This window comes from Talpa europaea (assembly GCF_964194135.1).
Source record: "Talpa europaea genome assembly, chromosome: 5".
NCBI classification, from domain to species: Eukaryota; Metazoa; Chordata; class Mammalia; order Eulipotyphla; family Talpidae; genus Talpa; species Talpa europaea.
The window spans coordinates 112,175,513-112,247,601 of NC_140071.1; the positions used below are offsets into that span (position 1 = coordinate 112,175,513).

At 42.5% G+C, this 72,089-nt stretch overlaps 2 protein-coding genes across 2 annotated transcripts; one reads left to right on the forward strand and one right to left on the reverse strand.

The window, feature by feature from the left end:
* Window positions 1-280: 280 nt before the first annotated feature.
* NOA1 (nitric oxide associated 1) lies at window positions 281-11,279 on the forward strand (the record flags this gene model as incomplete). Its single annotated transcript, XM_084233560.1, has 7 exons — window positions 281-1,436; window positions 2,336-2,500; window positions 4,012-4,217; window positions 6,199-6,330; window positions 7,135-7,251; window positions 10,652-10,772; window positions 11,080-11,279. 7 exons carry the CDS (start codon window positions 281-283, stop codon window positions 11,277-11,279), a joined length of 2,097 nt encoding a protein of 698 aa, XP_084089686.1.
* A 9,665-nt stretch (window positions 11,280-20,944) lies between these two features.
* REST (RE1 silencing transcription factor) lies at window positions 20,945-36,707 on the reverse strand (the record flags this gene model as incomplete). Its single annotated transcript, XM_084233733.1, has 3 exons — window positions 35,801-36,707; window positions 29,452-29,535; window positions 20,945-22,884 (listed from the first exon to the last, which is right to left on the reverse strand). Exons 1-3 carry the CDS (start codon window positions 36,696-36,698, stop codon window positions 20,945-20,947), a joined length of 2,922 nt encoding a protein of 973 aa, XP_084089859.1. The 5' UTR covers window positions 36,699-36,707.
* Window positions 36,708-72,089: the final 35,382 nt, after the last annotated feature.

Below are 72,089 nucleotides of genomic sequence, written 5' to 3' on the forward strand. Positions count from 1 at the left end.
ACATTCATTTGTTGAGAGCGAGCCGTGCCAGCGTGGCGCGCTTGAAAGGCAAACAAGCCCGTTGCCTCTCCACGCAGAGTCTAACTGAGTCATGGTCCCCGGAGCCTGTACCACAACCACGGGGCAGCCGCGCCTCTCTCGCGAGAACTCACGGGACTGGACGCGAGAGGAGGAACCGGAACAGGTAATCCCGGGTTTTGCGCTCGGGTTCCACGCGCGCCTCGCACCTCAACGCGCATGCGTGTGGTGGCCCCGCCCCCTCCCCGGGGCCGCGACCCCCATGCTGCCTGCACGCCTGAGCCGCCGGCTGCTGGGCCGCTGGCTGCGAGGATGCGCTCCCGCCGCCGCGCGCCTTGGGCTCCGAGATCCGATCCTCGAGGGATGCGTGGCCGCCGCCTCCCGGTTCCCGTCGGGCCTGGGCCCTGGGTTTCCCCGTGGCCCGACGGCGCCGAGGGATTACGAAGGAAGGCCTGACGCGGAGGAGCGCTTTCTGTTCCCCGAGTACATCCCCGAGCCGGACCCCGAGCCGGACCTCCACGAGCAGTTCCGAGAGCTGCAGCGGCTGCAGGAGGAGGAGGAGCGGCTGAAGCGGCAGCGGCGCGAGGAGCGGTGGCAGCAGAAGCTGCGGCAGCAGAAGCTGCGGGTCAGGCACCTGGAGCACCCCGCGGCGGTGCTCCCCGACCCGTCGGTCGCGCCCAGCGGCCTGAACTGCTCGGGCTGCGGCGCGGAGCTGCACAGCCAGGACCCCGGCGTGCCCGGCTACCTTCCCGGCGAGAAGTTCCTCCGTGCGGCGGCGCAGGCCGGCGGCGGGCTCTCGCGGACCGTCTGCCAGCGCTGCTGGCTTCTGGTGCACCACCGGCGCGCCCTGCGCCTGCAGGTGAGCCGCGAGCGGTACCTGGAGGTGGTGAGCGCCGCGCTTCGGCGCCCCGGGCCCTCCTTGGTGCTGTACATGGTGGACCTCCTGGACCTGCCCGACGCCCTGCTGCCCGATCTGCCCGCCCTGCTGGGACCCAAGCAGTTGATCGTGCTGGGCAACAAGGTAGACCTGCTGCCCCAGGACGCCGCCGGCTACCGGCAGCGGCTCCGGGAGCGGCTGTGGGACGACTGTGCCCGCGCCGGTCTCCTGCTGCCCCCCGGCCGAAGACGGTCACCTCACGGCGAGAAGGGCCCAGGGGACGGGGAGCAGACTGCAGATCCCTCGGCCAGGTGCGGCACGGTGCTCAGGGACGTTCGACTGATCAGCGCCAAGACCGGCTATGGAGTCGAAGAGTTGATCTCCGCGCTTCAGCGCTCCTGGCGCTACCGCGGCGACGTCTACCTGGTGGGCGCCGCCAACGCGGGCAAGTCCACTCTCTTCAACACGCTGCTGGAGTCCGATTACTGCATCGCCAAGGGTGCTGAGGCTATCGACCGAGCCACCATCTCCCCTTGGCCAGGTGAGCCCTGGAAGACTCACTCTCTAGGTGTTTCTAAGAAACTGGACGTCTGCCTTTGACCCAGGCACCTGATAGGTCCCTTTAATGTCCACCAGAGACTGTTTAGAGCCTTCCTTTTAACAGCTCTCTACTTTGGTGACATATTTCTTATGTGTCAGCTTGAGGCTTAGAATTTCATGATGTGTGGTGGTAATTTTCTAATAGAAATTCATGGAATACGATCCCTTCACTTTTCTAGCACTGGAAGGAAACTGGGAAGCAAAGCAAAGTTGCTGCTCTCCTCGGGCTTTCTCTTGTAGCTTACTTATTTGTGTATTTCTGGGAAAGTCCTTTTACTTTCAGAGCTTCCATCCACCCCTGAATCTTAGTCTTCATATCTTGGGTTTATTCATGAGATCAGCGTACCATATTCACAGTTAACATCTGAATAACTCACTAATGCGATATGATGTGTAGCTTCGTTGAAAAATGTAACTTTAATAAACTGATGGGTCTTTTCTAACCCTGTTAATGATTTAACAGTTGGTAAAGATGTCACATTTTTTCCCCTTTGAAACCATTTTCTTAACTTTCATACTGATCATCTCTGTCTTGGATTTGGGTTGACTCATACACAGAAGTACTTTTATGCTGCATAGTAGTATGGTGAAAATGGAAAGAAATCAGGCCTTCAGATTTGGGGTTCAAATCCTGACTCAGCTTGTGAGCCAATCTCTGAGCCTATTTCCTCATATGTAAAGTAAGAATGGTTTTATAGAGGCTATCATGAATATTAAGTAAAATAAACCACAGTACCCGACAGTGTAGCTCCTCAAAATGTTTGTTTTCCTCTTATTCCCCTTTTTTTTCTACAATGTTTATTAAAAATATTTTTTTAGATATATTCTTTGGTATTTCAGGTACTACTTTAAACCTTCTGAAGTTTCCCATTTGCAATCCAACTCCTTACAGAATGTTTCAAAGGCAAAAAAGGCTTAAAAAAGATGCAGCTAAAACTGAAGAAGATCTTTGTGAGCAAGAACAAAATCAACTCAATCTCTTGAAAAAGCATGGTTATGTAGTAGGTAAGCATGTTAGGAAAATGTGTCTTGTGTTGAGTATATGCTGAATTCCTTTGTTGAGCAACATGAAACACTCTGTCTGGACCTTGCCAGTTTTTGTAGGGAGAGGCTGCCTTCCTGTTTTGGAACATAAAGGCCCTTGAGGTGAGGCAGCTGTTTAGAAACCTAGATTTCAGTGTGCTAAGAAAATTGAGATGGTAAATGCTTGGAGAAAACTAGGAAAGGATATATGCAATCACTCTCCCACCTCCCGCACCCCCTACCCCCTACCCCAGGCCTTCATCAGCAAGCTTTTTCACTAACATAGTCTTAATGCAATACAGACTAACACAGGTTGTTGACTCCACTCAACAGCTTTAAATTAGATTGTCCCCCTTTCCTTGGTATCTCTTTTCAACCTTCCTTTACTAAAAAGGATTCCAACCCTTCTCCATCCTGCACCCCCTGTTCCACTCTGCCCACTCCCCCAGTATACACAGCTGACTCCCATTGCTTTTGGGGGGAGGAGCAAAGGTATCACTGTTGTCTTTCATAAAGTAGCTTAATTTGTCAACAAATTGAGGGCAGCAGAGTAGTGTCTGAAAGACCACCATCCTGCTCTTTGACAGTGTGCAGGGGTATTGATCCAGAGTAACAGGGAGTAGAAGTGGGGAGTGGGCAAGGGTTAGCAATGTCCTTCCTTGCAACACAAGCATCTGGAGGTTTTGTTACCAGAGCATGCTTTTGCTATCACCTTCTGGTCAACAATTCTGCTGTTATCTTCTTTGCCATGCCTATAGGGTAAGTAAAGCAAGGAAATGAGGGGGCTTATCTGGTGGGACAGAGTGAGACATACACTTTGTTGCTGCATCACATACTTGGGCCTCCCTGGTGGCACAGCACTATGAAGGTTCAATCCCCAGCCAGGGGGCTGGCCTACATGAAGCAGCAGACCTCTCTTGTCCCACCTGCTGCTCCTTTCAGGTTGTATTTCAGTGGATCTGCCTGTTCTGCCCCCCATTCTGTCTTATCACCCCCGACTCCCACACCTCTGGCCTATACTCCAGTTCTTGTATGCATAAATAAATCTTTAAAAAAAAAAAAAGAATCTATCTGGAGTCAAAGCTCTAAAGCAGTGAGTGACTAACAAGCTGGAAGGGATTATGCTCAGTGAAATAAGTCAGAAGGAAAAAGAAAAATATCAGATGGTTTCACTTATAGGAAGAATATAGGGGAACCAAATAAGGGATCAAGAAAAAATAATAAAAAAACAAAACTAGCAGGCAACTATAAATCAGAGACAGTCTGCAGGGAAGGAGGAGGGAGAGGGATCAAAATAGGGGAGGGAAGAGCACAAGGGGCTATGGTGATGGCTTACAGGTGAATTGGTGGTGGGAATGTTACAGGCAGTACACCTGAGAGGAGAAATCAAATATTGTACAAAAATGAACATGATGTGATATATGTGTGTGTGTGTATAAATGTTAATTTTTTTAAAAAGCAGTAACTAATACTGTAAATGTAACTTGTTTTAGGAAGAGTTGGCAGAACATTCTTATATTCAAAAGGACAGAAGGATGAAGCTACATTTGAGTTTGATGCTGACTCACTTGCCTTTGACATGGAAAATGAACCTGTTATGATTGCAGATAAACCCACCAAACAAGTAGAATTGACCCTAGAGGATGTGAAAGATGCCCATTGGTTTTATGACACTCCTGGAATTATAAAAGAAAATTGTGTATGTATTTTATTTCTTGATTTCTTTTAGAAACATTGACTTTAATTTGCAAAAGTACTGTCTTAATTGGGATAACCCAGGAAAGGAGGTATATTTTCATTTTTTTTTTTAAGATTTATTTATTTATGCATACAAGAACTGAGGCACAGGCCAGAGGTGCAGGCGGGTGAGAGGATTCACCAGAGACACCGTGGAGAGCAGAACAGGTAGATTGACATATTTTCATTTTAGACTCAGTTCTGATTCATTCATAAAGCAATTCAAGACATGAACTGCCGAGGTCTATGATCTAGTTGGTAGACTTCACTACTCACAACCCACTTATTTATTGTGACTTTTTCACGTTGGTTAGGTAAGACATTTACAGTATCCTAGATATTCAGTTTGGAAGAAATCATAAATCTCAAGCAGTCCAGTCACCTGTTCCATGCTTGAATTCCCTCTAATGTATCCATCAAAAGGGCGTCCAGTTTGAACTGGAGTAAGGAGTGACCATCAGCTGAAGCAGTGTCACTTCACCTCCCAAGGTCACCTTTTTGGTCTTTGGCCTCTTTGTATTGAGCTGAATGGTCTCCCCGTAACTTGTATCCATTGTTCCTCAAAGCAGTACAAAACAAATTTAAAACCTTTTTCCCTTGCCAGACCTTGAAATATTTTAAAGTACAATGTCCTTACTCTTCCCGACTCCACCCTTCTGTTCCATTAGCTCATCCAACAAACACTGAACCTACTGTGCTGATGTTATTCAAATTATCTTGTCCCTGAGAGATAGGCTAGTCATCAATCCAGGCCTCTTGGTTTTCTGATTTTTGTTCGTTTGTTTGTTTTTGTTTTTAATATAAGGCACTGGAACTGAATTTCTTCTGTAAGAGCCCTCTGATAAACCTAATTTAGAAAAGAGTTGGCTCTACCTGTCTTCCCCTTACACATCTTTTCAATCCAGTGGCACGATAGCCTTGAAAACTTTGCTTTCATCTCGTTAAATTCAACCTATATCCCATATACTCACAACTTTCTCTACTGTTAAACACTTTGGTCATCACTCAAATCATTGATTGACTCAGCAATGTGTCCAGGTCACACACAGCCTAAATCAAAGTCCTGAATCTGCTTAATGCTAGTTTCTTATGTGTTTCTCTTACGTGTTTCTCCCTATGAAATAACACTGGTTTCTTACGTACTTTTCCTTCCAGTGCCTCATCAGGATCACTTACAGTTTCATTCTCAGGATTATATTCCACTTGGTGTCCCAAGTCATAGCTCTTTTAACTTTTTTTTTTTAAGATTTATTTATTTTTGGGCCTCCCCAGTGGCGCAGTGGTTGAGCGCTGGGTTGCGAAGCTGCCCGCAGCCTCTGCGGCGCTGGTTCGATTCCCGGCTGCTCCCCGGCCACTGGAGGAGGGTCCCACATGGCGTGCAGATCTCTCCTGCCGCCCGCTGCTCCCCTCAGCAGTGTACTTTGGCCCTTCTGCCTGCTCTGCTCCCTGCTCTGGCTCTGGTGAATTTCTCACCCTCCCGCGCTTCTGACTGTACCCAGTGCATGTATAAACCAAACAAACACATAAATAAATAAATAAATCTTAAAAAAAAAAAAAAAAGATTTATTTATTTATGCATACAAGAGCTGGGGTACAGGCCAGAGGTGCGGGGGTTAAGAGGACTCACCAGAGACACAGAGGCCAGAGGTGCGGGGGTTGAGAGGACTCACCAGAGACACAGTGGGGAACAGAACAGGCAGACTGACTGAAGTACACTGCTGAGGGGAGCAGCAGGCGAGATAGGAGAGGTCTGTCCTGTCCTGTGGGTTTCTCCCTGGCCAGCTGGGAATCGAACTTGTGCTGCAGAATGCCTCATAGGTTGCATCTTAACCCCTGCGCCACCAGGGAGGCCCTGAAGTCTACTTTCATCACCTATTTTACAGCTAAATCACAATTTATCATACCTTCAATAAAAATAATCTGAAAAATTTTTTGCTTCACAGATTTTAAATCTTCTAACAGAAAAAGAAGTAAATATTGTTTTACCAACGCATTCCATTACTCCAAGAACTTTTATTCTTAAACCAGGAATGGTTCTATTTTTGGGTGCTATCGGCCGCATAGATTTTCTTCAGGTAAGGAAAGTGTACTATTAAAAAAAAAGAGAGAGATTTAGTACTGGAATTTACTTTAAGGAAGAAAAGAAATGAACCCCAAAAGGTAGCAGGTTTTAAAAATACATCTTTAGTAGAATGTTTAATGCCCCATACAGCTTGGCATTTTAGAAAAGATACTCTCTATCTTGTGGTTTTGTGGAAATCATAAGTTAGACCAGTAGGGACAAGGTTAATGAACATTGAATAAATTCCACACTTACTTATATCCTATAATACACTGCCATATAGGTACACTTTTGATTGGTACTTATTTACAGAACGTCTTCTCTATCATTCAGAGTATCTATAGAACTGTTCCTCCGGTAACTAAAGGGAGGAGAAAAAGGAAAATGAAATGTGTCCAGTAAAATTGAATGTAACTGATAGGTCACTGCTGTTAGCACATTTGTTGGATTTTGTGTTTAATTTGTTGGAAATTGGGTCTTATGCACTTAAAACCCATATATATTTCGTTAAAGCCCACAGAATGTTTTTAACCCAGCTTTATACAGAATAGTTACACAGTAATTTCTTTTCTTTGATAATGAAGCTTTTTTTAAAATGGTATCAACAAGCCTATAGAAGAAATTATAGTTTTACATAAATTGAAATATGCTGCTTCTATGATACTGTATCTCCTTTTTAGTCATTAATATACTTGAATTATACTGCCATACCATAGCTTTATAGAGGGAGCATAATTTAGGGGTGCTGCAGGGATTGTATCTTGTAGCTAGTTTTGCAGGTTTTTAATTGTGTAAAATAACTTCTCCCTTTCTTTAGGGAAATCAGTCAGCTTGGTTTACAGTTGTGGCTTCCAATTTACTTCCAGTGCACATTACTTCCTTGGACAAGGCAGAGACTGTTTATCAGAAGCATGCGGGTCATACACTGCTCAAGGTGAGGAGACACCTGAGTAATGATTGCATGGTTAGGTGACATACACCATGCTGCTCCCATAGCCCTACCAGGACAGCCTTTGTTGGACAGAATTGTCTTTGCTAGGTCCCCTCACCATCTTCTCCCTTGGGATTCCTTGGGTTCTTATCAAGTGGGCTTGGTAAGAAAAGAGAAATTGGTTTGCACTCACCCTGGAGTAGCTTCAGGACTGCTAGCTCTAGACTACATTGCCCAGTAGTATAGCTACATGTAGCTATTTAAGTCTAAATAAAGTCACAAGGGCCTCCCCCGTGACGCAGTGGTTGAGCACTGGGCTGCGAAGCTGCCCTCAGCCTCTGCAACACCTGTTCGATCCCCGGCCACCGGTGAGGGTCCCACATGGCGCACAGATCTCTCCTGCCGCACCTCCTGCTTCCCTCAGCAGTGTACTTCGTCAGTCTGCCTGTTCTGCTCCCCGCACTGGCTCTGGTGAATTCTCTTACCCTCCTGCACGTCTGACTGTACCCAGTGCTTATATAAATAAATAAATACATCTTTTAAAATAAATAAATAAAGTCACAAATAAAGTTTAAAATTCTTTACTGACCACATTTTAAATGTCTAGCTAGCCACATCATTACATAAAGTTGATTTGGACAAAGATGAATGAAGAGTAGCTACAGATTTTCTCACAACTGGGAAATGGCCCTGGAACCCTGGAATGGAAACCAAGGCATCAAGCTTAACATCTGCAGTGTCCAAGATAGCCGCTCCCAACTAAGATTGATCCAAAATCTGCTCAAAAATGTCAGTGGTGCTGCGGTTGAGAAGCCCTGTTTGGGTAGAATCTCTTCTCAGATCCTCAATCCCAGACATCTATAGTTCACCTCTCCTCTCCTGACCTTCTTTCTAGTTCTTTCCATCAACCTGTAACTCTTAAAATTTCTCTCATTTTTAGAAAAACTAAACAAAATAGTGTCCTGCCTATTCCTTTTCATCAAGCTTACTTCTGCTTCTTATGTCCCATACTCTGTAGTTCCTGTTGCCCCTTACTGTGCCACTGAAATTGTTCTAAGGCAGTGAGTGGGAGCTGTTTTCAGCTCTTTTGCAAGACACATGGTTGGCTGGCATGTGTTAGGTAATAGCTAAGATCATTGGAGGGCCTCCCTGGTGGTGCAGGGGTAAAAGTCTCAGCACCATCAAGCTCTCACCAGCCACTGTGACATGAGTTAAATCCCCCACCAGGGAGCTAACCCACATGGCACAAATTCCTCTCCTATCTCACTCGCTGCTCCCTTCAGCAATGTATTTATTCAGTCTGTCTGTTCTGCTCCCCACTCTGTCTCTGGTGATTCCACTCACCCACCAACACCCCAGTTCTTATATTCATATAATAAGAAAAAAAAAATCTTTTAAAAAAAGATTTTTTTTTTCTTATAAAATAAAATCTTTAAAAAAAAAAAAAAAAGATCCTTGGAGCTAGATTGCCCGGGTTCAGATGCCTGCTCCACTCTACCTCCACTGAACAAAATTATATGGCTTTAGGCAAGTTTCCTTTATCTCTATATTGTGTAGAGGATTGAGTTGCTGGTTACTATCCTCAGTACAATTGATGGTGGTGATGAAACACATCTGTTGCAAAAATACCAGGCACTCTACAGAGGGGATTTAGTTTTCATTGATGCTTATACAGCTGAAAATAAATCAAAATATAAAATATAAAACCCTTCTTCAAAAAGGATTAAAAACAAGTAAACTTGACTTGAGAGGTAAATACTTCTTTCTGGCTTTCCCTAAGAAAGACCAGTATTACTGTTACAATAGCCTTCAAGTTAATAGTCCAAAGACTTATAGGATTTACAAGCTGGATGAGTGCAGAGAAGCAGCCAGCAATATAGAATATAGGATCTGTTGATTTTTCTACACTAAATTTTTCTGTTACATTTGCTCACTTTTTAGGTAAAATATTAATATACAAGTTGAAATACAGCTTAATACCTGCATGAATGAAAACTTATATAACAGGGCTCTCATAAAAATGAACTCTATCACTCTAGCCCCATATAGCTGTGTAGTTTTCAGAATGAACATCACTGATACTTTCCAAAGCAGCAAGCCCTGGACTCTCCCTGGGTGGCACAGATGGTTTCTTAGGCTGCTCTGGGACTCATTCTTGCATATTCTCTTACCTCTGAAGCCATAGTCCTGCCTCCTAATTATCTGAGTCCAACCTTACAGTTCAGGCTGTAATCTGCTTTCATTAGGCTGTTTTCAAGATCCTTGAATTTTTTTCCCATCTTCCATTTTTTATCGCCCTCCTCCCATCCCACTTCAGATTCTATAGAGCAGAGAAACACTGGTCCCAGGAGATATTTGGTAATGCCTGGAGACCTTTTTTAGTTTTCACAACTTGATGGATGCTGAGTAGCGGGCAGGGATGCTGCTAAAAATCCTACAATGTACAGAATAGCCTTTTCCCTCCCTTCAAAGAATTATTAAGCCCAAAACGTCACTATTGCTAAGGTTGAAGTAAATCTTTCCAAAATACATAGCAGGTCACAGTAATCTCTTTTGTTCTTACCTCTGTTCTCTCACCTGCTTATAATTCCTTAGTAACCTCATAAAACAGAGAAGTCAGTCTAAACAGATAGCTTCATCACTAAAACACACAGAACACACCTACAAGATATACTCTGGACAATTAAACTACAGTTCCTTGGATCATCCTTTTTTCCAATTTGTGTGTCTGCACATGCTACCCCAGAACCTTTCTACCTAGTAACTTTGACCTATTTCTCAAAATGCTGGTCAGACATTGCTTTATCATTAATGTTTTCCTTGATCAATACATATTCATTGCTTCTTCCTCCCCAGCCATCTACTTTGTAGATGCCTCTCACCATGTTTCTTACCTTGAAATTTGTATGTTATTTCCACCATCTGGTGTCCTTGAGGTTAGAAGTTATTATTCAGTTACTTTTAACTCATGGAAGCATCTATAAACATAAAACTGAATCTTACCCATTATACATGTCCCCTGGACTTGTAATGAGGCAGAGATTAAGCTTTGCAGCCAGCTAGGCCTATAAGAATTAAGGTATTTGGAAGTAGGTTGTCTTAATTGCCCAACGTTACTCCATGTGAAGTTTTATGGGAGGCTATAAAACAGTGTAAACTAATAAAACAAGATTCTGCTATCAGGCTGTCACTCCAGGTGCACACCCCACATGTCTCAGCACAGAGCTCCCTATGCCTTTTGTTTGACCTAGAAGTGATTTGGTTTTTTTTTTCCCAACAATTAAATGTTTAAAAGGGTTTATTTTGATCCCACACAGAACTATCTTATCAGTGATTTTGGGTACTGTTAATATTTACAAGGAATTTAGTTTAAATTTCCAAACATCTTTTATCTCAATGGAAGGTTCCAATGGGTGGAAAAGAGCGGATGGCAGGATTTCCCCCTCTTATTGCTGAAGACATTATAGTAGAAGGAGGACTTGGGGATTCTGAAGCTGTGGCAGACATCAAGTTTTCCTCTGCAGGTAATTCTATACCAGTCACTGTTTTAAAAGTGAATAAAGCAGCCTACTGATTGTGTATCTTATGGACAAGTATGTTAACTCACAGAAGCTGGGTGAGTTAACGTTTAAGAAATACGTACTAATTGATTCATAAAATACAACCTTAAATGTGTACCTTATCACAAATGCATTTTATGCTTTGTAAAAAAAAAAAAAAGTGGGAAAGAGAGCAGTATTCTACTTTGTTACACCATTTTGAGCTTCAGTTGGTATTTTTACTAAAATAGTTGCTAACATGATTTTGTGTTCTGTCACATGCCCTACATAGGTTGGGTTGCAGTGACACCTCAGTTGAAGGACAGACTGCACCTCCGAGGCTACACACCTCAAGGAACAGTGTTGACAGTCCGGCCCCCTCTCTTACCACATATTGTTAACATCAAAGGAAAGCGCATGAAGGGTAGTGTGGCCTATAAAACCAAGAAACCGCCTTCCCTTTTGTACAATCTGCAGACAAAGAAAAAATAGAGAAATTAATGAAGCCAACTTTGTCCATGTTGAATATTGACTACATGGAACATGACCATGTACATATTGTATTAGATAAAGTTACAATAAAGCTCCCTGCCTCCACACTCTTTACTGCCTGTTTGTAATGTATTGTGCTTGTTAAATACAATTTATTTCTTTGTAGGCTACGTATGTGTATCTGGGACTCAAATATACCTAAAAAGGAGTTGTGCTGCATTCAGGTTTCTCCCACTATTTTTTCTGTTGAGACCAGATATTTATTTGGAGTCTAATTGAGAGGGCAACTTACAGTTGCATTTTCAGAATGGCCAAAAATCAATCTCTCCAAAGTATAGTGTCTTAAATAAGATGGAAGTGAGTAGCTGGCTCTGCTTTGTGTAGTTACCCGAGGATCTAACTGGTAGACGTCTCTACAGGTTACTTCTCTAGCTCTGGGGCTGTGGTTCAAGTTGTCATCCTTTCCTGGCAAGTGGGAAGAGCAGAGAGGGAAGAGGAGCAGCTTCCCTATTTAGAAGGGCAGAGAGGCCAACTATTGCACACATTCTACTCCCACTCTAGACCAACAGTCCCATGGCCAGCCCACTCACAAGGAAGCTGGGGGATGTGGAGGGAAATGGGAACCACCTCAAATTTTTAGTAAGGGGAGAACAAAGGCTGGCAGACAATTTGCCTTCTACATTGGTAACAACCTCCATCAGGTCTTTCCCTTTCCTTTCTTCTGGGGGGGTAAGTTGCACTGCAGCTGTGTACTAGCCCCAAATGCTGTAGGAGAGAGAAGCCTGCCTGGAATGCAGTAAAACCCATGAACTTACTGTAGACTAGGGTTTAGCAAATTTCTTAGTAGACCCATATTCTCTATCAATGTATATATATCCCCTGGCCCTCTTCTCACTAGGTCCTCTAAGAAGAGGGTAGTATTTAAGGTGCAACTTATGAAAACTTTGTAGCTGTCATTTTGTTTCCCAGTGAATGCTATTGGTATTGAAGGTAGTTTTTTTTTTTTTTTTTTTTAACGTGTAAAAACCCAGTGACAGTTTGCCTTGCCCCATCAGTCACTGTGATAGGCAAAAAATACACCTCAGGGGCCTCCCTAGTGGTACAAGGGGTTAAGACACAACCTACGAAGCTATCCACAGCCACTGCAGCACCAGTTTGATGGCCAGCCAGGGAGCTACCCACATGGCGCAGCAGACCTCTCCTGTCTTGCCCGCTGCTCCCCTCAGCAGTGTATTTCCAGTAGATCTGCCTGTTCTGTTCCCCACTTTGTCTCTGGTGAATTCTCTCACCCCCCACACCTTTATACATCCCAGCTCTCGTATAAAGAAATAAATCTTTTATAAAAAACTAAAATAGGAAAGCAGGAAAAAGTGGCTACAACCTTGGACCAAAAAAGTTGTTCTGTGCCTAAACAGCCAAGGACTCTTGCTAGGTTCTGTTATTAATTTACTCCACATCCTGCCACCCTAAAACAGCTCAGGATCACTGCTGGCCTAATCAGCTGCTCCCCAGTGAATTTTGCTTTAAGAAAGTTATGCTACCGTGTTGATTTCTGACTTTCAGTCAATTTACTTCTCAATCCATTAAGCTGAGGTGAAGACTTCCCTTGAATCCAGAATCGGTTCCCTATGGCTGCACTCAGAATTTAGTGGGACCTTTGGGCCACGTAAATAGGAGAAATTAATGGCAAAGTGTCAGGACAGCCCCCTCACTTCCACAGAACAAAGAAGTTGTTTGGAGCAGCTAGATCATTAAGCAAGTCTGTACTAGGTACTTTATTTGGTTCTGCAGCTTTGTGGTGCTAAGTCAGTCACCTCTTTTGCATTCATGACACCCAAAGGAGTTTCTGACTTCTATGTGACATAAGATTCAAAGTTTTACAAGACTTCGAAAAGCCAATCATTTTTCCTCTTTAAAACAGCAGCATCTTCACTTTTAAATCGCCAGCTTTACTATGTAGTTCCTCTAAATGTTTGTTACTTGTGACACTCACTGCCCACGACAACCAAGGAGAACTGGTGTACAGATGCAGTCCTATGTGCTTATGTTTCTTGATCATTCAGAAGTCATACGCTTCTTACAAAATGGAGATCAAGGCTAGTTTCCTGCAGATGATTAACTTGGAGCTGCAGTTGTGCCAGCCAAGGCAGAGTTGCTTCACTAAGTAGGCACCCAATGCTCAAGCTGAGGCGAGCGTTTCTGATCATTTACCCTGGCTTCCCTCCCACTTGGCTCTATCTCATGGAGCAATAGAATCATTTCCATTCTTTCTCAGACTGTTCATTTTCTCTTGGCTGCTTTCCTCCTCCCAGGGGGATTGTTTTCTCTCAACTGTCAAAGAGTAAAGCTTCCACATAAAAAACAAGACTTCAGACTCATGTGAATCAAATAGCACCTCTGCACACTCTTAATGTCTATCTTGCCTGCCCCATGAATGCCCTGAAATGAGAAGGTAATGGTTCAAAATTAGTAATTTAACATTATATAGGGATGATGCCTCACTTCTTCCCTTCATGTCAAAGAACACCATTATTCCCTCATCTAGTATGGGAGTTTCATGAACTGAATATTCCTAAGTATGTCTACATCAGTCTTAAAACAGTCACAACTTGAAGCCACAGGCTCCTGTTTCTCAGAAGCTTCCTTTTACATCCCAAATAATTCTGATTTTCTGTAAGAACTAATTGGATCTTAATATTCTCAGTAGATGCAACAGAATCTTAAATCAGACACTGTCAGAACCACTAGCCAGTAGCTAGAAAACAGACCACGAAAAAAACACATCTGTTAGAAAATACATCACCAGGTGATTTAGGAAGTGAAAGACTGCCGTGATTCTTTCTAACTTTTCAGCAAGTCCCCAGAAAAAACAGCAGGCATTCAGTGTGTGAATGAATGAATTAGAATGAGATGATTTTTGTTTGATTGGTCGATTTTTTTTTCCTTCATTGGAAAATAGTACCAGAGCAGACTTAAACATGCTTAGTAGCATTTACACTTAAGGGTTTCTTCCTTTTTCTGCATAAAGGCAGTACCTCATGGTAGTTGTATTTCAGACTCTTCATGGCTGGTATAATTATGATTGCCTGTATAGCTTTTTATTCCTTTAAATTCTAATATTAATTGCTAGATCTTATCTAGTACATACCAGGAGCAGGCACTGTTTGAAGTGTTTTACATTTATTAACTGTACCTGCACAATCACCTGTAGGAAGTACTATTATTACCTGCACTTACAGATGAGTAAACTGAGGCACAAGTGACTTGCCCAGGGCCATACAACTAATAAATGGAGCTGTAATTCCAACAAGCTCTTGGTTAATCATACAGCTAAATATAATTTTGAATTTTTTTTCCCATTCAATGTATATATAGCTCTATGGATTTTAATACATGGAGAGTCGTCGAAAAACTACAGAGCAATCCAACCAGCACCCACCCATCTTTTTAACCACCATACAAAACCTCCTTGATACACAAGAATCCATCACAAATCTAAAGGTGAGACTTTCACTCTTAGATGGGAAACATGTTTTCTCAGCAAACACCTTCAAAAGGTAATTACACAATTTACTGTCACGCAATTCTCTTTATAGCTTCCTTTGCAACCCAACACATACAGGTATACCCCCCCAAATGTTTCTCAGAATATGGTTGTTCAGGCATGTGTGTGTGCTTTGTGATGTCTTACTTCAGTAACGCTAACCAAACCTAAACAAGTGTCCCAATGTGATTTTCATGTTTTTTTATCATCTAGATAGCATTAAATCAACTTTGCTTGACTGGTTGGTTGGCAACTTTTTCATGTTGCTAGTGAGCTTTTGCCAAATACCACAGACAGATAACAGCGTAAGTGTAGACTCTGACCCACAATTCAGATTAAGAAAATTAGAGGCCTTCCTGGTGGCCTAGAGGTTAAGTCTCGGCACTATCACTGCTGTGTCCTGAGTTCCATCCCAGGCCAGGAAGCTGACTCACATATGGTACAGCAGACCTCTCCTGTCTCGCCCACTCTTCCCCTACACTCTTCCCGTTTTGCTTCCATTTCTAGTGAATCCTCTCACCCCCCACACCTCTTGCCTATACCCCACTTCTTCGATGCATAAATAAACCAATCTTTAAAAAAATTGTATATCAGATGCATAGGAAACTTGAAATTCAGACATCCAGAGTTACACCATTGAACTATAGTAAAGATGACTTTTAATCCTGGCCTTACTAGTGACATAGAAGACATAGAAGTGGTGGTTCTTATTTACTCATAAATCAAAGTTTCAAAGACAAATTAGAACCTGAAGTGACCTTGACTTTTTATTTCTGTACCACTCATCCTGTTTCCTGTTCCTGGTTAAACCTTTTTCAATAAAAGGGGATCCTGATTACCCAATTAAAAGTTTTCTACTATCTCCAGTTTTTCTCCGCATTTGATAACATCTAACCAAAGATTTTTTCCTGTCTTTGACTTTATAACTAAATACTCAATAGGAAAGGAAATTAAAGAGATAGAGACAACTTTCCTTTAAAATGTTACGAAGGGCTTCCCTGGTGGCGCAAGGGGTTAAATCTCAGCCCTACCAAGATATGAGCAGCCACTGAAGCATGAGTTTGATCCCCAGCCAGGGAGATAACCCACATGGCATAGACCTTTCCTGTCTCACCTGCTGCTCCCCTCAGCAGCATATTTCAGCCAATCCGCCTGTTCTGTTCCCCACTCAGTCTCTGGTGAATCCTCTCACCCCCTACACCTCTGCCCTACACCGCAGTTCTTGCATGCATTAAAAAAAAAAAAATCTTAAAAAAAATCTTTTATGAATTAACTTCATCTTTGTAAGTTTGAAGAGGCCATTTGAGAGTATACTGGCAGGATTTGGGATCTGGGGACCTACAGGTCTCAGCAATTTTCTAGGTTCCTCTGTACATGAGCACAGCCCAAGGTCCTATCCTCTGGAGTTCATGGACACAGGATAACTGAGGTGATGCTCCTTTATTTACAGCATCCCCACAACTGTATATGAACCAAGAGATTTGCACAGTATCAGAATTTAAAACTTACACTAGTTGAAATCAAAGTGAAACACACACTATTCTTGGTCTAGGTAATTAACTTTTTGACTTCTCAGTTCTATTAAATACAGCAAAGGGCCTCCCAGTGGCACAGCAGGTTGAGCACGGCACTATGAAGCTGTCCGCAACCTCTGCAGGGTGGGTTCGATTCCCGACCCGCCAGGGAGATCCCCACATGGCGTGGCAGACCTTGCCTGCCTCACCCGCTGCTACCCTCAGCAGTGTATTCGGTCCATCTGCCTGTTTTGCTCCCCACTCTGTCTCGGTGAATCCTCTCACCCTCCCACGCTTCTGGCCTATAACCCAATTCTTGTATAAATAAAAAATAAATCTTTAAAAAAAATACAGTAAAATCTTTTTTTAAAAAAGATTTACGTTTTTATGCATACAAGAGCTGGGGTACAGGCCAGAGATGTGGGGGGGGGGGGGTGAGAGAATCCACCAGAGACGAGGATGGGGAACAGAATAGGCAGACTGAAATACACTGCTGAGGGGAGCAGTGGGCGGGTCAGGAGAGGTCTGCTGTGCCATGTGGGTAGCTCCTTGGCCAGCCGGGGGATCAAACTCGTGCTGCAGAGGTTGTAGATTGCTTCATAGTGCGGTGCCTAACCCCTTGTGCCACCAGGGAGGCCCAATACAGTAAAATCTTAAGAGTGTCCTGGTACTCAAAGGAACTCAATAACTCAACTTACTGTCTATTCAATGCATCTTTCCCAAGTATGAGACAAAACTTAAGAGGCCTACTGAGACAAGTGCATTAAACACTTAAAGGGACCTAAGTGGTTAGGAAGGCACTACTATGTGACATGCTCTATGAGCTGTCCACACTGTCTCTCCCCCACCTCCACCCCACTTCCACCCCCACCCCACCCCAATATCCACTGAATTGTTACCTCAGAACAACAGAAATCACCATGAGCTGTCCTGACTACTGTGAGTTATATTTGGGAGAAGTAATTTTGAAAAAGTATGTTCACAATCCTAGCAAAACAAATTTGGCTTTCTTAAAACTTGATATATCAAAAATAAACAAAGGCATAAAATGCTTTTTAAAACTTTATTTCAACATAACTATGCTTACAGAAATACACTCATATTGGTTAATAGAATGCAATTTAAGTTTAACTTATCCTACACAATTTGGACCAAAAACTTGGTACATGGTTTAAGCTTTTTTAAAAACAAGTATTTGCAATCTGGTTTATTTTTCATCTACTACAAGTGAATATAAAAGATCCTCCATCAAATGCTGCTAAAGCAGGCAGCAATAACCTTGAGAAATTAACCTTTGGTTTGCCTCTGAAAAGTAACACGTATTGCACTGTAAAAGTATATAAAATTGGTGCAACAAAACATTGCTGTAATGTTTCAACGCCAGCTTACAAATTTCAATAACTAATGGATGTTTAAAAGGGTAGAGAGCGCCTATGTACACTTGTGAAACTGTAAAAGCTATGTGATTTAGTTACTATTGCATGTAGATTGCAAATCTACACAAACCAAGATTCAGATAACTTCTTGAATCTGAATTAACACTATCAGCTCAGTTTATCTGCTGAGGTCAACAAGGGAAAGACACTTTTCCTCCCTTATGCAAAAAAGAAAACTTTCTTCCCCAGGTTTTCAGTCCAGAACTGATATACTACAGTCAAGTTATTCCTTCCACTGTCAACATTCATGTGATGAGGTCTACTTGGGTTTAAATTTGTATTAGCACTCATATGCATAACAGCCCCCAAAGTCAGAGACCACATGAGTTTAGAAGTGACGCTAAAAAAAAAAAATAATAAAATGGTCCTTCCTGGAAGACTAGAGCAAAACATCCAGCCATAATTAGAAGAAGCCTTATCAAAAAATGTAGCCCATTGTAAATTATACTTCAAAAAGAGTAGCCCAAAGCAGCAGCTCTGAAAAGAGGAAGAAATATAACTTAAAATATCTTGAAAACCAATGTGAATATAGGTTCAAAAGATAAGAGATACATTTTCATAAGACTACCTAAGATTAGGCTTATAATGTATTCTAGCATTTCAAGTTTATTTCTAGTTACTAAATATCACTTTACAAATAACATGTCCACTTTTAATTCTTTTATCAAAAGGGGAAAAAATTCTAGCTTTAATTCTATCCAGTGGAGGGAAAACTGAGAAAACAAAAGGATTCAAACAGTTCCATGCAAATATCACATTTTTCAAATGGAAGAACTCCCAACTAAAACAGAAGTTCACATTATAAATGTTTTTCATTGAAACAATTTTTAATAAGTACAAACACATGGCATTAAGGTTCAGAACCTAATATAGGCCTGACAATCAAGTCCTTGTTTTCTGGAAGAAAGGCCTCAAATTCCACTTAATTTCCAGTAACAATGTTTTCACAGATCAATTTAGCAATATGGGGTTTAAAATTTCTTATTTTTTTAATTCTAGTCTTAAAACTAGATAATAAATCAGTCCAATTCCCCAGAAGTTAATTTGTCTTTTGTAGAATGAAAGAATCCACAAAACCTCTAAACTGATTGCCAATTTCTAATCTGTTCTTAACATGAATCTTTTCATATATAACGTAAAAGGGTAACTTACGTAAAATGTACCATGAACATTAAAACTAGTTGTTAGAAAGATTTAACTAGCTTTATAATTTAACTTTTAATACATAAATATTTGCAGCTTGATCTTCTGTTGACAATGATTGTCGGAGCTGAGAATTCTACATCATTTACTAATTTCCATTCATGCACACAAAACACACACCATTAACACACACTTAACTCCTTATGTCTTAAGAGAATATTCTGCTTCTTTAAATCTTTGGCCTCCCAGTCAATTCAAATGTCCTGTAACTCAAACTTCAACCTCAGATTTTCCACCCACACTTCAATACCTTTCCCAATCTTTCTTGGTGTACTACCAAAATATGAAAATTGCCTCAAAGAAATCAATAGGGGAAAAAAATGAAATTATCAGCTGGCTATTTCAGAATAGAACATGGGAGATCAGAATTAGTCAAGATTCCCTACTGGGGTCATACTTTGTTCTACCACAATGAATAACTTACCAGCAAGAAAAATCCAATGTTGGATTCTTTCAAATTCTTTGGCAACTAACCAAAGAACCTACCAGAAAAAGCTTGGGAGTACAACCCCCTTTTTCATATGAAGTGCTCCCACAGGAACACCAGGATAGCTGCAATTCATTTGAGGCCTCACCTGTAGAAAGAGGCTGTCACAGAGACAGCCAGGACACCCACTAGTTTGTGGAGATCCCTGAGAAAGTGTGATTTTTCTAAAAATCTGGACCGTACTTAAGTTTCAACAGGCTTTTCATTGTATTCATAGGAAGTAGCAGCTGGTCTACCAGCAGTCATACTACCTTTCTGATCCTAAGTTTTCAGTACAATAGCTATGGCTTTGGAGTCTCCTAATATTATGTATAACTTGGAGTAATTATCTCACCTAATTCCAGGTTTGCAGTTCACGATTCAGCTGAGAGCCAGAAAGATACCAACCATCTATGTAAAAACATTTTCCTCAAAGATATGACTGAACATTTAGGAAGTATATTTTAGGTACCAAAATAGGTCAAAAAAATTTACTGATGGTTGGCATTGAGATAAAAATCCGCTCTATATATAACCTAGTGGTTCATTTATTGCAATGTTCAAACTAAGAGCTGTGAATTTACTACATCCATTTAAAATAAATAATTTATATGAATACAGATTCTGGCATAGATATGATGTGAAAAATCAAAGGACTGAACCTATGTTTCATTTGCTCACAAACTTGCACACACTATTCTGCAAAAAAGACAAATGCAGCAAAGGAAAAGAAAACTGCCCTTTTGCAAACAATACTAAAAAGCACCCCTCCAAAGAGGCCAAAATAAACATGCATATATATGTATAAAGTGTTACTGTTCAACACAAATGCTATATCTAGAGAAAATTTAACTGCATAGGTTAAAAAAAAAAAAGTGCAACATTTTAAGCCATTAAAGCACCAAAAAAAAAAAAAAAAAACCCAAACCACACCAAAATCATTGTTTTTACGACAATTTAACACACACAAATAAGAAATATTGATCAAAACTCAAAGTAAATACCTGGACTAATACAATATCCATTGTTGGGAGAATTTTTCCTCAATTTAAATGTCTCTTTTCATCTCTAAAAAAATTTTAAAGTGCTAACTTTATATAAAGCAGGCAAATCTTTCAAGTAATTTGCTATTTATGCCAATTTTTATAGCGCTAAACAAGAAACTAAGAATAAGTGAAAGTAAAACAGGAAGACTGACATGAGAAAAAACAGTTACAGCTGGACAGAGCAACAGAATGCTCTAACACCATCTTGGCCTTCTTTTAATTAAATGAACTAACAGATTTAGGTGTCTGCTGGTTTAGTAGACTAACTCCCTTGGATTTGCTAAAATGTATACATTAACAAGTAAACAGTCCTAAGAAAAGAGTGCCATTTAAAAAAATCAACACTGGACACTAATTAAAGCGATTTTAAAAATGAAAGGATATTGACTAGTATAAATGAATATAAAATGTAGTAGATCTTACAAACTAAGAACTGAAGCCTTGTCCAAAGTTTAATTATTCCTGTCCTTTAGCTGCTTTTTCTAAGAAGTATACATTGACCAAATGGCGATTGAGGTGTTTGCTGTAATCTTTTTCCTTCCTAAAAGACCGATCGCAGAAAATACAAACAAAATCTCCCTCAGCCTCTTTGACTGTCAAGGCTTCCTTTCCATTTTTCCTACTATTTTCCTGTGGAACTGGCCGAGCCCCATTCAATCCAGAATCATCACTACCCTCTGACATGTTGTCACTGAGGTCACTTCCATCATGACTATGGATGCCTTCATCTTCATCTATTTCCTGAGACTCATTTACTGCTGTAGTAGCAGGAGGGGATGCCACGGCGGTTTTGGACACTGCTTCGTGCTGTTCCATTGGGAGAGGAAGCAGCAGTGGTGAAACTGGTTCTTCACATGCTATGTCTTGATCAAGTAGCTTCTCTTTTTTGTTCTCATCAGTGTCCACTTCCATTTCCATTTCAGAAAGCACAGTGTCAGCCTGATGCTTACCATCTAAAGTTTCTTCCTCCGGCATATTCAAGTTTTGTTCAGAGGATGAAGTATTGGTAGATTCCTCTGTAATAGCAGCAAGACCAGCAAGACTTTGATCTGCCTCTTCTGCTTCTTTTTCAAGAGGGGATTCTTTATTTCCTTTGCCTTCTGTGACTAATTTTTGGTCTTTTGACTCCTCTTTTAAGATTTCCTTTGGCAGCGCTGGCGAAGGTGGTGAGGGGCTCTGTGCACCTGCGCTCTCCTTGAGAAGCTGGCTATCTTTAACAGGCACTAGGCCAACTTCAATGAGAACTTGCTCCTTCCGTGCCATTTCACTCTGCTCATTACATTTTTCTTTCTTATCTTTTCGAGGAGACTTTTTAGGAGTTGCCTCCATCTGAACAGGCGGAGACTTTTTAGGAGTTGCCTCTATCTGAACAGGCGGTTCAGTGGGAGGAAGAGGTTCCATCTGAACAGGGCCCTCCTGAACAACATCCATCTGAGCAGGCCCCCCAGCAGCAGGAGGCTCTGTCTGAGCAGGCTCCACTGGAGGAGGCTCAATGGGAGGAGGCAGCTCTGTCTGAACAGGCCCCACAGGAGGAGGCTCCCTCTCAGCAGGAGGTTCCCTCTCAGCAAGCTCCTGTGGGACAGTCTCCTTCTGAGTAGGCTTGCTGTTTTTTTTATTTGATTTATTTTTCAGAGTTTTCTTCTTTGTATTTTTTTTCACACAAGTACTTTGCTTTTTACTCTCCTCTACTTTACTATCACCTTTTGGGACTTCCTGACTATTTGGAGATTTGCTTTCTGCCTTCTTTTTCTTTTTTGTCACAGGTTCTTCATCATTAACAGGACACTGTGAGGAATGGGCTTCAGTTTCCATCTTCCTTTTGCTTTTCTTGGCTTTGCCCGTTTTTTCTGAACCACTTCCTGTATGCGCATCCACATCTTTAGCTTCTATTGCTGATTTGCGAGTTCTGGTAGTCACATGAGTTGAGGCATTACTAGAAGGCTTTTTCTCTTTTGAAACATCCTTTTTCTCCACTTTTACAGACTTCTCACTTTTCTTACCAGCCACATCCCCCTTTATTTTTGTCTGCTCTGTCTCTGTTTTTACATTGGTAACATTGTTATCAGGCAAGTCAGCCTCTCGCTTTTTGGTTTTCTTTAGTTTCACTTTTGAGACATCCATTGTTTTATTAGGACAGGTAGGATGCTTAGATTTGAAGTGATACTGCAGATTACACTTCTTAGAAGCCGCATAGTTGCATACAGGGCAATTGAACTGCCGTGGATTAACATGTAACTCGACGTGTTTTTTGAAGTTACTTCGATCTGCTGTTTTGTAGTCACAGTGTGGGCAGTTAAGAGGTTTAGGCCCATTGTGAACCTGTCTTGCATGTCGGGTTACTTCATGTTGATTAGAGGCCACATAACTGCACTGATCACATTTAAATGGCTTCTCACCTGAAGGTAAACAAGAGATGTTAGAGAAGAGATAGGCCAAGAAATTATTTCAAGCTTTTATTAAAATACACATAAGGAATTGGATGTCAAAAAAAAAGCTATTTATTCAAAAATTATCATGCACCTTACTTTTACCATATTTATTTGTCTGTCTTTTCTCTATCCCTTGACATACTTCTCAAATCAAATGGAAGTATAACTATCTCAGTTAATTATTATGTCCAAAAAGTTCATCAAGCTAGGGTTCTCAAGTCCTGTTAAAGAACAGAGATCCATCAAGAAACATACAATAATTATTGGTAGTTTGTTGTCCCAGATGTTAATTTTGGGACAAGCACACTCACACAGAAATAAATTTTTAGTTTAGTTTAAAAAAAAAAATGTATAATGGAATATAAATCTTTCATGTATTTTTAAGACAAATCTTAAGATACTTCAAAGAAATATCTTAAACACTAATCTATGCTGTCAGAGCTTTTGGAGCAAAAGTTTTAAAATAATGCCCTAGTCACAGTGAATAAAATATTCTTTACATTTAACCCTTCGTCCAACATGACAAGAGCTGGGTTAAATTTTACTCAGCCAACTTTTCTAATGCCAGAGTTGCTATTTCAAGTATTGCCAAATCAGAAACTATTTCTTGATTGCCCCGCCACCCCAACCTTCTTCTAAAAGACACTAGGTAAATGAGAAAGAACATACAAATAGATATGGTATTTAAAATTAAGATAAGCAAACAAAGTCATAAACACGTATAAAACCAACCACCCCCAAATGAAAAGCATAATAACAACACATTCTACCTGAATACATACCCATCTAGAGCACATTTTAGTAAATATTACCAAATGGTATCCATACCCCACTGGTCCAATGGAATGCATAGTAGAAAAACGGAAATTGACATTTATGAAAATTAATGTCAAACATTCTCAAATTCCTACAAGTCTTACTTAATTTTTTCATAAAGCAAAACTCCTCAGACATTATGCAAAACCATGTAGATGGTACATGTTATGTGACTGGAAAATGTCTGATAAAATAACGAAATCACACACAAAAAACCCTAAAACTCATCCAGCTAAGTCAGATTAAATATGCACCTAACGGGACAACTTTTTTCTATGTTGATTCATGAATAGATCCACATTACTCATATACTTGGCCCTATCTTGTCGCCTCCAATTAGTATGTATAGGCACAGAATGGGTAAAGTTAAGCGGCATAATGATTAAAAAATTATTCTAGAGTAAGAATATCTGGTGAGTCAAGTATGAACTCTAGCACTGTGAGATCTCAATCAAGGTACTAAAAAAGTGCTAATGCTCACTTTCCTTATCTATAATATTCTTTTAGTGTTATGGACTATAAATAATCTAGAAGTTAGCATGGAACAGATAGCCAAGCAGTCCATACGCATTACTAATAATTCAATTTTGGAATGTATCTGGTAATTTTTAGTATAAGTAAACAAAAGTCAGTCACGTGCTTATCCTGCCTTTCCTTATAAACCCAACCTCTAAGCAAACAAATAGTTGACAAGTGGAATTTATCTCTTTGTAATAAAAGAATTATAAACAAAATATTATCGGGGCCTCCCTGGTGGCACAAGGGGTTGGGACGCAGCACTTTGAAGCTGTCCGCATCCACTGCAGCACCAGTTCCATCCCCAGCCAGGGAGCTACCCACATGGAGCAGCAGACCTCTCCTGTCTCACCTGCTGCCCCCCTCAGCAGTGTATTTCAGACAATCCGCCTGTTCTGTTCCCCACTCTGTCTCTGGTGAATCCTCTCACCCCGCCCCATACCTCTGTCCTGTACCCCAGTTCCTCTATGCATAAATAAAATTGATCTTAAAAAAATATATATTATCATCTTCTAACCCCTAATGAGTGATGGTGTTTACACAAGTCTCACTTATGAAATGGACAGACTGGGAAGATACAAGAATTTATTTAAGGGGTGGGGCCTTCCTGATGGTGCAAGGGTTAGTTAAGTCTCAGCACTATGAAGCTATCAGCAGCCACTGCATCATAAGTTTGATCCCCAGACAGGGAGCTAACCCATACGGCACAGCAGACCTCTCCTGTCTCACCTGCTGATCGCCTTCACAGTGTATTTCAGTAGATCCACCTGTTCTGCTCCCCATTCTGTCTCTGCTGAATCCTCTCTCTCATACACACATGCACACACACCACACCCCTGGCCTACACCCCAGTTCTTGTATACATAAATAAATTTTTTAAAAATCTTTATAAAAAAAATAAGACTTAAAATGTTCTTTTTGGTAGAAGTCAAATTATCATGAGGAGACTATGTATACTAAGGAAAGGGTAAGGAGGGAACTCTCATAAGTGTGGTGAAAAATGTTCCACATCTTCATTTAGGTGAAAGTCGGAGAGATGGAAAAAACATACCTAAAGCTATACTTAGTATGTGCATTTTCAATTATGTAAATCAAGCCTCAAAGAAATTCTGTTTGCAGACTCAAACTGGGGGAGCCTCCCTGGTGGTGCAAAGGGTTAAGTAGCAGCAGTATGAAACTATCTGCAGCCACTGCAGCACCAGTTCCATCCCTGGCCAGGGAGCTACCCACATGGCACAGCAAACCTCTCCTGTCTCCACTGCTTCTCCCCTCAGCAGTGTATTTCAGTCAGTCTGCCTGTTCTGTTTACCACTCTGTCTCTGGCGAATCCTCTCACCCTCCCAGCCCCCAACACCAGCCACTGTGGCAAGAGTTCCATCCCTGGCCTACATGACACAGCTCTCCCGACTTGCCCGCTGCTCCCCTTAGCAATGTATTTCAATCTGCGTGTTCTGCTCCCCACTCTGTTTCTGGTGAATCCTCTTACCCTCCGCATATCTGGCCTGTACTCCAGTTCTTGTATGCATAAATAAATAAATCTTAAAAAAAAAAAAAAAAAGACTCAAACTCAAATATCTTTTTTTTCTCACCCCCACCCAACACCAAGTATCTTTTACATAAGCCCAGCTATTAAAATAGCACTCATTTACTTATCATTAAATACTTCAAAGGAAAATAAATTTGTTGCTGAACAAAATACTTTTCCATCTTAGAGTAACAAATGGAGGTACAACTTGGCAAGTTACTCTTTTAATAAACAAACATTCACTAGACTCAAAACACAAAAACATTAAAAATCAACTCCTAATACTAGAAAGATGGATAACTAGCCAGCATCACATATTCAAAGATACCATAAGGGCAACTACAAACTGGATGCATTTTATCCAGTAGTAAATATTTCATCCAAGTTTAAATAGTAACATCCCCTCTAGGAATAGTAAAAGGACAGTGTCCAGCACTACCTAAGTAACAATACCACGTCTAACACCATTAGGGGAAAACACCAACAAAATGAAAAATATCGGTAGGTAAATGCGTCTATAAAACATCCAATTTTCTTTTTCACCAAAAAGAGCATTCCAATCCCTTAATTTTACCTGAAAAGACCTACTATATGGACAAAAGTGTTCCAAGTAAATAACCAGTGTGATTTTGTTGCATAAAATCCAGAAAGGATGGAATAAAATTTTAATCCAAGAGTAACAGGGGCATACAAACTGATAACTACTCAGAAACAAAAACAAAGTTCTGATAAGCCAATTTCTGTCATTTAAAGTATACCAACTGAACAGAACCTAATCTCTTTTATAATTAAGACTGTACACACTTCTTCCCTAAAATATATTCACATGAACGAGAAACAAAATGCTCAAGCTGACCTGTAAAGATCAAACTTCAGACCACAGAGAAGGTACCCAAGTCATTCATTCAGTCCATGTAATACAGTCAGAAAAACTATCCAATTTGACCTAACTTCACTTTATTGCAAGTGTTATACCACACATTCATACACAAAAAAGACTAACTTAACTGGGCCTTCCTGGTGGCGCAAGGGGTGAGGTCTCAGCACAATGAAGCTAACTGCAGTCACTGCAGCATGAGTGAGTTGGAGACCCGGTCAGGGAGCTAACCCACATGGCACAGCAGACCTATCGTCTTGACTGCTGCTCCCTTCCTTCAGCAGTGTATTTCAGTAGACCTGCCGATTCTCCCCTCTCTGTCTCTGGTGAATCCTCTCACCTTCCCCCCACACACACACCTCTCTGGCCTATATCCCAGTTCTTGGATCCAGAAATAAAATAAATTTTAAAGAAAAAGACTAACCGTGTTTGTTTCCTATTTGACACTCACAAACTACTGGCATAAAGACAGTGACTGTTTCTCTCAATACATTGTGCTTCCAATTTCTTTATGTTGTAGCTTCTTGAGCCATTTTCTGACCATGTTCTTTTTAACACTGTTGCTTAGGGAAAATGGGTGTGGGCAAATCTGTGGCCAAATTACAGTTCTTCTACTTTGGAGGAATGACAACGTTAGAGAAAGCATTTATCCTCTCTAAATTCCTGCTTTAATAATGTGTAAACAGGAGTTAAGTCTTTTAGGAATACTCAATTTAGAGATAAATTCCAACTTTTTAGTAGCCTCCATGCATATAATAGTATCTACTATTCATTAACAGACATGAACTTGAATAGCAGTTACTGAAAATCACCATATAGCAAAGAAAATTTAAAAAATTAAAAAGAGCAAATTCAAAATCATTCAGGCAAAAATTTAAATGGTATAGAATACTACAAATATATACAATGATGGAAGTATTATCAATTCATGAAAAGATTAAAGTGAGTCATTCTAAGCCAATGACTTAGCAACACTAGTAATACATCAGCCAGATATGACTTCAAATGCAATACAATGACAAATAGTATTAAAGCAGAAAATTCAGTGGGATAGGAACATAAGAAAAATTATAGGACAGCATTTAAAAAAGCATATTTAAGTCAGATAAATCCAGAAGGGGGACATTCTACAGGAAAGATAGCCATACTTCTCCAATGAGTTAGAGTCCCCACTTGTCAAATGGGGACAACTGCAGAACATATACATTATAGGATAAACACTAAAATGAATTAATTCATGTAAAACTCTTAAATGCTATCAACAGGGTAAGACCCCATCTTTAACAAAACCTGGGAAAACATCCAAGTTACCCTCAGATAATGAAACTAGAGAAGTGCCTGAAAGTAGTTAAAATCAGGTTTCTGAATAGTGACCCAATTCAATAACAGGAGATTTAGAAAAAAATCACTCAAAATATATTAACATTTATAGGCAAGTAAAGTCAAAGAGAGGCCAGCAAGGATATACTTTGTTACCCTTTCAGCTCAAATCAGAACCTATACTGTAATTAATTCTTACTCAATCACTGACTTAAGACTTAAGATAGCAAAGTCCCACAAAAACAAAATGCAAGCAAAATTTTAAATTTTTTATTAGTTACAAAAAGAAACAGGTAAGATTAATTTCACTAGTGCTACCCAATCAAGCAACACAAATTTAAGGTAATTGTTAAGGGAAACAGGTCTACATAGATTTTTGTAAAACAAGATATTAAGCATTGTTCGCCCATAGAGGTACAGTCTATTCCAAATCAGACATGGCAATTTACTCAGGGTCAATCATGGTCAAAATGAAGTAACTGTCAATTCAAGACCACCTATGCTAGTATACACTTTTTAACTTGGCCACCTTCATAACCTTGATAATGGAGACCAATTCTGGTTGGTTGTTATGATTAAGTCTGGAATGGATGCATGTCCCACTTGTTATAATACTCCTGCATGTTTTCTAATGTAGGTTAATAAACTGGTATGTTGGATTATTTATTTATATATATATAGATGTCATTCTATAAAGTTGAGCTTTTAGAAATTAGTCCACAGAAGCACTAGCAATACTCAAGAGAACCCACATTTCAGTACTGAGAAGCTAAAAAGGAATACATGGAACCTGGTAATCATGTACTATGCAATTTGGTTTTACACTGTGTTGGGGGCATGAGCAGGGGAGGAAGAAACACTATTAAGGTAAGAGCTGTTCAAAAAGGACTCAGCCTTCATCTGAGTATAATTTCAATGAACTTACTGAAGATTTGAAGATTCAATGCAAATTAAAGATACCTCCTACCTCACACCAGAAAAAGCACACACATATTTACATTGTTTTAAGAGTCCCCAGCTATGAAATTCTTAAGAATTTCCATTTAGGGGCCTCCCTGGTGGCGCAAGGGGTTAAGCACCACACTATGAAGCAATCCACAGCCTCTGCAGCACAAGATCGATCCCCAGCCAGCCAGGGAGCTTCCCACATGGCGCAGCAGACCTCTCCTGTCTTGCCTGCTGCTCTCCTCAGCAGTGTCTTTCAGTCAGTCTGCCTGTTCTGCTGCCTACTTTGTCTCTGGTGAATCATCTCACCACCCGCATCTCTGACCTACCCTAGCTCTTATATGCATAAATAAAAATAAATCTAAAAAAATAATTTCCATTTAAACATAACACCACACTTAAGAGAACAGTCATTTTCAAGACTAATTTACATTAAAGTATAATCATAAATAATGACTGAATTTTAGGTATAGAAGGATTTCCTTATAAAGGAAGTTTACTAACAATGATAGAAAAGTTTCCATTTCTTACCAACCTGAATGAGTACGCATATGTCTAGTTAGATGAGTCTTCTGAGAACTTGAGTAAGGACAAAGTTCACATTTATATGGGCGTTCTCCTGCAAAAAAACATTAGTTTTTAAATATGATAAAATAGGGTAAATACAATTCTCACTAACAGTTATACAACATTCAGTACTGAGCATTTCTGAACAATTCTTATTCCTGACAAGAGTTAGGTTAGCTATATAAATTATTTAATTCAGAATTCACATTTTGCTGACCAAAAATGTCACTGGCATTCTGGATACTCACAGCCCTTTTAATTTTCACAGTAATACCACATACTGTATTAAATATTAAGAACTGAGTAATTATCTTTATAAGGTACCAAAAAGCATTCTATTCTAATTAGAATTATCCTTAAAAAAATTTACCCAAATTTTCTGAAGTTACGATTTAGGGGATTTTTTTTCTTAATGCTTGTAAATGATAAATCTGCCATTTGAAATTACTTGCTTAAAGCAAGAACACTCTGAGTGGGAGTGTGGTTGCATTAAGCTGTTTTCCAGTGATAGATATCATTTTCATAAAATAGTCAGGTCAGGGCTTAAACAAGTTATACTATGAAGCTGTAAGAATTGAAAACAACTAAAGATGAGATGTCAATGATTTACTATTTATGACTCAAAGGAAGGAATTACACACGTATTCTTTTTGGACATGGGTTGCCAATCAAAAACCAGATTGATCCCTGGTGGTGAAGGGGTTAAAGACAGAGCTATCAAGCAAGCTATTGCCAGCCACTGCAACACAAGTTCCATGCCCCGGCCCAACCCACATGGCACAGCAGATCTCTCCTGACTCTCCCACTGCTCCCCTCAGCAACATATTTCAGTCAGTCTGCCTGTTCTGCTCCCCACTCTGTCTCTGGTAGATCCTCTCACACCACCACCCCCATCTCTGGCCTGTACCCCAGCTCTTGTATACATAAATAAATCTTAAAAAAAAAAAAAAAAGCTTGACAATTTGTGCAAACCACCGCCACCGCCCCGGCCTTAAACTCTGTCTCTATTGGATTCTCTCAGCCCCTGCACCCCAGTTCTTCTATGCGTAAATAAAAAAACAAAAAAGCCTGACAATTTGCTTTCATCTAATATTTAGGTACTGGACAGTAATTATGACCTGGGGAAGTTACTAAAAACTCAGTTTCCTCGTATAAAAGTAATGGTATCTTCACTTCCTAAAATTGTTAAGATTTTATAAATTAAGATTAAATGCAGAGTCTGGCACTAGTGAAGCCCTTAATAAATATCAATTATTATTCTATCTCTAAAATAAGACACAATAGGGTGTGACACTAAATGGGACAAGGAATAAATGGAGTGGAGGAAAAAAATAATGTGGTTGTGAGTGGGAAATGTTTCTAACAACTGTTCAGCTGTCATTAGCTGTTAGCCATGAGATTACCTATAAATAGCAAAACAGTATTTTGAACTGGAAGAATTTTAAAGTAACTTTAAAAACCGTAACTGTATTTCTACAAAAATACCCAAATGCTTCTGCCCTCCTCTTACTTCACAGGTGCCTTTTTCTTTCACCTTGTCTAAAATGTAAAAACAAACCAAATGGCCAATAAGCACATGAAAAGATGCACAATATCATTAGCCATACATTGTGGCAATGCAAATACAAATCAAAACCACAATGTGAGGAAGACTACATACCCACTAAAATGACTGTAATCAAATACAGATGTCATTTATTAGTTAAGATGTAGAGAAACTGGACCACTTCCACTGGTGGGATTGTAAAGTAACAACAAATTAGGAGTTCCTCAAATGATTAAAGTTACTATTTAGCCTACCAATTCCACTCCTAGGTATATAATACTCAAGAGAAAAAAAAAATATGTCCACTCAAAAACCTGTATATAAGATATTCACAACAGCATTTATTCATCATAACCAAGAAATAGAAACAATCCAAATACCCATTAACTTATGAATGGATAAACAAAATGTGTATCCATACAACAGCATATTATCTGGCAATAAAAGGAAAACAAGTACTGTACATACAACACAGGTGCACCTTAAAAACATTATACTACGTGGAAAATCATAGTAGCAAAGAATTACATATTATATGATTCCATTTATGTGAAATAGCCACAACAGGCAATCCACAGTGGAGTATAAGGTGTACATATAATAAAACTGCTAAACAAAAAAAGTTAACAGAAGAAAATGAGATACCATTATAGATTATCATGAAGGTTGAGTTAAGAATAATTTTCTTATAAATTCTTTACAACAGAATAAATTATTCTAGTTGTATAAATCTACAAAACAGGCATAAACACTAGAAATCAGTGATTTTTCAGGTCCACATGTAGGCTAAATTGTCATCCTTTAAAGTAGTATGTGTGAGGGCCTCCCCGGCGGCGCAGCGGTTGAGCGCTGGGTTGCGAAACTGCGCGCGGCCTCTGCGGCGCCGGTTCGATGATCCCCGGCTGCTCCCCGGCCACCAGAGGAGGGTCCCACATGGCGTGCAGACCTCTCCTGCCGCCCGCTGCTCCCCTCAGCAGTGTACTTCGGTCCTTCTGCCTGCTCTGCTCCCCGCTCTGGCTCTGGTGAATTCTCTCACCCTCCCGCGCTTCTGACTGTACCCAGTGCATGTATAAACCAAACAAACAAACAAAACCAGCAAACAAATAAATAAAGCATGCCTCTATAAAAAAAAAAAAATTAAAAAAAAAAAAGATACAGAACCACTCCCTCATTTAAAAAAAAAAAATAAATAAAATAAAGTAGTATGTGTGAACTGGTTTAACTATCCAAGCCAAGAAATTAAAAACCTATAAATGAAGACTCAAATGAAAATAATCTTCAACCCTTACACCAAGACAATTAGCTATAAAAAGAAATTCTGAACTTTAACTCTTACTTCGGTATGACTCTGGGGGCACAGGCTTTCAAAGCCTTTTGTTTTCCTCTCAGTAAAAATGGGCTACATACTTACATGGTTTTCCTCAATGGGCTATTCTGAAAGATTAGCACAGAACAGAAGAAAGCACCTAACAATGGCACTCAATAGAAGAACAAAAGAAACCTAGTCAGTAAATCTGAAAACTAGGGTACCTAAATGAGAAATAAGTGTCTTATCTCCACTTTTCATTAGATGAATATATTTTTCCATAACTTTCTAAACCATGCATTTAACACCAGATAGTCTCAGAATTTACATAATCAAAATATTATCCACTATATATCAAATTGTTTCCAAATTTTTTAAATTATAAATTAAAAAAGTTACAAGTAAGATAATACTATGGGAGAAAAATGTTTCCAAAAAGCATTAAAACCAAAAAAAGTTTTACCATAAAATAAGATTCACTGTGGAAATACCAACCTTAATGTGGGGAAAAAAGTAATGGATGGTTAAAGTTTATGAAATATATCCACTAAAAATTAGTCACCCAGACTGTATTAGATGAAAACTCTATAACAAAAAAACTAAGAAATTGCAAAAATAGTTCGTATCTAAAAAAAACCTTTGCATAAAAAAATTGGAAGTTCACACCAAGACTGAAATTTTTCCAGCTCTCTGTTTTCCTTTTATTCTAAAAATATCCTTAAATAGACAGATTTAGATCATCAAAAAAGTTTTACCTTTCTGGGAAATTTTTCTAACTGTTCAAAGATTTACAAGTTCTGAAGTTATCAAAATCAACTGAAAAAATAAAAATTCAAAACTATTTCAAAATATCAAAATTCAAGACAAAGGCACTGGGGAGCTGGTCATTGACTTTCAGGGTGGTTGGGAGTATATATACTTGTAAAAATTCATCAAGGTAGTACACACGAAAGTTATGTACTTGATCATGTCATAGTTACTACCTTGAAACCTCCTTAGTGTTTATTGCTAATTCTAAAATTAGGCCCCAACATTCTTAAAAACTGTTAAATAAAGGTGGAGGTAGGGGACTGATGACCACACATGAAGCACTTACAGACCAAGTACATATGACTAGCTGGGGGAGGTTTTAGATACTAAGGGGAGGTTACAGGGGATATTACACTGAAGTTAGTTTAGTGATTAACTTGGGGGTGGGGTGGGGTGTAACTTTTGCTCCTACATTGTATTTTTTTAATGTTTGAACCTCTTTGGAAAGAAAATGGCTTCAATTCAGATTATAATTCCAAAAGGACAAAAACAAATTATTTTACTTAACTAGATTTTAAAGCTTTAAATAAGGTGCCATGTGCCGGAGCTTAGAAATCTTGCTGCAAGTCTTTTCTTGCAATAGAATTTCACTGTTTTAAGTCCAGCACTTAAAAGCATAGTGCTATCAATTCCTCTCCCCACTCTGCCCCAATTTTACGTGTAGAATTTCATCCTGGGAGGAAAAAAAAGGAAGCTGATGCAAATAGCATTCCACAGCACCTTTTCAGTTGTGATTAGGAATACATTCCTTGATTATCCCATTTTGTTAAGACCAATGATCACTCCACAAAGGTATCAACTCTGACCAAGAAAAATGTTACAATTAACTACCAATTACAAACATTGCTTGCAAAAATAAGACCCTTTAATTACAAAGTTCTGAAAATCAATTTAAAAGTGAATTAAGGGGGGGTCCTCTCTGCTGGCACAATTAAGTCTCAGCACTATGAAGCTATCCATAGCCACTGTAGCACAAATTCAACTGCCGGCCAGGGTGCTACCCACATGGAGCAGCAGACCTCTCCTGTCTTGTCTGCTGCTCCACTCAGCAGTACATTTCAGTAGATCCACCTGTTCTGCTCCCCACTCTGCCTTTGGTGAATCCTCTCACCCCACCACCACCCCGACCTCTGGCCTATACTCTAGCTCTTGTATGCATAAATAAATCTAAAAAAAAAAAGTGAGGGCCTCCCCCGTGGCGCAGCGGTTGAGCGCTGGGTTGCGAAGCTGCCCGCAGCCTCTGCAGCACCAGTTCGATCCCTGGCTGCTCCCCGGCCAGTGGAGGAGGGTCCCACATGGCGCGCAGAACTCTCCTGCCGCCCGCTGCTCCCCTCAGCACTGTACTTCGGTCCTTCTGCCTGCTCTGCTCCCTGCTCTGGCTCTGGTGAATTCTCTCACCCTCCCGCACTTCTGACTGTACCCAGTGCTTGTATGAATGAATGAATGAATGAATGAATGAATAAATAAATAAATAAAGTATATTAAAAAAAGTGAATTAAGGGGGCTCCCTGGGGGCCCAGGGGTTAAAGTCTCAGCACTATCAAGCTATCTGCCAGCCAAACCGTGGCCAGGGACCTAACCCACATGGCACAGCAGACCTCTCTGCTCCCCTCAACAGTATATTTCAGTGGATCCACCTGTTCTGCTCCCCACTGTGTCTGGTGAACCCTCACCCCCCACACCTCTGGCCTATACTCTAGATCTTGTATGCATAAATAAAAATAAATCTTTTAAAAAATGAAAGTGAATTAAGGAATGTTGGGGAAAAATAAAAGAATGAATCACTAAGATAAGGAGTTTTCCCTTTGGATGAAGATGTCATAAAACTGACTGTGGTGATGGCTGCACAACTCTGATTGTACTAAACCCCCTGAATTACAGCTTTAAATGGGCCGTGTGGTAGCAGTGGAGTACATTTCAGTAAAGCTGTTATTTTTAAAAACTGAATCACCAAATGTGACAAAATATTGACAACTCTTAAGTATAGGTGTTGGGTTATATGTTGGTTTACAGCTGGAGATTCTCTTTACAGCTGAGATAAGCTGAAACTTTAAGACTTCCATTTTTTTTATAGTGCACCTATACTTTTCTTTATATAATAGTACCATAATCTAACTTAACTCAATAGTCCTCTATCCCAAGTTCTTGCACTATGCATTTTGGGTAAAAGCATCAATAAAATGTCTCTGGCTGTTTCTCCAAATAACAACCAGTGCTTTATTATTCCTTCACTTAATCTTCCAATTCTATATGTTATTATCCCTATGAAGAAACTTAGAAAGAGATTAAATAGAACTTTATCAAGTCCCCAAAGACAGCAAGTAATTGAATCAAAATTTGAACCAGAGTCCCTTTCCTTACCCAGTCTACTATCAAAAGTGAGTTGAGGGCCTTCCTGTTGGCACAAGGGGTTAAGTTACAGCACTATGGAGCTAGTGCTGTAACTCCCCTGCCAGGGAGGTGGCCTACAAGGCACCGCAGACCTCTCCTGTCTCCCCACTGCTCTCCTCAGCAGTGTATTTCAGTCAATCCGCCTATTCTGTTCCCCACTCTGCCTCTGGTGAATCCTTTCACCGACCGCCCCCCCCCCATCTCTGGCCTATATCCCAGTTCCGGCATGCATAAATAAATACATACATTACAATTTCCTCTTACCTGTATGAGTTCGAACATGCTGTACATAATTATTCTTTCTGTCTGAAAAATAGTTGCATTTTCCGCATGTATATACTTTTCTTGGAAAATGGTTTCTCAAATGTTTCCTCCAGTGATATTCACTTACTGTGGTATAAGTGCAAATGATACACTTGTAGACTCTCTCATTATCTCCAGCTCTAGTGTGGTGTTTCAAGTGAGCAGTATAGTGATCATATCGATTAGTGTTGTACCCACAGCGGTCACAGCGAATGGGGCCCTTGGAGAAATCTCCCTCTTCTGTAGTGGAAGAACCAGATTCCCTGGCTTTTGCTTGCTTTTCTGCACTTTCTTCCACAAAAAATTTCTTGGCACTATGAACTCTAATGTGGTGCACAAACTGTTCTTCAGATTCTGCTTCATACTGGCATGGCTTACAACGAAAGGGTTTGGTCTTCAAGTTCTTGCATTTGTCCTCTGTTCCAGGTGTTTCAGGAGGAAGTTCTTTATTTGAACTGTAAATTTCTGGAGCAGCTGCTGATACCTCAAACACAGGCTGTGGTTCTACAACACTGAGTTCCAAACTTTCCAGTTGCACATTTTCCAGTCCACTGGGTTCACCTTTTATTTCAGGAGACTCTTCAAGACCTTCTCCATCACTATCTGAAAAGTTGTTATCTCCAACAGGCATCAATTCGGCCATCTGTCTTTCTTCACCAACCAGGTAATCACAACAGCTGCCATTTACTTCCCCAGTTAAGGCCACATTTGCCAACATGATAAGCTGAGGTGCAGCCAGTTCAGCTTTGGAGAGGTCATGCAAGTCATACATGTCGTTAGACAAGGCCATGCCAATGTTGCCACCGCTGGTGAATAGCCCTCCTCCTCCAGAAGACTGCCCCATTACTTGGGTGGCCATAACTGTATTCTGAATTAAAAACAAAACAAACACACACAAAAATACAATAAAACCATCAGTTTAAACACAGGTTTTACTGGTAAAATCTAAGTATCACTGTAATTTTTGATTAAAAAAAATTTCCAATATAAACGTGAAAATCAATGAACTTCATTAATTACTAAAAATAAGCCTTTAAAATAGTCTTATAATTGTGACTTCTCTTTACTAGACACAAAAAAAAATTTTATTACCCCTACAAAAAATTCTATCAACTGTATGACACAACTTTTTATCCTAGTATCAACTAGGTCTACAACTGGCATGCTTTCCCCAAAACACTTAATTTTTCTAGCAGAAAAAAATAAGCCTAACCTTTAATGTTAATTCAAGTTATTTTTTAATTCAATACATAAATCATAAACTGCTGCCCTCCGGTCCCCCCCCCCCACCCCAAGGTTTCCTTGTCTGCATCAGAAAAAGGAGAAATCCAGAGGCCATACTGTGCCTTTATTTAACACACCCACGTTTGGAAAGTATAAGTCTAATAACTGTTCGACTGAATTCAATTTCATGTGAACTCATCTAACTCCAGAAGGAAAAAACTGAAAAAGGTAACCATTTGGTTTGATTTCTTTCAATGACTCGATCTGTTGAGCCAAAAAAAAAAAAAAAAAAGAAAGAAAAATAAAAATTACAGGCCCTTTTTTTCTGTGCAAAAGGTTGTTCACTGTATGCAAACTTTCACAAATGAAAATACTCTTTCAAGCCCCCTAACAAAACAATTTCACGACTCAACTAGACGATCAGCAACTTTCTTGCATTGTGCTTGACTTGGCCTACTTGCCTAGTGGAAGCCATTACAAGATTACCTTCCTGAAAACACGCTGGGCTTTTAAAATCGTCTTCACCACGTTACTTCCCAATCTAAAAGGTGCTGTTCTCCCATTAGGGGTCCTCGTGTAAGTCAGAAAAAGCAAAATAACTGACGCAAGTGCGAAAAACAGAAAGATAAACCCCAAACACAAAAAAGTAATCCGTTTCACTCAAGTGCCTACTAACACAAACCAGTAGAGTTCCAACGAAAGTTGGAATCAAATGCCATCACAGAAAACAGAGGGCAAAAGCTGTCCCAGGGCTGAAGCACCCAGACTCCTCGGTAACTGACCCAAACGTGGCCTTTCCGAAGACCTCCCCAAACCCTACCTGCCACCTCTAAAGGAATTTTAAAGTTGGTCAGGAAGGGCGTCCCAGCACAGCCCGAAAGTCCAACGTGTTGCACGAATTCCTACGTGCTGCTGCCACCAGCGCCGGCCTCGGCGGCGGCATTCCTGACTCAAACAGGCATTCGGCCATTTTCTCAAAATACCAAACACAAAGCAGCTCTTTGCAAACTCGGGCGCTCTCGCTTCCTCTCGGCTCGGCCCGCTCGCTGCACACATTTACACGCCGCCTCGCGGGAGCTGCCCCGACACCCCCGTCCCGAGCTTTCCCCCTGAGCTCCCCAACTCTGAAAGACAGAAGGGCACCTCGGGGTGCCGACGGGTCGGGACCGAGGCTTCCCCGCTCCAGGGCCCCCCCACCCCGGCCCGCGAGAGGGAGAAAAGTTACCGCGGCGCCCGCGTTCCGGCGGCTCTGGGCGCCCCGGGGCTCGCCCTCTGCGACGCCCGGGGCGGCTCCGCGGGCGCCCTCCCGAGGCGTCGCGCCCCGAGCGCCGGCGGGGGCCCCCCACGCGCGCCGGCCGCCCCCCCGCGCCCCGGAAGTTTGCGCGCTCACTCCCCCACGGCGCCCCGCGGGGCGCGCGCCCCGGCCCGGCCGGCTCCCGCCGCGGGGTGGCCGGGCGTGCGGGGCCGCGGCGGCGGCGGGGCGGCCCGGGCGCAGAAATCGCTGTCCAGCCCCATTGGGGGAAGCGCCGGGCCCCGGGGCTGACTCAACCCGCCGGGCCGCGCTCAACGGCGCCTTCCGGCGCAGGGCAGAGGCCCGGGAGGGAGGGAGGGGGCCGGCGGGCCGCGGCCGGCGAGGGGCTGCGGCGGGATCCGGCCGCGGGGGGAGGACGAAGAGGAAGTTTCAGGACTAGGGCCCCGGGCGCCGCGGCTCCCGCGCCCCGGGACGCGGCTCCGGGGGCCGCCGAGCCCGCGCGGAGGCGGCGGCCCGGCCCCGGCCGAGGAAGGGGTCCCGGCGCCGCGCCGCCCCCACCCCGACGCCCCCAGCCCAGCCCCCGGGCCGCGGCGGTGTAACCCGATCCCGCGCGGCGCCCGCCCCCGCCCCGCGCGGCCGCCGCCGCCTGCGCCACAGTATCGGCAAATCAGCCCTGGACAGCGCCTCGCTCCGCGTCCTTCCGCGCCCTCCCCCTCCCGCGGCCGCCGCCGCCGCCCGGCGCCCGGGCCCCCCCCCGGCCGAGCCCCCGGGCCCGCGCCGCGCTTACCGGCCTCCCCCGGCGGGCAGGGGCGGGCGGCCCGGCGCCGCCGCTCCTTCTCCGGCGACTTTTCTTTGTTGCTGGAGTTTCGAGGGCGGGGAGGGGGAGGGGGGAAAAGTTGGGCGCCGGGGCCGTCGAGGCCCGCGGAGGTCCGAGAGCGGAGCTACGGGGAGCGCTCAGGCCGCCGGCCCTCGCCCTGCCGTCCCGGCCGCCGCCGACGCCGGGGTCTGGGGCCCGGGGCCTCGGCGGCGCTGGCTCTGCTGCTGCGCCGCGAGCTCGCGGGAGCCGCACATTCCAGCACAGGAGGCTGCGCCGCGCACCCGGCCCGCGCCGCCGCCGCCGCCCGCGGGACACGCCCCCTCCGCCGCCTGCGCGCGCCCGCGGGACACGCCCCCTCCGCCGCCCGCGCGCGTGGCCGCCCGGCGCGCCCCGCCCCTGGGCGTAGGGGGCCGCCGGCCGCGGGCTGAGGGAGCTGGGTGCGCGCCCGGGGAGGGCGGGGGGGGGAGGCCGCGCCGCGCCCGCCGGGCTCCTCACGCTTGCCCTTAGGTCAGATAAAAGGCGAGACCCACGCTCTGGATTTCTTTTCTAAACCAACAACAGAAAAGTTACCTCCCCCGCCCCACCCCCCGCCAGCCCTGGCGTGCACGCAGGAGAATAGAGCTGTTCAAAGAAAAATCTGCAGGCTTTGACGTTCTCTCTGGAACTTTTGTCCCCCGCCTTTCAAGTCCAAAGCGCTCGAATATACTATTCAGAGGCTCGTCAAGTCTCCCTCCGTAGCCAGCTTTAAATTGATGACGCTTCATTTTGAAGTTGTGAGGCAAAAATACTAGCCAGATTTTAGAAGATAAGGAAATTGTAGTTTGGGAGTTGCGAGAAAATGTTTCTGGAAGAGCGTGTGCTCGAGGCAGTGAAAATGAAAACTGAGGGGGCAAGTCCTGAGACGTGGCAGGTAGCAAGTTGTCGCTGAGCCTTCAAAGCACGATTCCAGTGGAGCCATTACTCTAGGATTACTGAGAGTGAAGAGGATGGTGAGGACATGGAGGCCTCCTGGTGACCACGTGTACGGGGAGAGTAACCTGGCTGCTGTTTAGAGTGGGGGTGTTAGGGGGAAAAGGCTGTCCTAAAGCTAATTCCATATAGGCTTTGTGGACTCCACCCCCACCCCAGGCCAAAGCCAAAGACACTGGGAACTCCAAATCCCATCACCACCAAAGGGAAGGTGGCTGGGACCTGAGGGTGGGGTTAAGCAGCCAGGTTTGCTATAAAGCCAGACACGTGGGCTTTGGAGGTGTTCCCCCATTTTGGCTCTCCGCCAGCTCGCAGCTGTCTGGCCAGCTCTGAGAGTGTTTTTGGGTTTCCAGGTCGGCGGATCGGGTAGGACACATTAAAGACTTTATTTCCCTATTTTCTCCCTGAGTTGTACATTTCCTTAATTCCCTTTCCTTTGTAAATAAACCTTTTATTAACCTTTTGTGTGTGCCTGTAGTGAAGTAGTAATAAGTCCCTTTTAAGCGCACGGGTGAGGACCCACAGCCAGGCAACCCGTTTTATATCGGGGCTGCCCTATAACAGGGAACCCTGCCTAATACCTGGCACATAGTAATATATTAAAAAAGAGAGGAAAAAGTAATTTCATAAATCCCTTCCCTTTTGTTTGCTCCTGAAATCGTTGTATAGTCTACCTTTGGTCTTAAATCACTCCTGTCCTCAGAAGTGTGATGGTTTCCTTAAATCCCTTACTATGGTGTTCAAGGCCCTGTTTAAGGTGACGGAGAGAAGTCAGACCATCCAAGAATTATAATAGAAGCTGCCATAAGTGCTATGGAGTTTCAGAGTAGTTAGATGGCACCTAATGAAGAGGATCTGGAAACTTCTCACAATAGACGATTTCCCAATCTGGCCTTGGAGAACTGAAAGAATTTCAACAGAAAAAAAGGTAGAAGGAAAATTCTACACAGTGAAAACAGGAAGGTGATTTGGGAGTGAGCAAAAGCCCTCCTTCAGAGAAGGGCTGCTAGAAGGGCCATTCTGTCACCAGTGAGGTAGAGAGAGACACACAACACCATCAGCATTCACAAACACATCCATATGGAGGGTGGGCCTCAAGAAACTTGTGGCTTGAACACTTTAATAAGGAAATGGGCCTTGAAGGAAAGGGGCACTCCAAATGTGCATTGACACCAGGTCAACAAAGCTGATTTGACTGAAGGCATAATGAACATCCCATATTGTGTCTGTGTGTGATTATCCATAAAATGTAATGAGGATGAAGATTCACCAAACAGCTCTATAGGCTGGTTACCTACATACATGACAGCACTGTCCAAAATCTGCAGTCAGTATATATAAGAACTAGCCACTGATTGCCAAATAAAGCTACAAAACAGCCACAGCAACAAAAAGAAAACAGCGCTCAAAAGTCCATCTTTTTAAAAAAAAAAAAAATTATTTATACAAGACCAGAGGCACAGTCCAGATGCGTGGGAGGGTGAGAGGATTCACCAGAGACAGAGCAGGGAACAAAACAGGCTGACTGACAAAATACACTGCTGAGGGGAGCAGCGGGCATGACAGGAGAGGTCTGCTGCGCCATTTGAGATCCTCACTGGTGGGCCAGGATCAAACCAGGGCTGCAAAGACTGCGGACAACTTCACAGCACTGCACTCAACCACCTGCACCACCAGGGGAGGCCCTCAAAAGTCCATCTTTTGAGACCTCCTCCATGTTTACTCAGGTTTCTCCAGTTTCTTCTCTTTCCAGTTACTTCCTTCATTTGTGCTTCCAACTCCCACTTTCCAGGCGGACCCTCAGTAGGATCAGTGTTTTGCTTTATGTAGACAATGTATTACTAATTAATGTAGCATCAAATGCAAAAGATGGAATAAAGGTGCAAATGTTTTTAGCCACCAAACATTTTGATGACTCAATGTCAAATGCAGCCTTTCCCCATGCATCAAATCTGAAAATTATTCATTTTCTTTTTTTTTTTTAAAGATTTGTTTATTTATGCATACAGGAACTGGGGTACAGGCCAGAGGTACAGGGAGGTGAGAGGATTCACCTGAGACAGAGTGGGGAACAGAACAGGCAGATTGACTGAAATACACTGCTGAGGGTGTTATAGGGCAGCCATTATGGTGACCAACGCAAGGAATGTTACTTTGGGCTGGTCAACCGCAGGTGTAACTTGGAAACCATGTTGGGCGCCAAACTGTTATAGGGCAGCCCCAATACAAAACGGGGTGCCTGACTGTGGGTCCTCACCCACGCACTTAAAAGGACTTATCAATACTCTACTGCAAGCCCACGCGAAAGGTTAATAAAAGGTTTATTTACAAGGGAAGGGCAAATGAGGAAATGTACAACTCAGGGAGAAAAGTGGGAGACAAAGTTTTAAATGCGTCCTACCCGATCCCCCGATCTGGAATCCCAAATGTTACTCTGAGAGCTGGCCGCAAGCTAGGAGCCATGAAGCCAGAAGGCGTGTGAGGGAGCAAGCCCCCCAAGGCCCATGTGTTTGGTTTTGTTTTGTTTTGTTTTTAAATAATAATTTTTTTTTTATATTCCCCGTACAATTGCAACCCCCCACATGTGTTTGGTTTTTATACCACACCTGGCTGCTTAACTCCACCCTCAGGTCCCAGCCACCTTCCCTTTGGTGGTGATGGGATTTGTCTTTCCCAATGTCTTGATGGCTTTGGTCTGGAGTGGGGGTGGAGTCCACAAAGCCTGCATGGAATTAGCTCATGACATCCTTTCCCCCTAACAAGGGGAGCAGTGGGAGAGTCACAAAAGGTCTGCTGCGCCATGTGGGTTGCTCCCTTGCCGAAGATCAAACTGGTGCTGCAGTGGCTGTGGATGGCTTCATAGGTTGCACTCAACCCCTTGGGCCACCAGGGAGGCCCAAAATTATTCATTTTCAATCAACCAAAGAAAGGTTGGGGAGAGAGTGGAAGAAGGGGAAAGGTGGGAAGGGAGAGGAGAGAAGAGGAAGGAAAGGGAGAGCGAAGGAAAGGAAGGGAAGAAGAGAGGAAAAAAAAGAAGAAAACTTGTTGACCTGTTACAGGGTTTCTACACTTATTCTTTTTACCCTTTTCTTTTTTTCAAACTAAAATCTAATTTGAGGTTACATGGCTTTTTAGATGCTATAGTCCAGGGAATAATTCTGGCCACTATCATAATGGACAAAGACATAAATTGTTTTCTTTCCCTTTTTTATATCCAAGAAAGGCAAAAATGAAACACCTCTTTTTAAACTTACTAGATAAATGCCCTTCACTTCCTCAGTCTGTCTGCTTACTGGAAATGTTTCATTAATTGTGAATTTATTCCCACATATTGTAATGCAAATAGATGGCAAATGGGCAGCTGCATTCATTTAAAATTAGCAGAGGCCCTTGTTCAAGGGATAGCATATTGAGACTGACCCAAATTATCATGACGGGAAGGCCACAGGTCAAATTCAAGGCCAAGTTACAAATCAATAGAAAATTTCCTGGGGGAAAGCTGGTGCTATGAATTTGAATTCTTAATTGTTTTCAAGAGACTGTATTTTACTTCACTGCATCCAAACTTTAAGATCTTTTTGCTTATAAATGTGAATGAGTTCTGGCTTTCTTGATTTAAGAATATGGATTCTTTCCTACATACTTAATTCATCAACTTTTTAATTTTAATTATCATATGTTTTTAATATTTTTCTCTAGAATTTTATTTCAGAAGTTTGGTAAAATACCATTTTTGAGGTTCCATGTGCTTTTTATTCTTTCTCTTTTTTTTGCTTCTTATTCTGAACCATGTTTATTTCTTTCTTTAGAGAAGAGTTTAATTTTGACTGAACTCACATTCCTGTTACGCTGAACATCAGTGACCCAAGGTTGACTGAAAATTGAGCCACAACATCTTCATCCTGATATTGAAAGATTTCAGTTCCACTCTTACTGTCACCAGCTAGAGAAAGACATGGGTCAAGAATAAACATATGAGGCCATTCTCCCATACTCACCTTTTCCAGTACTACCTGTCACCACTCCTCCCTCCACATCTTCCCACATAGCTGACCTTACAGAGACTGAACTCTCACTATGAATTTTTTTTAAGATTTATTATTTATGCATAGAAGAACCAGCTTGCAGGCCAGAGGTATAGGGGTGGGGAGCAGTGAGAAGATTCATCAGAGTGAGGAGCAGAACAGGTGGATTTATTGAAATATACTTCTAAGGGGAGCAGCGGGCAAGGTAGGGGAGGTCTGCTGCACCATATGTGAGTTCAATCCCCTGGCCAGGGATTGAACTCAGGCTGCAACAATCATAGTGTGATAGCATTGAGACTTAACCCCTAAGCCACCAGGGAGGCCCTGGCTCTGAAATTTTTGCTCCATAAATCTGCACAGTGTCTAGTTCTCATTTAGTTAACAATGAATGGTGGGGCAGGGGGAGGAGATTTGTTTATAATCTTTTTTTTAAAAAAGATTTATTTATTTATGCATACAAGAACTGGGGTACAGGCCAGAGGTGTGGGAAAGAGGGGAGTGAGAGGATTCACCAGAGACAGAGTGGGGAGCAGAACAGGTGGTTCTACTGAAATACATTGCTTAGGGGAGCAGCGTGCAAGGCAGGAGAGGCCTGCTGTGCCATGTGGGTCACCACCCTGGCTGGGGATCCAACTCACTCATGCTGCAGTGGCTGCGGATTGCTTCATAGTGCTGTGTCTTAACCCCTTGCGCCACCAGGGAGGCCCTTATACGCTTCTTCTGGGTCATGGGTAAAAAAGGTTGTGATAGAAAAGAAAGTACAAGTATTGGGCCTCCTTGGTGGCCCCCTGCCACACCTCTGGCCTGTACCCCAGTTCTTGTATGCATAAATAAATAAATCTTAAAAAAAAAAAAAAAAGAAAAAGAAAGTACAAGTATTCCGGTCAGGTCTAGAAACCTGTTGCTCCTACCCTGAGTTGCTCTGAGAAATCACTACTCTTGAGTTTTGCTTGTCAGAGGAATGTTACTATGTAGGGGAACCCTGGGACTTACAAACCTGCCTGATTTGAATAGGTTCTGCCATTTGCCACATCAAGACAAAACATATCCTAATGCATAAGACTGTCAATGGAAAGGAACTTTAATACAATTAGTGTGCAATAAAGAGATGAGAAGGCGGGCTTCCCCTGGTGGCGCAGCGGTTGAGCGCTGGGTTGCGAAGCTGCCCGCAGCCTCTGCGGCGCCGGTTCGATCCCCGGCTGCTCCCCGGCCACCGGAGGAGGGTCCCACATGGCGCGCAGACTTCTCCTGCCGCCCGCTGCTCCCCTCAGCAGTGTACTTAGGTCCTTCTGCCTGCTCTGCTCCCCGCTCTGGCTCTGGTGAATTCTCTCACCCTCCCGCACTTCTGACTGTACCCAGTGCTTGTATAAATAAATAAATAAAATAAATCTTTAAAAAAAAAAAAAAAAGAGATGAGAAGGCAAAAAGACACAAGAATATAGTTTCCAGGGCCTCCCTGTGGCGCAAGGGGTTAAGCACCGCACTATGAAGCTATCCGCAGCCTCTGCAGCACGAGTTCGATCCCCAGCCGGCCAGGGAACTACCCACATGGTGCTGTAGACCTCTCCTGACTCGCCCGCTGTTTCCCTCAGCACTATACTTTGGTCAATCTGCCTGTTCTGCTCCCCACTCTGTCTCTGGTGAATCCTCTTATTTCCCCACCCCACCCGCATCTCTGGCCTGTACACCAGCTCTTGTATGCATAAATAAATAAATCTTTAAAAAAAAAAAAAAGAATATAGTTTCCAAATCAAATACCCAATGTTACCCTCCCCTCTATGGGTAAATGCCCAGCCAAATAGGGCTGGCTCAAAGCAGGGCTGCTGAGTCTGCAAAGCCTGCCACAAGTCTAAAGCACCTTCTGGTGGGGACCCTGAGGAAAGGGGCATAAAGGCCAGACATGTCTGGAAGAAAAAGAATAAAATCAAGATCAATGCTGCCATTGTTTGTTTGTTTGTTTTTAAAGATTTATTTATTTATGCATACAATAGCTGGAGTATAGGCCAGAGATGCGGGGGGTGAGAGGATTCACCAGAGACAGAGTGGGGAACAGAACAGGTGGATTGACTGAAATACACTGCTGAAGGGAGCAGTGGGCAAGATAGGAGAGGTCTGCTGCCCATGTGGGTTGCTCCCTGATAGGCCGGGGATCAAATTCATGCTGCGGAGGCTGCGGATAGCTTCATAGTGCAGTGCTTACCCCCTTGCGCCACCAGGGAGGCCCAATGCTGCCATTGTTAACCTCCCCAAGGGTTTCTCACCTGCGTCTCTTTCAGGTGTCTTCTTCCATGTCCCCCAAGTCCATGGTACAAGCACAAGGCCAAGAAGCAAGCACAGCTTCTTCACATGTCTCTTTGCTCCATGTGCCTCCTCCAGGTCTCCTTCTGGCTCTCCATCCTGCTTCCTTTCTTCCCCCAGTCTCCTCTCCAGCTTCTCCTCCACCCTGCTCAGCTCCACCCTTCCCTGAGTGGGACAGGGAACCTGGAACTTCCCTTTCCTCTGGAGACCACCCTGTTACAGGAAGAGGTTGAATGAGTGACATCTAAACTTCTCAATAACTTAGAAACCTAGGGTGTCTTTAATTCTGTTTGAAATTTCAAGGCAGGTGCCAGGATAGAACAATTACATGGTTTTTTAAAAGCTTTTTAAAATTCATTTATGCATACAAGAACTGGGGTGTAAGTCAGAGGTTGGGGGGGGGGCAAGAGTGTGAGAGGATTCACCAGAGACAGAGTAGGGAGCAGAACAGGCAAATTGACTGAAATACACTGCTGAGGGGAGCAGGGGGCGAGTCAGGAGAGGTCTGCTGTGCCATGCAGATTGCTCCCTGGCTGGGGATCAAACTCATGCTGCAGAGGCTGCGGATAGCTTCACAGTGCTGTGGTCAACCCCTTGTGCCACGAAGGAAGCCCTCAAGAGTTCTTTTTAAGCTTGTCTTTATCTGACCTTTTGTTCAGTTTTTCTATATTCCACATACATGTGACACCATCAGATAAAATATTTTTCTCCTGACTTACTTCACTTAGCATTATCCCTTCTAGCTCCATCCATGTTGCCACAAATGGCATCATGAGTTTATCTTTTTTGATAGCTGAGTAGTATTCCAGGGTGTGTGTGTGTGTGTGTGTGTGTGTGTGTGTGTGTGTGTGTGTACCAGTGGATCTTTTTCATTCACTCCTCTGTTTTGGGGCACATTAGTTGTTTCTGTAGTTTGGCTATGCAAATAGTGCTGCAATTTATATAGAAGTGAAAGTTTCTTTTCTAATTAATATATTTTTTAATGTTTCAGGTAGATATCTAGGAGTGGAATTACTGTAATTGCAGGGAAAACAATGTTATCCTGGGAAGTAAAGTAGTAACAAGAGGGAAAGTACCCGCTGAGTCAGACAGACCTGGGTGGAATTGTTACAGGGCAGCCCTGATACAAAAATGGGTTGCCTGACTGTGGGTCCTCACCCGCGCTTAAAAGGACTTATCAATACTCTACTGCAGGCACAAGCAAAAGGTTAATAAAAGATCCTTTCCCCCTAACAGAATCTGGGCTGTGTCAATTGGCATCAGACTTCTGGCAAGTCCCTTCTCCTTCAACCATAATCTCTTAGTCTGGAGAATCAGAATCCTAATTCCCTCATGACAATGCTAAAGGTGATCACAACTGGAGAACACCTAGCAGAGTCTGCTTGACACGTTTTGCTTAATAAACGTCAGTTCTTCACCTTTCTTTCCTAAATGTCTCCAGTCTTATTAGGTCATGAATGGAAGAGGAGGAAAGTGATAATTGGGACTATCTGCCATGCTGTGGAAAGTGTATTACAGTGTCCCCACCTTATTCTCAGTTGTACAAGGTCAGGTATGGTTTGGAAAATATTACCTACAATAAGTTATTTTGAGAGACACCACATTCACATAGCTTTATTATAATACATTATTATTCTGTTTTATTGATTATTGCCACTGTGAATTTCTTACAGTGCCTAACTTACAAATTAAACTTTATCATAAGAGGCCTGTCTGGTGGCACAGGGATTGAAAACAGCGCTATCGAGCTACTGCCAGCCACTACAGCACGAGTTTGATCCCTGGCTGGCCAGGGAGATGACCCACATGGCACAGCAGACCTCTCCTGTCATGCCCGCTGCTCCCCTCAGCAGTGTATTTCAGTGCATCTGCCTGTTCTGCTCCCCACTCTGTCTCTGGTGAATCCTCTCACTACCACCCCCCGGGCCTACACCCATGTTCTTGTATGAATAAATAAATAAAAATAAATCTTTAAAAATAATAAATTATAGGGCTAAAATTTGCTTTTAATTGCCTCATTATTCAACAACTACTGGTACTTACAATGTTTCATATTTGCCCTTTTGGCTTTCTTCAAAAATGTGAGATTGGGATGAAAAAGAACTTGTAAATAGGAGGAATTAGAGAGATGGCTAATTGAATGCTTTCTGGATACCAGAGAATCTACATGGTACAGAAAGATTGAAAAGATAAAATGGAGGGTGCTATTTGAAGAATTACTAGATAACATCCTCTAAAGAAGGTCCACCACACCAGCCACTTCAGATAAAAACTGACAGCTAAAACTGATTTCTTCATGTGTCAACCACCACTTGAAACCTGTAGATTTCAGGTTGAAAGCTGGTGGGATAATCTCGCCATACACCCCCACCTCTAGCCTATACCTCTGCTCTTGTGTGCATAAATAAATAACAATAAATCTTGAAAAATAGTGCTTATTGTCAACATGTTCAAACCTATCAAAGTGCACAATAAACTTCCTATATCCATCACTTAGTAAAGCACTGCTTTTGTTTTTTTAGTTCCATGAGGAGGTCCATGAAAAAAAATAGAAAGAGACAAAATATACAACTGGCTTGCAGTCTTAGCTCTGTTAGGAATAAACTGAGGGGCACTGAATAATTCAGGGTACCACTCTGGAACTAGGTTTTCTCATTAACTGAGATGTAAAACCTGGATGGAATTTCTGGAGACTTTTCAGGTCTTCTATATACTTTAATTCTAAACTTCAGTCATTCACTCACCTTATACTCATTAACCCACCATTACCTCTTGCTTTAACTAATCTCCCTTTCTCCTATTCCTGCTCCTCCGCATTCCATTCTCATCTAGGGGCCTGAAAAAAGGCAGCTTTGAAAAATGTAAATCAGATCATCTGATCACATCATTCCTCTGCTAAGATACCCAGGGTAAGCAATGTTCAAGCCACTTCACAAGGCCTTATAAGTAACTGTCTGTCCTGGCAGAGGCCTGACTGGCCCTCTCCTTTACCAACTCCTTCCCATCTACCATTTCCAGTCTCAGCCTCCCTCTATGTGTTGTTCCTACTGGAACATTCTTCTGAGTCTCAGCGCCCCATCTACCAACATCTCAACATACACACTCTGCTTGGGAAACTTGTTCTGGTTCTTCAGGAATCAGCTTAAAGGTCACATCCCCCAGATACATTCACCTGCCCTAAGGTCTCCTAGGGAGATTGTATATGCTCTGTTAGCACATGATTCTTGCATGTAGTGGCCCTTAACACCATTTAAATTAATTAGTTATTTGTGTACTTATTTAACAACTAATTCCCCTCATTAGATTGTAAATTCTACAATGTCCATTTTTACTGTTTTGGCGACCACAGTATTCCAGCACTGAGTTGGACACAGCTGTGCCTGACACAGAATGAGCTGGCAACTAAATATTTGTGGAACAGGGGCCTCCCTGGTGGTGCAAGGGGTTAAGACGCAGCACTGTGAAGCTATCGGCAGCCACTGCAGCATGAGTTCTATCCCTGGCCAGGGAGGTGACCCACATGTCACAGCAGACCTCTCCTGTCTCACCCGTTACTCCCCTCAGCAGTGTATTTCAGTCTGCCTGTTCTGTTCCCCACTCTGTCTCTGTTGGATCCTCTCACCCCCCACACCTCTGATCTGTACCCCAGTTCTTGTATGCATAAATAAATCTTTAAAAAAATATTTGTGGAACAAATGACAACTTTTCAGCTAGGCCTTAGAGGTAAAAAGAAAAGACACACAGAGTTTAGTGGGGGAAGACAGAGAGAGAAGTGAAGAGGAAAAAATGATGCATTTCTAGAAGTGCTAGAAAGGGGGCTAACAAATCAGCCATGAGCTCCGTTAAAGGGGAGCCTAACCCTGTCTGGGCCAGGATAGGCTTACTGGTGGAGACTATGATGGACTATGGAAAAAGTCCAATCAACAAAGTTCAGATATGGCCTCCCCAGTAGCGCGGCGGATGAGTGCTGGGCTGCGAATCTGCCCGCAGCCTCTGGAGCACCGGTTCAATCCCCGGCCGTTGGCAAGGGTCCCACATGGCACGCAGACCTCTCCTGCCGCCTGCTGCTCCCCTCAGCAGTGTCCTTCGTCAGTCTGTCTGTTCTGCACCCCGCTCTGGCTCTGGTGAATTCTCTCACCCTCCCACGCTTCTGACTGTACCAGTGCTTGTATAAATAAATAAATAAATCTTTTAAAAAAGAAAAGAAAAGAAAAGAAAAATTAAACTGTGCTGCAGTTTGTTTAAAAAAAAAAAAAACCAAACAAAACAAAGTTCAGATACAGAGTCATCCATCTTTGAAGGAGTGTATTAGGGGAGGGGAGCTCTCTCAGTGATCTTTAGGAATGTTTAAGTGCTGACCTTCCCGGGGTGATTCCCCCAGACTGACTTGGCCTGTGGTAAGAAGCATCCATCCTTCCCCACTTAAGAGTGGCTTGTGAGCAGAGCAACTACAGCCCATTCCTAAGGGAGGCCAGTTCAGTAAATGGGAATGACCTAACTAAGTCATCCCCCCACATTTTTAAAATTTTTTTTAATGTATACAAGAACTGGGGTGTAGGCCAGAGGAGCAGGGAGTAAGAGGATTCACCAGAGACCAAGTGGTGAGCAGAACAGGCAGACCTACTGAAATACACTGCTGATGGGAGCAGCCGGCAAGACAGGAGAGGTCTGCTGAGCCATGTGGGTTAGCTCCCTAGCCAGGGATCAAACTTGTGCTGCTATGGCTGAGAATAACTGGATAGCACTGAGATTTTAACTCCTGAGACACCAGGGAAGCCCCCCAACTTTTTTTTTTAAAGAGGGAAGTGGGAATTATAATCAAGAACATGGAATTTTCCTTAATATTCCAAAACAGTATCACTTTATTTAATTATTTTAGAATGATGACTGAGAATTTGCCAACAAGCATGAGGTCACCTTGAACTGGAAGCCCAAATAATATGTGTCATTCACACCCAAAGAAAAATTTTAGTTCAATCACTGGCTACTGTTATTTTATGATAGTCTTATGATTTACTTATATTTTATTCCTTCCTATAAATATGAACTTAAATATTAAAGTATTATATACTTTATAGATATTAGACTAAGTGTTTATGATTCACAACTAACCAGATGCAAAAAATATCAATGATTCATAAATGTGTGATCTCAAAACTAAAATCTTACATACTGTTTTTTTTTTTTTTTAGATTTATTTATTTATTTATACATGCACTGGGTACAGTCAGAAGCGCGGGAGGGTGAGAGAATTCACCAGAACCAGAGTGGGGAGCAGAGCAGGCAGAAGGACCGAAGTACACTGCTGAGGGGAGCAGCGGGTGGCAGGAGAGGTCTGCGCGCCATGTGGGACCCTCCTCCGGTGGCCGGGGAGCAACCGGGGATCGAACCGGCGCTGCAGAGGCTGCGGGCAGCTTCGCAACCCAGCGCTCAACCGCTGAGCCACCGGGGAGGCCCCATACTGTTTTTTTTTTTTATTATTATTATTTATTTATTTATTTATACAAGAACTCCCAGAAGCATGGGAGGGTGAAAGGATTCACCAGAGACAGAGCGGGGAGCAGAACAGGCAGAGGGACCGAAAACACTGCCGAGGGGAGGAGCAGGCCAGACAGGGGAGGTCTGCTGCACCATGTAGATATTTCCCTGGCCAGTGGGAATCAAACCCGCACTGCAGAGGACAGCTTCACAGCACTGCGATCAACCCGCTGCGCCACCAGGTAGGCCCTAAATTTATTTTTATTTATTTATGCATACAAGAACTGGGGTGTGGGGCAGGGCAATAAGAGGATTTACTAGAGGCAGAGTGGGGACCAGAACAAGCAGATGTACTGAAATACACTGCTAAGGGGAGCAGCAGGTGAGACAGGAGAGGTCTGCTGTGCCATGTTGGTTAGCAACCTGGCCAGGGATCAAACTCATGCAGCAGTGGCTGGCAATAGCTTGATAGCACTGAGACTTTAACCACTGTGCCACCAGGGAGGACCTTAGATACTATTCATACACAAGTAATCAATAGTTATATACTAGAGGCTTTTTTCTAACCATATACAAATACATATACAAAAATTTAACTATACATTTATAGTATAGTTACTTTTTTCCTTAATAATAGATCAAGAGGATCTCCCTGGTGGCGCAAGGGGTTAAGACACAATCTATGAAGCTATCTGCAGCCACTGAAGCATCAGTTCCATCCCCAGCCAGGGAGGGGACCCACATGGCACAGAAGACCTTTCCTGTCTGGCCCAATGCTTTTCTCAGCAGTGTATTTCAGTAGATCCACCTGTTCTGCTTCCCCACTCTGTCTCTGATGAATCCTCTCATGCCCCACACCTCTGACCTATACCCCAGTTCTTGTATGCATAAATAAATACATCTTTAAAAAAATAATAATATATCAAGAATTGGGCCTCCCTGGTGGTGCAAAGGATGAAGTACCGCACTATGAAGCAATCTGCAGCCTCAGCAGCACAAGTTCAATCCCCGGCCAGGGAGCAACCCACCTGGTGCAGCAGCAGATTGTAACAGGGTGGTCCCCAGGAAAAGAGGAGGTTCCAGGTTTCCTGCCCCACCCAAAAGGAGGGTGGAGCTGAGCAGAGAGAGAAGAAGCTGCAGAGGAGACTGAAGAAAGAGGGAAGCGGGATGGAGAGCCAGAAGGAGACCTGGAGGAGGCACATGGCGCTGAGTGACACGTGAAGAAACTACACTTGCCTTTTGGTTGTGGACTGGTTGACACAGATGTGGGTGAGAGGCCTGTGGGGAGGTGACAATGGTGGTTTTTGTCTTGATTTTGATTTTGCTCTTTTCCTTCCAGACTTGTCTGATTGTGTCTGATCCTTTTCTGTGGGTCTCCACTGAAAGATGCTTTAGACTTGTGGCAGGCTTTGGGGCCTTGCTCTGGGCCAATCCCCTTTGGATGGACTTTTACCTACGAGGGGACGGGTAACTTTGGATGCTTGATTTAGAAACTAGATTCTTTGCCTTTCCTGTATTGTTTCCTAATTGTATTAAAGTTCCTTCCCATTAAAGTCTCATGTGTTTTGTGTTGATGCGGCGGATAGCAGAACCTATTTCGAGCTGGTAGGTTTGCAGGGTCTGAGGTGTCCCTCTCCCTGTCCTGTAACAGACCTCTCCTGTCTTGCCTGCTGCTTCCCTCAGCAGTGTGTTTCAGTCTGCCTGTTCTGTTCCCGACTCTGTCTCTGGTGAATCTGCTCACCGCCACCCCACCCCATCTCTGGCCTGTACCCCAGCTCTTGTATGCATAAATAAATAAATCTTTAAAAAATATATCAAGAATCTCTTTTTATATGCAGATCTACCTAGTTCTTTTAAACAATTTACCAAAAGTCCATTTACTAAAAATTTTAAAGCATTCCCAAACCAGGTAAGTACTTGCATACTAAACTTAAGTCTGCATTCTATTGTACAAATAAAGTACAATTATTTTCACTAGGTTGTATCTTTTAGAAAGATTACTGCAAAATTTGCTCAGACATAAAATCTGCTAAATCTGATTATATAAAAAAGATCAATTATAACATCTTGGAGAAAATCTACATAAAGTTGGTTACTGAGAGAATAGAGAAGATAGGAATAGAATAGAGGATGTGTCACCAGTTTATTTGGTATGTTAGTGATATTCAGTTTTAGGAATACAATGAAAACCTTTTTTCCGTTTTCAAGAAGGAGATCTTTAAAGGGAGATAAAATTCGGAACTCAATTCTTTATCTGATAAAGTCTTTTCCTTTATCAATTTAAAGGAAAGAAATTTGGTTGCATATGCAGGTCACTTTGTAACAGGGTGGTCCCCAGGACAGGGGGAGGTTCCCTGCCCCACCCAAGGGAGGGTGAAGCTGAGCAGGAAGAAGAGAAGCTGCAGAAGAGACTGAGGAAGGAAGCAGGATGGAGCCAGGAGACCTGGAGGAGGCGCATGGAGCCTAGAGACATGTGAAGAAACTGCGCTTGTCTTTTGGTCGTGGACGGGGTGACACAGATGTGGGTGAGACCCGTGGGGAGGTGACAATGGCAGCTTTTATCTTGATGTTGATTTTGCTCTTTTCCTTCTGGGCTTGTCTGGTTGTTTCTGACCCTTTGCTGTGGGTCCCCACTGGAAGGTGCTTTAGACTCGTGGCAGGCTTTGGGGCCTTGTTCTGGGCCAATCCCATTTGGATGGACTTTTACCCACGAGGGGATGGGTAACTTTGGGTGCTTCATTTAGAAACTAGACTCTTTGCCTTACCTGTATTGTTTCCTAGTTTTATTAAAGTTCCTTCCCATTAAAGTCTCATATGTTTTGTGTTGATGCGGCGGATGGCAGAATCCATTTAGAACAGGCAGGTTTGCGGGGTTTGGGCTGCCCCTCTCCCTGTCCTATAACAACTTCAGCTTGATCTAGGATTCCCCCAGGCTGCTTTAATCAGGACAGTGAACTTTTTTCTTTCCTCTTTAAGTCGCTATTAAAAGAAAAAAATCTGTCAGAAAAAAATCAAAACCATTTCTTGACAGGTTGACATATTTTGCTCTTTATTTTCCTTAGTGTCTAGTTTCTTTTAGAGTTACAGGATTTTGAATTTTCAACATTAGGCAAGTGAAACAACTGGGAGTTAAAGCAAAAAAATGATCAGGTCTAATTACATTTTAGAAAGTCACTTTAGTTGATACGGGGGAATGAAGGACAGCAGCCTAAACGAGATACTAGAAATAATGCACAAAGTTCAAGTCAGCCCTTGCCTCAAAATCTTCCTTCTCAAAGTAAAACCAAAGGCCTTTGAAGCTCTGTGTCTTTTCCCCATCCTCATCTCTCCTGCTCCCTCCATCCCAGCCCTTGGGGACTTCATGAGCTCAGAAGTTTTATTGTTTTATTCTTTGCTATAGAGCCAGTGGTTAGCAGAGCTTCTAATAGTGCTGATAACATTGTTATTGAGTGAATGGTTCTCCTTTGGCTTTACCATAAATTTTAAAATTCATAACTTGGCATCCAAGGACTATCTGGGGCAGGGGTAACCTCCTCTTATCATTTTTGCCTCTGGCTCTGCTGTGGCAACACTGACCTTGCTTTGAACTTTCTCATAGTCTTAGGATTTTTTGTGACCTCTGCCTGCAAGGTCCTTGACCCCCTCTTTTCATTTCACACTTGTCCCAGTTTTTATGTGATGTCTTCAGGAAAGTCTTTCTTGTGACATTTACACACTCCAACAACAAGCACCCAGTTTTTTGCCTTTTAGTGTTTATCACATTTTTGCCACCATTGTATAGGGTTCAAAATATGATCACATTGGGCCTCCCTGGTGGTGCAAGGTGTTGAAGTACAACCTATGAAGTATCCACAACCACTGAAGCACGAGTTCGATCCCCAGCCAGGGAGCTACACACATGGCACAGCAGACCTCTCCTGACTTGCCCCCTGCTCCCCTCAGCAGTGTATTTCAGTCATTCTGCCTGTTCTGTTCCCCACTCTGTCTGGAGATTCCTTTCACACACACCCCCTCCCCCGCACCTCTGGCCTGTATCCCAGTTCTTGTATGCATAAATAAATAAACCTTTTAAAAAAAATAAGATTGGGAATGCACTTCCTAATCAAATATCTTCAAAATATGATCATATCATTTGATGCTGAGTACCTACATGGATACATTAAATATACTGACGTGAGATGTCAGTATTCTAGCCAGTGGTGGAAACAACAGAAAAAAGTGAAATGACTCAGTTTCTGATTTCTTAAAAAATCAGATATCTTGCTTGTTTAATATGGGTAGACATTCATTCAGTGGTTAAGTTAGGGGGAAAGGATGTCCTGAGCTAATCCCATATAGGCTTTGTGGACTCCACCCCCACTCCAGACTAAAGCCATCAGGACATTGGGAAAGACAAATCCCGTCACCACCAAAGGGAAGGTGGCTGGGACCTGAGGGTGGAGTTAAGCAGCCAGGTTGGGTATAAAAACCAAACACGTGGGCCTTGGGCGCTGGCTCGCTATTGCTCGCCTCCTGGCTTCACGGCTCCTGGCTCGCGGCCAGCTCTCAGAGTGCCATTTGGGATTCCAGATCGGCGGATCGGGTAGGACCATTTAAAACTTTGGATCGGGTAGGACCATTTAAAACTTTGTCTCCCACTTTTCTCCCTGAGCTGTACATTTCCTCATTTCCCCTTCCCTTGTAAATAAACCTTTTATTAACCTTTTGTGTGTGCCTGCAGTAGAGCATTGATAAGTCCTTTTAAGCACGTGGGTGAGGACCCACAGTCAGGCACCCCGTTTTGTATCGGGGCTGCCCTATAACAGTAGTACAAGCAGCATTTGTTGAAGCTTAGAATCTAAGAATTTGACAACATATTTCAAATGTTTTGGTAATATAATGCTTCATGTCTGCTTTTTCCAAATAAGCACAAATAAAAGAATAACTTTCTGGTTATATTTATTGTGAAAACATTTAAATTTTCTTAGACTTTATTTTTAGAATAGCCTTAGATTTACCAAAAAAATTAAGCAGAGTAGAGTCCCCATTAGCTTTCCCCCCAATACACAGTTTTCCTAATTATTGTCTTGTATTAAAGTGGCACTGGCCTCCCCGGTGGCGCAGCGGGTTGAGAGCAGCGCTGTGAAGCTGTCCACAGCCTCTGTAGCACGGGTTCAATTCCTGGCCGGCCAGGGAGATACCCACATGGCGTGGCAGACCTCTCCTGTCTCACCGCTGCTCCCCTCAGCGGTGTTTTCAGTCATCTGCCTGTTCTGCTCCCTGCTCCATCTCTGGTGAATCCTCTCCTGCGCCTCTGGCCTATACCCCAGTTCTTGTATAAATAAATAAATCTTTAAAAAAAAAAAAAAAGGTGGCAGATTTGTCAGTCAGTGAACTAATATGAATTCATTACTTTTAATATACTATTATGAACTAAAGTCCATAGCTAATAAGTCCTTTCAGGTTTCTCTAGTTTTTAGCTAATGCCCTTTATTTGTTGCAGAATTTTATCCAGGATGTCACAATACATTTGATTGTCATATCTTTGACAGTTTCACAGACTTTCCTTACTTTTGATGAACTTTATTCATTTTCAGACACTCTGAGCAGACGTACTGTTTTTTTATTTTTATTTTTATTTATTTTTATTTATTTATGCATACAAGAACTGGGGTGTAGGCCAAAGGTGCATGGATGAGAGGATTCACCAGAGACAGAGTGTGGAGCAGAACAGGCAGACTGACTGAAACATACTGCTGAGGGGAGCAGCTGGCGTGACAGGAGAGGTCTGCTGTTCCATGTGGGTTAATTCCCTTGCTGGGGATTGAACTCATACTGCAGGGGCTGGCAATAGGTTGATAGCACTGAGACTTTAACACCTGTGGCACCAGGGATGCCCAAGGGTGACAGTTTTTAGACTCTGCCTGTTAACAAATTTCCACACAATCAAGAATTTGATAATATTTTTTATGAGAGGCTACATTTTCCTTTTTTGTGAACGTCTTGGCTTCATGGGATTTTTTGCAACCACTTCTATTTGCAACTCTACTTATCAGGGTTGCAAAAGCATTTTAGTGTCATCCATTAGTAATGATTATGAGCCTTCCTCTATCTTATTCTTCTTAATTCCACATTTAAGAGATATCCTCAGTCCCACTTTTCAGAGGAGAAAAATAACATTTTGCTGGGTTCGTTAATTGTAAATTTGTTAATTTGTTAAACACAAGGACTTGTGATTTCTTAATTGATTTCTTAATTGTAAATAATGTTAGAACTAGGCTCAGGAAGGCATTGATAATTTCATGAGGGTAACGCAGATGACTCCAGCATATTTGAAATAGGATCAATTATGAACCACAGTGGGAGCCCAAAGTAAAACTCTTCCCAGTGTGGCTGCCATCTTTAATTTACTTTACAGGAAGAAGGCCAATAATGGCCGATGGAAATCTGGAATGCAAGTATCTGAAAAAGGAGCCGCTCATCCTCAACTAATGGTCATGGGATGATGAGTTGGGTTAAGGGCACTAATGAAACTGCTAAAAGGCTTATAAAGAGCTATCGTGAAAATTTAAAAAAAAAAAAATTAACTAAAATTGGACCGCAGAGGCCTGTAGAGGGAGCTCTCACACATTATCATTCATTATCCTTTGCATGCCCTGGACTTCACTGCATGCTCCAACAGGAAGAGCTTACCCTTTTATTTCCAAACCAAAAGAAGGTTACTACCCCAAGATTTATCCTACCCAGCAACAACTCCACCAATAAGAAGCCCTATACACAGCCAATGAGAAGTTGCCATCACCAGGCACTCTTGCTGTCCTCCATTAGACTTTCATTTAGAATAGTTCTTCCCAACTCTCCTTTTCACCTAAAAGAGCAAGCTTCCCTCCTTGTTTTTCTGGATTTGCCTGTGGTTCTGATGTTCCTTGCATTTCCTGAATTTTAATTTCTTTGCTCTTCCCAAATTAACCCACTTTGCTGGTAAAATAACTAGCTGTTTTCATGTTTAGATTAATAGTACTTTCAAGTCTTAAAATGTCAGTTATTTGCTCTGAGTCAAAATGCCTTAAAGGTGAGCATGGTATTCCAAATTAGTTCAGCTAATATGTTGGGTAGGTTCACATCTGTCCTTGTAAAGCTCTGTCCTGGTGCCATTTACTGAGCATAGTACCCCAAACAAGCCAGTAATCTTGAATTCTGTTTCCCCAATCTCTCAGAGTTCCCTGCAGTAGAAAGAACACAGTTGCAGAGTCAAGAGATCTGAGTTTAGACCCCAGCAAAACATTATATTTCTTCTCTGAAAAGTGGGACTGAGGATACCGCTTAAATGTGGTTTTAAGAAGAATAAGATAGAGGAAGGCTCATAATTATTACTTAATAAATGTTAACTCTTCTGTGGTACTGCTTAGAGTATATGAATCCTCCAAGAAAAATTACTGGGTGTTGAAGGAGGGATGTTCTTCTTTTTTAATTCAAAGGGCAGGTTTATTATTTAAAAAAAAAAAAAAAAGGAAGAAGAAGAAGAGGAAGAGGAAAAGATGCCTGCAAGGGCACAAGTGGGCAGAAAGAGCTGCCCCCAAAGGAACAGGTTTGTGAAAAGAAACACCTGAATGTTCACAGGTGGGCTGTCTTGGAAGGAGAACTGCCTGGAAATGTTTTTAGAGCCAGCCTCGTATGTGGTGTCATCACCTGGCTCCCTGCTCTTGCCTTCCTGTCCCCTGAATTCCCCAGCTGAGCCTTGCACTTGAAGAATCACTTTCCACAGCAGAGGTAGCTTGGGGATCCAGCAGAGATCTGAGATGGAATAGTCACCCAAAACCCCGTGGCTGTGTACATACCCAGTAAAAAAGAAAACCATGTATTTCAACATGAGTAAATCTTGGAAGTTCCCTTAGCTCTTGGTTTAGCTTTCAGCGGTGCCTGCAGCCCCTGGCACGGCTGCTGATACTCCCGTTAGTGAGGCAATAGTCTTCTTTGTTGTGGGCAACCGCCCAGGGTGATTGACAGTGACAGGGGTTAGGCAAGGAAGAAAAGCCACAGAACAGACATCAAAGGCAATTATCGCAAAACACAGCTTGCTGTGAACAAGGCAGTCACTCAGAATGTCATTTTGGAAACAAATTCCTTAGATTAAAATTTTTGATAGTCACCAAAGTAAAAAAAAATGAGACCCCAAAACTTACTATGAAAAAGATGTTTTGACCAAAAGTATACCAACATCTGCTTCCTGGGGTTGGGTATTTCCTGGTTCATAGGAATACACTCCTTCCTAGTACCTCAAAAGCTGTTTGATTACATTTCCGATGTAGGCACATCTGTTTTCCATTCCCCACTAAGTTCACATATTCCTTCCTGCCAGCTTGCAACAAATGCCTATAGAGCACCTACTACTAATTTAGCAAAGCTAAATTACTTCACTAATAGGAAAATTTGACCATCGAGATGGACAAGGGAACACCTCAATAAACCCAGAGATGATGCATTTATCATTTATTTTTATTATATATATATATTGAGAATGTGTTTATAGATCTCTCTAAATATATATATATATATTTAAGATTTATTTTATTTATTTATGCATACAAGAGCTGGGGTGTTGGGCCTCCCTGGTGGGGCAAGGGGTTAGACGCAACCTATGAAGCTGTCCTCAGCCTCTGCAGCACAAGTTCAATCTCTGGCCTGCCAGGGAGCAACACTCGTGGCGCAGCAGAACTCTCCTGACTTGCCCGCTGCTTCCCTCAGCAGTATACTTCGGTCTATCTGCCTGTTCTGTTCCCCACTCTGTCTCTGGTGAATCCCCTCACCTCCCACACCTCTGGGCCTATACCTCAGCTCTTGTATGCATAAATAAATAACTCTTTTAAAAAAAAAGAAAAGGGCCTCCCTGGTGGTGCAAGGGGTTAAGATGCAACCTATGAAGCAATCTGCAGCCACTGCAGCACGAGTTCTATCCCCAGCCAGGGAGCTACCCACATGGTGGAGCAGACCTCTCCTGTCTCACCCGCTGCTCCCCTCAGCAGTGTATTTCAGTCAATCTGCCTGTTCTGTTACCCACTCTGTATCTGGTGAATCCTCTGGCCTATACCCCAGTTCTTGTATGTAAATAAATATTTAAAAAAAAAAAAGAGCTGTGGTGTAGGCCAGAGGTGCAGGGGTGGGGGTGAGAGGATTCACCAGAGACAGAGTGGGGAACAGAACAGTCAGACTGACTGAAATACATTGCTGAGGGGAGCAGCGGGCAAGCCACAAGAGCTACGTGGGTAGCTCCCTGGTCAGGGATTGAACTCGTGCTACAGTGGCTGTGGACAGCCTCATAGGCCACGTCCAACCAGAATAATCTGAAATCTAACATATCTTTTTCAAAAAGGCATGCCCAGTTTTTCCATGACAGAAACTCAAGTAACGTTGAACACCTGAAGTGACTAGAAGAATCACTGAAGAAAGTACCGACAGACAAAAACATTTTAAATACAGTGATATGCTCCCTTATATAGCCACTGGCTCCTACTGACGGCTTCACTGAAAACACGAACTTCTTTGTGCCTGGCTCACAATCCTTCTTTGAATACAGATATTGTTGAAACATCGAACTTCTAGGCTGCAAGGAGCTGAAGTTGTTGCTTCTTGAGAATGTGTTTATAGATCTCTCTAAATGAGAAACAGAGAACAGTATTCTTTCTTTGTTTCTTGCCTGAAACAAATGAAGCTCAGAGTAACATGCAAAAATCCGAGGGAAAATGGGACTCAAACATAGTAATAAAAAGTCTGGATTATTCTGTTTGTTGACCATCATTAAAGATATCTGTGTATGGCTTCACAAAACAAAGAAAAGGTCCTTCACAGATAAGAACATTTCCCTTCATATTTTTTCCTTAAAGATTTATTTATTTATTTATTGTTTAAATATTTTATTTTACATAATTCTTACATCTTTTTTCATCTTTGCACAATGTATGCATTTTCATTTTGGTAAAGATTTGTTTTTTATGTATACAAGAGCTGGGGTACAGGCCAGAGGTGTGTGGGGAGTGGGGGGTTGAGAGGATTCACCAGAGACAGAGTGGGGAACAGAACAGGCAGATTGACCAAAGTACACTGCTGAGGGGAGCAGCGGGCGAGGCAGGAAAGGTCTGCTGTACCATGTGAGTTGCTCCCTGGCTGGTCAGGAATTGAACTCGTGCTGCAGTGGCTGTGGATTGCTTCATAGGTTGCGTCTTAACCCTTGGGCCACCAGGGAGGCCCTCCCTTCATGTTTTAACAACCATTTACAGTGAGCGTTCTCACAGTACTGTGGGGTAATTCAAAGATATCCGTGATAGGATTCTGCCCTGGGTCCCTGCCTTTATAATCTTGAAGAAGGTAAATCAGAAAACTAGGTTCTATAAAATGAGAACCCCTTGCTAAAATATTCTAAGAATTTTAAGACAACTATAACAGCATACATTCTAAGACACCATGTGACTACACTCTCACACCCATGAAGCGGTCCCTGAAGAAAACACCAAACCAGGGAGACAAAAGAGAATGGGATACCCCGGCCACCGGAGGAGGGTCCCACATGGCGCACAGACCTCTCCTGCCGTCCGCTGCTCCCCTCAGCAGTGTACTTCGGTCCTTCTGCCTGCTCTGCTCCCCGCTCTGGCTCTGGTGAATTCTCTCACCCTCCCGCACTTCTGACTGTACCCAGTGCATGTATAAAACAAACAAATAAATAAATAAATAAATAAAACATGCCTCTATTAAAAAAAAAAAAATTAAAAAAAAAGCCACGTTTTAAAAAAAAAAAAAAAAAAGAGAATGGGATAAATGTTAGAGAAATGCTCGAGATACATAAGATATATAAAAGGAAAAACCATTAGGCATTTATGCTACAGAAAAGGAGCTAAAAGTTTATACATAAAAATGCCAGTACCTTCTCCAAGTGGATGTGCAGCTGAGGAGGGTAGGAAATTGACAGTTGCTTATTTTTCTCTCTGTACAGATTTTTGGAATATTTTTATAATGAGTTTGTATTTATATACTTGCATTAGTGTAAATAATTTACCAAAGGACCTAGGCTAGAACCTGCTGTTTCTACTTGAAGACAAATCTTTGGTATTAGGTGTCTAGGTCAAAACAACTCTTTTGAGTCTATGGACACCTGCAGGTAATAGGACTTCTCAAATGACAAATATGTCTGCAAGGTTCTGATCCAAGTTCTTTTTATTTATTTATTTTTTTTTGCTACCTATAAGCAAAGTCTCCAGAACCAGAGGGAGTATGCAATCCTTAAAATTGAAAGTGTTTATGCTTGAGATGAAACTGAATTCTACTTAAGTAAGATATGTGCTTCTGTGTACAAAGCAAAGAACAGCACTGTTCTTAGTGCAAGCTGAACAAAACCAGAATAATGCGGGGAAAGGTAATACATGCCATGGAAACAGTGTCATTATTCTTGCAAATTCCAGAGCAAACTTCCTGCTAAGGTTATTGGACACAGAATCTGTGTGAGGCTATAAAAACTAAATAAAGCTGTATATTTGTTCTATAAGGAAAAAAAGAATTTGGGAGTACCTTAGCTAGGTGCTTCTGGCTTGGGGCTCCTTGTGAGGTTGTAATCAATGTCAGTTGGGGCTACATTCTCAACTGAAGGCTTCTTAGAACTAACAGATCCACTTAGAAGAGGCCCACTTGTGTCACTTACCCCTTAGTACTGTCTGTTGCTGAGATCATGGTTCCTCACCATGAGCACCTTTCCATAAGACTCAAATGTCCTTTTGACATGACAGTTGACTTTCCCCAGAGCAAGTTATCCCAAGAAAATAAGTCAAAAACAGCAGTGTCTTATGACCTAGACCAGGAGCTGGAAAGGTACAGTGGCCAATTAAGCCAGCCTGCCACCTATTTTTGTAAATAAAATTTTACAACTAAAATCCTAAAATCTGTGAACATGATAAAATGGCTTTTCTTTTATACCAAATGTGATGTAATGGCCAAAACCTGAAAACAACCCAATGTCCATTAATAGTAGAATGGATTAGGTCCTCCCTGGTGGCACAGCAGTTTGAATGCAGCACTGTGAAACTGTCTGCAGCCTCTGAAGTGTGGATTTGATTCCTGGCCGGCCAAGGAGATACCCACATGGTGCAGCAGATTTCTCCTGTCTCACCCGCTGCTCCCCTCAGCAGTGTATTTCGGTCAGTCTGCCTGTTCTGTTCCTCAGTCTATCTCTGGTGAATCCTCTCATCTTCCTGCGCCTCTGGCCTGTACCCCAGTTCTTGTATAAATAATAAAAATAAATCTTTAAAAAAAAAGTTATTAAAAAAAATAGTAGAATGGATTAGTTGTACAATATTCCCATAAAGGAATAGACTAGGGACATGAGAACCATTGCTACACAAAACATGATTATTCACAAATAGAAGGTTGAGCAAAAGAAGTCAACTAAAGAACACATGGGGGCCTCCCTGGTGGTGCAAGGGGTTAAGATGCAACCTATGAAGCTATCTGCAGCCACTGCAGTACGAGTTCAATCCCCGGCCAGGGAGTTACCCACATGGTGCAGAAGACCTCTCCTGGCTCGCCTGCTGCTCCCCTCAGCAGTGTATTTCAGTCAATCTGCCTGTTCTGTTCCCCACTCTGTCTCTGGTGAATCCTCTCACCCCCCCCACCCCCACACCTCTGGCCTGTACCCAAGTTCTTGTATGCATAAATAAATGAATCTTTAAGAAAAAAAGTCTTTAAGAAAAAGAACACATGGTACACGCTTGTACTTATGTAACTTCTTTGTGATGTGCCTGTTTAGAGGACCAGCATGTTTTTTGAAATAGTATAGAAAATAGTATTTTTTTAATTTTTTTTTAAGATTTATTTATTTATGCATACAAGAACTGGGGAAAAGGCCAGAGGTGCAGGGTGGGGATGAGAATACTCACCAGAGACAGAGTGGGGAACAGCACAGGCAGACTGACTGAAATACACTGCTGAAGGGAGCAGTAGGTGAGACAGGAGAGGTCTGCTGCGACATATGGGTCACCTCCCTGGTGCGGGATAGAACTTGTACTACAGTGGCTGGGGATAGCTTCACAGTGCTGTCTTAACCCCTCACACCACCAGGGAGGCCCCAGGATAGAAAATATTAGAGTACATCATACATAGCAAGAGCAGATTGTTTTTCCTGAAACATTTTTTGTTTTATGTGCTGCAGTGGATACGTGGTATATTACACATGCCCCCCTACAGGATTAAGACATACTCTCTCCATTTCCCAGGAATGTTGCCTACTCCTTTTTTGGTCCTTTTTTCACTTTTGCCTTCCAAAAAGGCAAAACTGATTTTGAGCACTAGAAATGAGACTTGTGCTTAGAAATCAGGCTCTGGCAGGAGGCAGTACTGGGAGATTTTCTGAGATGCTTAGCGAAGTTTTGTTTCTTTAGGTCAGTCTGGTGACATGGATATATTCATCCTATTACAATGTATGGAACTTTATACTTATTCTGTGTCCACTTTTCCCCTTTTAGATTATACTATAATAAAAAAAATTTTAAAGATGCCAATCATGACTCTGAAATTGATTTCCCAACCCACAAACTGGTTAGAGTTGTACAGGACACCCTTGACCTCTGATGCCTCAGAGTCAGATCTGTATCTCAGTTCAGCTGTTCATGAGTAAGCGTCCCTAACACAGAGCCTTCAATACACCAGAGCCTTTAATCTGCTGCCTGCCTCCACCTACAAAAGCTACAGGGAAGTCTATTCCCTTCCATTCAGGAGTGAATTGAAGTGTGAACATAGAGATTGTAGAAACATCTTGGTGTTTTGAGAAAATGGACTTGGGTATCTGATACACTTGGGCTGTGAGTGGGTCCACCAAGTTAATTTAATCTTCATAAAAATGTTTCTTCATAAAAATGTTTTATACAGAGTACTTACTCTGTATAAGCATTTTACATGTACAATCTCACCTATCATTACAACAAACCTATGAAGTAACTTAATTACAAGGATGGCGGCCATTTTAGAGATGAGTAAATTAAGGGCTGGAGAGGTTAAGCAACCTGTTGGAGTTCCCACAATTGGGTTCACTTAGATAGTGTTTATGTGTGTCTAAGGATAGAGTCTGATACTGTACTATATTTAGTGAGTTGCTGTATGCAAGAGCAAACTTCAAATTGAAGGACTGGAAGTATGCAAGTAGTCAGTCAGACTTGGAAGGAAGACGTTCCTGATAATGCTAGATTCCCGGCCAACGGAAAGGGCGGGTTAGGAATCCATAAATCTGGGTTTGACGGTTGTCTCTCAATGACTCATCTTTGACTGCGTTGAGTCATTTCAGCTTTTCTTTTTGTACTGGTGTTAGGTTTGTTTTCCTTCTATGGATCACCGATTTTTGAGAAATGATTGTTTAAAGTGCTGAGTCTCTTCAGGTATTTGTATAATTATCTTCTTTGTATCATTCAGATCCCAGTCAAATTGCCACCTCTTCAGAAAGTCTTTTCCTAACGGCCTTGCCTAAAATATCCTTCCTGTCTCTCTCACTCCTTTTATTCTTTTGTAATGTTTTAAGCAATTATCAGTGATTACAACATACAATTTACTTATTTATTGCCTGTCTTCCACATTATAATGTGAGCTTCATGAGGGCCAAGATTTGTCTGCTTTGTTCACCCAAATCCCCAGTGCCTAAAGTAAATTGCTAGAAGAAATGTACTAAATGCTCAATTAGTAAAGAGAAGGAAGAAAGGAAGCATAGACAGAAGGAAGTAGGGAGGAGGGAAGAAGGAGAGTGGTATGAAGACACTGAGGACTTGAGGATGGCATTTTATGTTGAAGTTAATACTGGTAATGTTACTTGCTATAAGAAACAAACCACCCTCTCCTAAATCTCTAAAGTATCATATGAAAAAGTTTTTTTTTTTATCTATCTATCTATCTATCTATCTATCTATCTATCTATCTATCTATCTATTTATTTGTTTGTTTTGTTTTATGCATGCACTGGGTACAGTCAGAAGAGCGGGAGGGCGAGAGAATTCACCAGAGCCAGAGCGGGGAGCAGAGCAGGCAGAAGGACCGAAGTACACTGCTGGGGGGAGCAGTGGGCAGCAGAAGAGGTCTGCACGCCATGCGGGACCCTCCTCTAGTGGCCGGGGAGCAGCCGGGGATCGAACCAGCGCCGCAGAGGCCGCAGGCAGCTTTGTAATCCAGCGCTCAACCGCTGCGCCACAGGGGAGGCCCTCATATGAAAAAGTTTTTTCTCACTCACAGACTAGTCTAATGCAGATGTTCTGGTTGGGTTAATTATTTTTTTTTTTAAAGATTTATTCTATTTATTTAAGCATGCAAGAAGTAGGGTACAGGCCAGAGGTGCGAGGTTGAGAGGATTCACCAGAGACAGAGTGGGGAACAGAACAGGCAGACTGACTGAAATACACTGTTGAGGGGAGCAGCGGGTGAGACAGAAGTCTGCTGCGCCATGTGGGATAGCTCCCTGGTTGGAGATTGAACTCAAGCTGCAGTGACTGGCAATAGCTTGATAGTGCTGATACTTTAACCCCTGCACCACCAGGAAGGCCCTCTGGTTGGGTAATTCTCCTCCAAATAGTGATTCATCTGGGGTGGTGTCATCACTGCTGATTGCCTAGAACACCATAAAAGAATGAAAGGAGAGAGAGACAGGAAGGATATTTTAGCTGGGAGGGTTTAAAGATGTCAACCTAAGGCTTCCAAAACAGCAGATCCAATGAAAAGGAGGGAGCTTATGTGCCTCACTTCCTTTTAAGGGTTCCCCCTAAAATGGTTCCCTCTTCTGAGCAGCTTCTTGCTCAGGCATCAGGAGCAGTGTTTAGACCAAGCACTGTGCAGGCATTGTTCCCTCAGCTTGGGCAGAGTGGGATCGGGGTGGAATTTTGGCCCTCCTCTGCATACCTCTCCAACACTAAGGAGTTTGAACTACTCTTGGCTATACATTATTGATTACTGATTCTCTAGAAAGGATGAAAGGTTAACAACTGACTACCCATCAGTTAAAGATCCGTAGCCATCGTTTCTTTTGATCCAGATAACTTCTCAAACAACTGTTTGCGTGATGATTTTGTTAGTGCATGACAGTGGGGCACCCAAGGACTCCAAGTTTGCATGCTCCAATCATATGCACAAAGGCAAAGGAGCTTTTAGTGTGAAAGATCTTTAATAGAATTAGTTACATAGAGAGAAGAAAGTATTTTTTTTCCAATAAAACATCCCAAATTACCTATCCCCTCATGGGTAATCAGGGTTGACCCAAATCAGGACAGCTGAGGCACAAAAACTTTCACATGTATAAGGCATCTTCTGGCTTGGAGCCATAGGACAGGGGGTGAAGGGGCCAGGCAAGTCTCAGATGAAAGGAGCAAAATCAAAGTACAAATCAAGATAATGACTGCCATCTTCAGCCTTCCCACATGTCTCTCACCCATGTGCTTCTTTCAAGTGTCTCCACATGTTTCTCTTCCTTGCGTCTCCTACCAAGTCTCCTTCCCAACAACACCAGGGTGAAAGTCAGGCCACAGAAGCAAGATTTCCCTTCCCCCCTCTTCTCTCTTTTCTTCTTGCTCCCTATAGTCCACCTGCCTTCCTTGTTATGTCACCTGGCACTCAGTGGGGTGGGGAATATGGTTCCTCCCCCTTTTATGGAGATGTCTGTTTAGCAGTCTGTTTAAACAATGGTTTTGGCCCAGTCCAAAGTCCCTGGCCCACTTCAAAGAGCTTTGATATAATTCAAATAAATAAGCAATGTAATTTCTCTGTATAACTCCCAGTTCCAGTATAAAAATGGCATCACAGATGTTAACTTTTCACAAAGACATGGAGGCTGACCCACAAGATTTAAATGGGCCAGACCTGGAAGTGGTACATATCACTTTTGACCACATTCTATGTGGTGCTCCTAAGCACAAGGTTGGGGAATGGGGGCCTCCCTGGTGGCACAAGGGGTTAAGTCTCAGCGCTATGAAGATACCTGCAGCTACTGCAGCACGAGTTCAATCCCAAGGCAGGGGACCAACCCACATATGGCGCAGCAGACCTCTCCTGTCTCGCCTGCTGCTTCCCTCAGCAGTGTATTTCAGTCAATGGATCCACCCGTTCTGTTCCCCACTCTGTCTCTGGTGAATCCTTTCTCCCCCTATACCTCTGACTTCTACCCCAGTTCTTGTGTGCATAAAAAAATAAATATTTAAAAAATAAAAAACAAGGGGAGCAAAAATCTGCAAGCCCCAATATGTATTTTTTGGCAAAAAGGTTATTTAATTGGAGGGGCTCCGAAGGCTGGGTAGAAATTGTTTTTGATATTCGTATGTAAACTTCTCTCTGTAAGGGCCTCTCTCTGGAAGAGCTAATTCCCTTTTCTCTTTTCAAGAAGGCAGAACTTAAATCTGCATACTTTTGCTTTCCTGATAAACTCATTTAAAAAAAAAAGATTTATTTATACATGTAAGAACTGGGGTACAGGCTAGAGGTACGGGGTGGGGGTGTGAGAGGATTCACCAGAGACAGAGTGGGCAGCAGAACAGGCAGATCTACTGAAATACACTGCTGAGGGGAGCAGCGGGAGAGACAGGCGAGGTCTGCTGTGCCCTGGGGGCAGCTCCCCGGCCAGGGATGGAACTGGTCTGCAGTGGCTGTGGATAGCTTCACAGTGCTGAGACTTAACCCCTTGCGACACCAGGGAGGCCCCACTGATAAACATCTTAACTGAACTTCCCCTTTCCTCCCCCAAACTCCTTTATCTTAACTAAGCTATTTAATTGGTATCTGAAGTCTTGTGGGCAAGTTACTTAGGTAAGCTGGGTCTCTCCCATGTTTACAGGAGGTGCACATGCTATTATTAAAACTTCTTTTGGCTTTTTTCTCTTATTAAGTGGTCTGATACTTGTGTGATTATTTGCCAACCTAGTAGAGCCCAAAAGGGCAAGAGATGATTTGCTTTGTTCCCAGACAGGAAAGGAGTCTAGCTATGTGACTAGGAGAAGAAAGAAACAGGTTTGATGAAAAGTAGTCAACTTCTGCCATTGGTTATCTAATTGTTCCATGTTAGAGATCCATAAGTAAAAAGGTTTAAGTAACAAATTCATCACTATATATTTAATAAATCTGGGGGAGTGGGTGGAACTAGCTGGTTGGAATCAAATGAGGCTCAAAGATCGAGTAGAGGGCCTCCCTGGTGGCGCAGCGGTTGAGCGCTGGGTTGCGAAGCTGCCCGCAGCCTCTGCGGCGCCAGTTCGATCCCCGGCTGCTCCCTGGCCACCGGAGGAGGGTCCCACATGGCGTGCAGACCTCTCCTGCCGCCCGCTGCTCCCCTCAGCAGTGTACTTGGGTCCTTCTGCCTGCTCTGCTCCCCGCTCTGGCTCTGGTGAATTCTCTCACCCTCCCGCGCGCTTCTGACTGTACCCAGTGCATGTATAAACAAAACAAACAAACAAACAAACAAACAAATAAATAAATAAATAAATAAAACATGCCTCTATAAAAAAAAAAAAAAGAATTCAAAGATCGAGTAGGGCGAGAGGATAGAGAAAGCTTCTTTACGGGCACCCAGTACTAGAGCTCTTTATCTTTGACACCAGCACTTCTCTTTTTGTGCCAGGTGTTTTCAATTTCTTATCTTTTTAATTAATTAATTAAAATTTTTTACATTGTCTTAGTTCCCGTAGTTCTCCTACCACCATATATCACCCGTGAACCATCGCCAATTCCCATGTGTTCATCCCTCTGTGTCCCCCCCCCCACCCTCTTTGCTGTATGCTTCAGTTTTATGGTCAGCTTGCTGGTTTTGACTTTTTCTTGACCATTTATTTGGTTTTTCTGTATTCCACATATAAGTGAGACCATCAGGTATTTATCTTTTTCCTTCTGAATAATTCCACCTAGCAAAATCCCTTCCAGCTCCATCATGTTGCCACATGATTATCATCATCAAGTAGCATGATTTTTGTCTTTTTTGATTGATGAGTAATATTCCATTGTATAAATATACCACAACCTTTTAATCCATTTGTCTGTTTTATGGCATTTGGGTTGTTTCCCTATCTTGTAAGTACTGCTGCAATGAACATAGGATTGTAGGTTTCCTTTCAAATTAGTGATTTTGTGTCCTTTGGGTAGATTCCTAGAAGTGGAATGCTGGATCATACAGTAGATCAATTTTTAGTGTTCTGAGGAAACTCTGCAGTTTTCCATAGTGGCTGCCATCAGCACTTCAGCTGCACAGTTTCACCCAAGCCTGGATTCAGTGAGCAGAATTTGTCTACCTTTCTTATATAACTAGTCTTGATGGTTAGAAATAAAGGAAGAGGACATACTGCTTATATCTTTAATATTAAGGCAATTGGAATTAACAGAGCTGAAAAGTTACCTGATGAGAATGTAACAGAGGCATTTTCATTAAAAGGGGAGGTCACATTTTTCCTGCACCACCTAATAAGGATTGGAGCTGAGCAGCCAGGTGAAGATGTAGTAACTTTAGAGAGACACGGGAGAGGAGACACGTGGAACAGAGTGACATGTGAAGAAGGACATGATCGATTCTTGGTATTGGACTTGCGCTGGGGACTTGGGACATGGAAGAGACTCATAGAGTAGAGAAACATAGATACATTTGAAAGAGACCATGGGTGAGACACCTTGGAAGGTTGACATGGCAGTCATTATCTTGGTTTGTACTTTGATTTTGCTCCTGTCATTCTAGACTTGCCTGGCCCCTTTTGCCCCTTTCCTATGGTTCCGTGCCAGAAGGTACCTTAGACTTGGGGTAAGCTTGTGGGCCTCTGCAGCCCTGCATTGGGCCAACCCTGTTTGGGAATGGTAACTTGGAGTGTTTCATTGGAGAACTATCCCCTTTCTCTTCTTCCCTCTCTATGCACAATCTTCTAGTAATGATCTTCCACACTAGGAGTATGCTTTGTCTTTATGCAGTAGATGGCAGAATCTCTTTACACATGCAAGTTTGGGGTACTGGGGTGCTCCTCTGTCTTCCCACTAACAAAACTACCCCAATATCCCTTAGAGATATAGATGATAAGCCAGTGCCAATGAAAACAGAAGGTACAGATTAAAGGATGACTTTGAACCAGTAGTTATGAGAAAAAATGAAAAGAATACCCTGTTATAGAAACACCTGAAGAAAAGCAAGACGTTGAAGGTACAGTAAAAACTGTATGACGGTATACAAAGAAGAATGGACACCAG